The sequence below is a fragment of the Lactuca sativa genome, chromosome 7, assembly GCF_002870075.4.
Source record: "Lactuca sativa cultivar Salinas chromosome 7, Lsat_Salinas_v11, whole genome shotgun sequence".
Classification (NCBI taxonomy): domain Eukaryota; kingdom Viridiplantae; phylum Streptophyta; class Magnoliopsida; order Asterales; family Asteraceae; genus Lactuca; species Lactuca sativa.
In genome coordinates, this window is record NC_056629.2 from 138,453,100 (window position 1) to 138,525,188 (window position 72,089).

General features: G+C 38.8%; 2 protein-coding genes, 2 non-coding genes and 1 pseudogene across 5 annotated transcripts; 3 read left to right on the forward strand and 2 right to left on the reverse strand.

The window, feature by feature from the left end:
* Positions 1-4,859: 4,859 nt before the first annotated feature.
* Positions 4,860-4,966, forward strand: LOC111913663 (small nucleolar RNA R71). The gene has a single exon (XR_002857576.1). It is a non-coding gene; the product is annotated as a small nucleolar RNA R71 (small nucleolar RNA).
* Positions 4,967-26,181: 21,215 nt separating this feature from the next.
* Positions 26,182-29,436, forward strand: LOC111913654 (cleavage and polyadenylation specificity factor subunit 3-I). Of its 2 annotated transcripts, none has more exons than XM_042896685.1 (6): positions 26,182-26,479; positions 26,815-26,988; positions 27,087-27,184; positions 27,260-27,305; positions 27,390-27,539; positions 27,613-29,436. In XM_042896685.1, exons 2-6 carry the CDS (start codon positions 26,830-26,832, stop codon positions 29,284-29,286), a joined length of 2,127 nt encoding a protein of 708 aa, XP_042752619.1. In that variant the 5' UTR covers positions 26,182-26,479; positions 26,815-26,829; the 3' UTR covers positions 29,287-29,436. The 2 variants fall into 2 exon arrangements, with proteins under 2 accessions (XP_042752619.1, XP_023765144.1); XM_023909376.3 differs by having other exon boundaries at positions 26,183-26,479; positions 26,812-26,988.
* Positions 29,437-32,023: 2,587 nt separating this feature from the next.
* Positions 32,024-32,097, reverse strand: TRNAR-UCG (transfer RNA arginine (anticodon UCG)). Its single transcript has one exon. It is a non-coding gene; the product is annotated as a tRNA-Arg (tRNA).
* Positions 32,098-34,044: 1,947 nt separating this feature from the next.
* On the forward strand, positions 34,045-35,663 carry LOC122195210 (xyloglucan endotransglucosylase protein 1-like; annotated as a pseudogene).
* A 2,102-nt stretch (positions 35,664-37,765) lies between these two features.
* Positions 37,766-42,619, reverse strand: LOC111913655 (transmembrane 9 superfamily member 1). Its single transcript, XM_023909377.2, has 12 exons — positions 42,337-42,619; positions 41,357-41,549; positions 41,158-41,262; positions 41,035-41,052; positions 40,858-40,952; positions 40,607-40,759; positions 39,433-39,567; positions 39,185-39,351; positions 39,009-39,103; positions 38,572-38,945; positions 38,225-38,498; positions 37,766-38,127 (listed from the first exon to the last, which is right to left on the reverse strand). The coding sequence occupies exons 1-12, from the start codon at positions 42,442-42,444 to the stop codon at positions 38,060-38,062; spliced, it is 1,785 nt and encodes a 594-aa protein (XP_023765145.1). The 5' UTR covers positions 42,445-42,619; the 3' UTR covers positions 37,766-38,059.
* Positions 42,620-72,089: the final 29,470 nt, after the last annotated feature.

Sequence of the window (72,089 nt, forward strand, 5' to 3'; positions counted from 1 at the left end):
GTAGCTCCGAGAGGGAGTGTAAGTTCACGGAATTGGAAGCAGTAGTGCAGAGTTATGATTGGGGTGTTCCAATCATGGTTGATGAGCAATGTGTCTGCGACGGCGTTATGGAATCGCTCTTGGGTTGGATGTTTGTTGAGGTCACGGAAGAAATTTCCGCGGGTGTAGAGCCAAAAGGCTCGGAAGGAATGTAGGAATGGCATCTTGGATTTCCAGTTTGAATTCGATCAAGGATTTATGTATGTGGTGGAAATTCATCCTAGGGATGTTTGGAGGTGTTGTCAGTGTATCGGGTTTTCCCAACCCAAAGATGTTGGAGCCAGTTCAGCATGAATATGAGATTGCGGTGGAGAAACTCATGGGAGTTGCTTTGAGGCTAAAGGATGTGTCATCCTGTTAACATGGAATGGAGATCGGTATGAGGATTTCTGAATCAAAAAAATAGTGTTATTTCTGTTTTACTTTTTTTCTAAGTTTTCTTTTAGTTTTGTTTTGTTTTGTCTTGAAAAGTGATTTCAGGTGAAGATGAACATCATGGAGTTTGTGTTGAAGATTTTTGAGCCAAAGGCTTCGTCCGTGAGCATCGAAGAATTCTCATTCGAAAGAGCAAGAAATGAAGATCATTCTTTCAACATTCTATCTTTCAACCCCAGAAGCAAGGTGAAGCAGAAATTAAAGATTATGTGACAGATTGCATTGAAGCCTCCTCAATCAGTCTGCTGCTATCTATGAACCTGCTGAAGTGATCCAAAAGATTTGTTCTCTCTGATGTTCTCTCTGAAGATTCTCAATCTGAAAGCGCCATCTTTCAAGAATCAGTACGTCAAGCCTCCTCACCCAATGTGCATTCAATGCCAACTTCTGAAGAAAACCTCAAGTGCTCAAGATGAAGTCATTCATTGAAGATTCATATGTTCATCCTGATGCTGTGAAGAAATCGAAGGTTAAAGCTGAAGCCAAGCTCCCATTGAAGATTGAAAAGAAGAGCTAGCTACTTTTTAGGGGGAGCTTGTTGGGTCATTAAGAAAATAAATCTATAAACCAAGGGGGAGATTGTTGGGTCAAAATATGGTTTATACTTTGCTTTTCTGGGCGAATGTATTTTTCTGTAATATTTTTGGAGTTTACGGTCATGTTTACGGTTAAGTTTACGTCCGTAAACCCATTTACGGCCCATGTCCACCAAGCCCGTGTTCCCCTTGTATAAATATAGGTGTTAGGGTGTGAGGAACTGATTGATGAACCCTAGAGAGTTTACGGCCAGAGAGAAACAGGAGCTTTTATGTGTGTGTGAATCTTTTGTATCCGGATCTTCATTCATACCAATACATATAAAGATTCATATTATTCTTCTTCTCCTTCTCTTCTATTTGATCTGACATCATCCGTTTGATTGGGATTCCGCACCATCAAACGTATCTGATTGATACACAAGCAAATTAGGGACTTACATAAACACTGGTAGCTATGGATTTAGTACCCGATGAATGAACTATAGTAGCTATGGAATTAGTGATTTAAGAACGAGCATTGGCAGCTATAGATTTAGTGCCAGTCCTATAACCCTGGAAGCAAGGGACCTCGGAATAAACTAATGCAGGATAGATGACTCTTAGGATAGATCCTTAAGAGTAAAGAGGATAACGGGGATGGGTAATTGGGTTGATTGCTTGATTGTTTAAACATAATAATTATTTTATTGTGGGTTGAAAACCCTATGTACTCACCAGGTTTCCCAACCTGACCCACTCAGTTTATTTATGTCACAAGTGTTATTATGATGTCACATTACACCGACAGATTAAGGAGATGTAAATCACTAGTGATAATGAACGTAAGTTCTGTTTATGCTTATGTTTCTGTATTGACGATGACATCCCAAATGTTTTAAAATGAATAAAAATACATTTCTTCTGAAATGCTTTGATAACGTATTTATCATGTTTTACTGGGAATAAATTCCGCAACATTTTTATTAAAAGAAGTACTCTGGTTTTTATAAAGCATAAACAAAATCGGTCTTTTCTGGCCGTGAAAATTGGGGATGTCACAGCCTGCAAGTTGAAGGATGGAGAATCTGTCTGCAATCATGTGCAAAGAATGCAGAGATATATGGAGAGTCTTAAAAGGCTAAATGTGAATTTTGACGAGGAGTCACTATTGATATAGTCCTTAACTCTTTGTCATCTTGTTATGATCAGTTCATCTTGACTTATCATTTGAACAACACAGAGACCACATTGGCCAAACTCCACAACTTGTTGCAGATAGATGAACCATGGATGAAAAAGACAGGCTGCGGACTCGTCGAGTCGATGTCACAGTTTGCGATTCTGGACTTGTTTCTTCATCTTCAAGCTCCACTTTTACTTCTATTTCCTAGATTGGCTTCAAAGGAGAAAAATTATTTTCAGAGCTTGTTGTTATCACATTCATATGTGCTATTCTCGGTTTCTTTTCAGTATTACTTGGAAGTTCACGCGTTGCTCTTTGGTTGACTTGTTGTGCGAGTTGGCCTAGTTGTTTCTCAATATTAAGGATGGAGGCTTGCTGGTTTCTCATTAACACTTGTTGCTCTTTCATCATGAGTTGTTGTTCTTGTTAGAATCCTAAGTCGAGTAGGACTTGGAGACCAACCTAGTTTCTAGGAAATCATAAACAAGTCGGTTTCTAGTTTCCTAATTGTAATCTAATTCTACAAGTCGATAGTTTTAGGAGTATATATATATGTATAGATATCGAGGCATGATATTGTGTAGAAAAACATAATTGGTTTTGAATTATTTTTCCAATTAATCAAAGAGGTGTTTGATTAAACTGTTTTTTGCAATTTTGTTTTACAAACTTGAATTGGTATCAGAGCCAAGGAATCGAAGGCTGTGAGATCGTTTTTGTTACCTGTTGACAAGCTAGGTTAACATGTCGGATGGTGAAGATGGTGCAGGGTCCCCTCCGGTGAGAGTGAAGGAAATTGGGTCAACCACTGTAGCGTGTCCTATGCTGAACTAAACGAATTACACGGTATGGTCGATGAGAATGAAAGTGGTAATAAAGATTCACAATGCTTGGACAGTGATCGATCCACGAATAGAGAAAAACGAGGAGAAAGATTACCTTGCTATGGGGTTGCTTTATCAGGAAATTCCAGAAAGCTTGATAATGCAAATTGGCGATGTTGAGTCTTCAAATGCTCTGTGGGAATCGATCAATGCTCGTTATGTAGGGGCTGATAGGGTGAAGGAGGCCCGTCTTCAAACCCTAAGTGTCGAGTTCGATCGGCTCAGGATGAATAATTCAGAAACAATCGATAGTTTCGCCGAAAAACTGTCTGAAATCTCGTCACAATCGGCAACACTAGGTGAAACGATTGAAGAATCAAAGATGGTGAAGAAATTTCTCAAGTCGTTGCCAAGAAAATACATCCACATCGTGGCCTCCCTTGAGCAAGTTCTTGATCTGAAGACGGTGGGTTTCGAGGATGTGGTTGGACGATTGATGGCCTACGAGGAAAGAGTAAGGGAAGAGGATACCGATGGGAGCGATCAATCAAAGGTGCTATTTGTGAAATCGACGTTTGAAGAAGGCTCGTCAGCAGGTGGGGATAACTCATCGGGAACGAAGGGAAAGTGGAAAGGATCGAATGAGTTTAATGGGACTAACGGGTCAAGTGGATCCGGATCTGGAGGGTCATGTGGGTCAGACGGGCCCAAATGAAATAACATTGTTTCTCAAAGTAATTGGCCCATTAAACAGTCCAGTTCTGATTCATCTCAACCCAATTGCAAAAAATGTAATTGTTGTTGCGACAAAAATCAGAAAAATAGGGAAAAGGTCCGATCTAAAGTGATATGTTTTCGGTGTGACAAACCGGGTCACTTTGCGTTTGAATGTCCGGAACGAATCCAAAAATTACGAGAAGGTGATTTTTCAGAATGTGACGACAGCGACAAGTCCGTGTTCTAAAACCGGATCGGGTTGAAGAATTCTCTAGAAGGACTTAGAGATTCGGGGGTGATTGTTGGAATCCTAAGTTGAGTAGGACTTGGAGACCAACCTAGTTTCTAGGAAATCAAAAACAAGTCGGTTTCTAGTTTCCTAATTGTAATCTAATTCTACAAGTCGGTAGTTTTATGAGTATATATATGTATAGATATCGACACATGATAATGTGCAGAAAAACATAATTGGTTTTGATTTATTTTTCCAATTAATCAAAGAGGTGTTTGATTAAACTGTTTTTTGCAATTTTGTTTTACAAACTTGAGCTATCTTATTGCAGCATCGGTTTCGTTGGTCTTTTCTCGGACGCAGCTGCAAGTTTTGTGAGCATATCTTCAAAGTCTAGCTTCTTCTCTTGTACTGGTTCCTCTTTTTGGAAGAAACCTCTTGTCTTCATTTTATATTTCTCATCCTTAGCCTTTTTGTACTCATCATAAGGTAACCATTTTTTCTTTGGTTTTCGCCAATCTTCATCGTATTTATTGCCACTCGAGTAACACACTTGCACTTTCCGGTTCCCATTCTCATCAATATCGCAATCCCTTGTAAGGTGAGGTCCGCTACAATTTTCACACCCCACTCTAATGACATGGATGCATTGGTCCATCTTAGTCATCATTCACTCCATATTCTCCAATTTGGCCATCACAACTGCCATGCTATCATTCACAGAGTTCACCACCCCTCGAGTCGAATCATGATTTGGGTTATGATATTCTCTAGAGTGCTTAGAGAATTCTTCAATGAGTCTTTTAACTTCAGTCGGATTTTTCTTCGTTAAAGGGCCTTGGGAGTTGAGTAGTTGTCTAGTAGTGACATTTACTCCATCATAGAAGGTTGATACTTCTTGTTGCACATTGAGGTCATTTTGTGGGCAATTCCTTAGTAGACCTTTGTAGCGCTCCCATGCTTCGAATAAAAACTCTCCCGCTTGTTGCTCAAAATTGGCAATGGCCTCCTTGAGTTTAGCAATTTTAGACGGTGGACAAAATTGTTCCAGAAAGTCCTCATGCATCTTAGCCCATATAGTAATCTCTCTCGGTGGTAATGTTTTTAACCAATCCTTTGCAGCCCCTTTAAAAGTAACAAAGAGCAACCTCAATAACTGTGACAACCCGAAATTTATTCCGTCATTTTTAACCCCTCTTTCTGTTAATAAGCCTCGCTTTATTAAACTGTCCATAAACCTTTTGGACTGGTTAATTAATTTGGGACTTCTTAAATGACTTAGTAAGGGTTGAAACAAATTAGAAACACCCTCAAAAATCCCTTGAAAAGTTTTAGTTTCAACCAAGTCAAAATACGACCATTTAATCGGGTGCGACCAAAAGTCCCGTTTAACGGCAGTATCGGGTAGATTTCCACTGAGCCCCAAATCAAACCCCTATATAAGGGTGAGTGGAGTCCATTTGAGACTTTTCACTCTCTCTCTACAACTTGTTTTCGAGCCAAAAACGTCCATTTCGAGCCCCACACTAGTAAGTAATCTATCCTAACTTGTTGTATAGCTTAGTTAGCATGCAAATTCGTGTTTAAGACATCAAATAGGGGCAAGATTATGTGTTTATGGCTCAAGAACACTCTTGGACCGTGAACACCCTTAAGTGGGGTTTTTAAGCCCCAAAACCCCTCTAAATTACCCCTAGGGTTTAGATATGACTTGTAGACTTGCATGTACGAGCTTAGAACACCAGGACCTTATGATACGGAGAGTAAACTTGAGTTTACGGCCCAAGAACACTCTTGGACCGTAAACCCCTCTTCATAGGCCGTGAACACCCATTAAGGTGTTAGAATTGCCTTCAAACACTCCCTATGGCCTGGAAAAATGTCTAGAATCAACCACAAGTGAAGTAGGGGCTTTAAACATTAAAGAAACCATGGACTTAGGAGTTTACGGCCGTAAAACCCCTAGGATCGGTCCATGGGCCGTAAACTCCCAAAAAGTGCCCAAATGATGCCCTAACTTCTTCATTTGACTTGGAAAAATGCATAGAACTTTATTTCCTACCATTTAAGACCTAAATACATGAAGGGATTGACCAAGTGAGAGTTTACGGCCATAAACTCCATGTTTACTGCCGTAAACTCCCTAAAATGGTACATTTGAGGCCTTAAACCCTTCATAAGCCCTAGATTGGAGCCTAGCATAATTCCACAAGTGATATAAGACCTTTTAGCATCCAAGAACACACCACCCATGAGTTTACGGCCGTAAACTCATGGGGATATGGTCTTAGGGCCGTAAACTCTATAAAGAGTTTACTCTTGAAGAGTAAACTCCCTATCTAGGCCATACACTCCCTTAGATGTTACCCGGGACACTCCTAGCACTTAACCAAAGTGTTTTCCGCACTTTAGGATGCGTATACGTGTTTAATTAGTATTATATTTACTAATTGTATGTAAACATATGTCATCATATGTTAATAGGTCACTAAGTGTGCTCAAGTCTTTATTTGACACCGAGCACCCAACCGACGCCTTCACCCGATCCACTTACAACAGGTGAGTTCATACCCCTGAATTAATCTTTTAAATGTTTTTACATGCTTTTATGGGAGGAATACAATTTAAAACATGCTAGTTATATATCAATCATATGTAATTAATAACCCGCATGCTCAAGGATTTATCACACTTTCAGCTGTTATACCAAGTAAAATACTATAGATGGTTTTCCAAAACGTCTTTACTTGCTTAAATCTTTTCTCAAATTTTCTCTCGTGCTGTATGTTTTACTTCTAAACTAGTTACAACAATGTTTTTAAACAAAGGTTTTTTCTTTACTTATATTGTATTATCAAATTATATTCAAAAAGTGTTTATGAACTGTTTTCAAAGCTTGTTTTACATAAAGATATCAAGCCGTAAGTTCTTATTCTTAAAGGTTTCCAAAGGTTTTACCAAAGTTTTCTTCTATACTTCTATGCTTCTACTTCGTTAAATGCATGCCTGTACTTGTATAGTTATATAAATAATGTTTAAAAGACTTAGGAAAGCTAGTTCGCCCTATTTCCTATTCCTCGTTTGGATGTGGTCTGGTGGGTATCGGATATCCGTCCGAAGGTCGTTTAAACATTAGTTATGTATCATGTATACACGTATAGACATAAAGGTTTACATCGATCAGTTCATTTCCCTTGGGTAGCAAGGGCATCCGTCCATTCATCACTCATAGATCAGAGACACTAGTAACTATTATAGGAATAGTTAGGAGGTTCTATTCACTCTTTTTAGTACGATAATTCCACAGGAGTCAGTTCATACACGAGTCTATATCATTTCTCCAACGCATCTAATAGAACTCAGAATACGAGATGCATCCTCTGGACACGGATCTCCCCGTCGTCAAGTTGGTAACCAGAGTCTCCTGGAGGGAGAGCAGGCATTATGTGTATAGATCTATACGGGACTGACACTCCCGCACCCTGACTGCTAGCTGCACTCAACGACCTACCAAGACAAGGGGTGACAAATGTCATATTTATTCCGACGCTTGCAGGGCGTCAAGTACTCTAGTGTCAATCAGTATGGTTACGAGTATCTCCATGTTTACCTTATAATTCATGACCTTAAGGTAACGAGAATTTAACACTGTATTCTTAAAACAACACTCTTAGGATTACTCTTTGTTTTAGACCTTGCTGTATCGTTCATTTGATATTGTCTGGGGTCTGTGTTTCTTTGTTTTAGACCTTGCTAGCCGTATCGTACATTTGATACTGTCTGGGGTCTGTGTTTCCTTTTGTTAGACTGAGCCAGGCGTATCATTCATTCGATACTCTCCTGGAGTCTATGATTTCTTTTGCCTTAGTCAGTACTATTTTCTGTTGAGGCATATGTTATTTTCCCTTAGTACTTTTACTAGTGATATTCACCTACTTTCTTTAAAGTCAAATACCGTATTTTGGTAATGATAGCATTTCAGGGAAAATTTCTCTTTAAAACATAACACTGTCGAGTCTTGGTAAAAGACTGCTTTTAATTAGAAAATATAGGATTTTCTGAAAAGGACGCTAATACACCGTAGACTCTAAACTACTACTTTTTATAAAGTTATTTTGAATAAAATGTTACTTACACAAATGACACTAATTACTTATGAACTCACCATCATTTATAAAAATGCTGATACTCATTTTCAAAATAACTTGTATTCTCAGGTCGACAATAGACAGGTACACCCGGGAGCTTTTGTGAAGCGAGCCTAGAACCGAGCTGCAACTATATTATTACTTGTATTACTTTGATGTCTCTATGAAATGTAACTTATGTAAAACTATTAATATTAATGCAATGGTTGTTGTACTTTGATTACTATACTGCATATGTTGTGATACTTGACATGACGTCATCCACCCCAGAACGTTTCCGCCGTTCTGATTTTGGGGTGTGACAGATTGGTATCAGAGCGTAGTTTATAGTGAGCTCAGTATATCAATTCATAAAAGATATACAGCCTATAAATACATAGGGATAAAACACTCTGACCAAGAATTATACTTTAAAATATAACCATATTTAACAAAGTATAAGAACATCCAGAATCTAAACACTCGAACAAAAGTATCACAAGAAGAACAAGAATAAAAGTCTTCGGATGTTGAGCATTACCGTCAAACCTGGGCAGTTATGTAATCGTAAGCTGGAATAAATGTAACCTGGTCAACTACATTTATTCAAGATGCGATGTACGTGTGCTTGGGAGTGATAGTGGTGTTGCAACAGGTCTGAAACTTACCAACTAGGAATGCTAGAGCCAAACATAAAGTTTAAAATTCTATGGGAGTATTTTGGAATACTAAAAGACTCACATTAATCCCATAATCATATACAGAAGATAAGAAACAAACAAGAAATTAAAATACCATAGGGGTATTTTAGGATACATAGATAACCTTGTGTGAAAAACTAAAAAGATCTTTATTGATATACCTATGATTACAGAGGGTATACTCCCAAGGTTATATATAATAAGGATCCCATAGACTAAGAATGTGTGGTTTCGCTCTACTTCCTTTTCCTCGTTGGGATGTGGATATAGAGTAGTATCACATATTCGAAGGCCTATCGGATCTAAGCTATATATGATTTGTGTACCCTATGTAATCGTAGCAGGACTCGATACGGATCACCCAGTGAAGTGTTAATAATCTCTTAGGATTCTTTAGACATTTCCATTCTCGCACGAACCCTGTAGAAAACCTTATCCAATTCAGTATTCGACAGAAGAGTTGGTCCAGACCCAGAAGAGGTTCATTGAGAAGATTTCCAGTTCGGAAATAAATGAACTAGGTCGAGACTATTGAAACCACGAAGTGCCTATTTCTTTTAGGGACATCGGTGAGAAATTCGCCTAAACTTCCGAGATTTCCAGTCATCCATCATGAAGCGATGACACACAGAGTCAGGATCAGAAGTAAGATGGAGTAGAAATTCAGTATGTTTATAGGAGAAGAGAACCCTAGGTAACTACCCGAAGGAAACCAACGCCGGTCCCAGTCAAAGATACGAGGTAGACAGAGGTGGCCAGTACATGGAACCCAAGAAGTGTATTTTCCTCGTGTTTTTCATGCTAACACACCCATAAAATAATACAATTTAGTGAGTTAGTGATTACACTACTCATGCTATGTGTTAGGTAAATCGCCTTTTCCCGTCGCAAGTAATATGATTAAAACGGATCCCAAAACCTTGATTGAAAATGTTTAGCCATAAGTTTTCATGAGCCTTTCTTCTGTGATTTCGTTCCGAACTTCCCTCAAATCTTTCCAAGCCGGAGAGTGAACCTTTCCAACATAAAGATAATTTAGTAGGAACAATTCCCATCTTATGACTTTCCGATATCCTTACCCCTACCTTGAATACCCGGACTACATCATAGGGATGTAGGTCGACACTCAGACAACCAACATCCGAGGCGCGGGAAAAATTTATGCCTAATACAGTAAGGATAGACACGTCTAAGGGTTAACCATCGTCTCTCATCAGCTTGTGTTCCTTTCCGTGTAGGAAAACCATGCCTCCGAAGAAGCATAACCCATCCGCTGGCAAGAAACCGACTCTCCTATTCGATGAAGCTACGTTCCGGGCTACAGTCTTGGCAGCCGTAGCAGCTGTCATGGCTCAACTGAATGCTAACAACGCCAATGTTAGCAAGAGCCCTATCGGAAATTCCGATCCTAGCAATGGACAGCGGCAACCAACACCTACATACCCAGCCACCCAAGAAACTCAACCAAATCTACTGAAGAGAAAAAGTTCAAGAACGAGAAAGGAAGTACCTCGGCTCAAGGACCTTCCGAAGGCCAGCGAGCTGAGACAGTCAATACCCCTACCAACCCTTCCATCCCGACACCTACAAGACCATACCTAGGAAACCTTTCCCACTGTAGCAAGTGTAACTACCATCATCATGGTATATGTCGAGAACTCTGTTGTACTAGGTGCAACATGAAGGGACATACCACCCGAGTCTGCAGAACCCCGATTGAGTTTATTACATCAACCACCAATGTGACAATCAATCCAGTATGCCACCAATGTGGTGAGATTGGGCACCTAAAACGAGATTACCCAACGGAAAGAAAAGACAAGGACACAGGAGGAGTCTAACTCTAATGCTTGGGGAGAAGCATCAAGGAACCCGATAGATTTTTGGTACGTCTCTCAATCTCAGATCACTAACCAAAAACACTAAAAGGCTAATTGTAACAACGTAAAATTCCAATTAAATTTTTAATTTTTAAAACCACCAAATGTATATCATATCATAATTTCAAATCCGAAACAACAGTGTTTTCAAAAAAAATTCCCAAGATCTCTCAAATGTGAACTCCATCGGTGTGAGTGTGTACGGGTCAAGCCGCCGCCTTCCCACGGTCCTCGTTGGTACCTGAGACATCAAACACAACAACTGTAAGCATAATGCTTAGTGAGTTCCCCAAAATACCACATACCACAAATACGCCACTCGAGGCTAAACCCGACCCTCTGGTCAAGATGTCTTAGCGGGACCCTCCAGTCCTGCAGCTCGACGGACCCTCTGGTCCAGTCATAGCTCATTGGGCCCTCTGGCCCGTTCTGAATCGTTGGACCCTCCGGTCCAGTCCATATAGTCATACAGCATAAATAACACATAGCATATAATCTCATAGATAGCACATAAGACCCTCTAGCCAAACCAGAATACCACTCAAGGTAACGTATAGTGAGAAGACTCACCTCGCGTGTCTCGGTAACTCGTAAATCTCTTAACCACTAGTGCTCGATCTCCCGAGCTATCGTCCTCCTACAACACAAGTGTATTTCTACTTAATACTACTTGACTCTGTCTGACTAATACCACGAAGTCAAACCAGTCAACACTGGTCAACGGTCAACCCGACTCGCCGAGTCTGGCGTGGACTCGCCGAGTTCCTACGGGAACCCGATCCCTCTGAATCTCTTCCGACTCACCGAGTCACTCACCCGACTCGGTTACTCAACCCCTGGTTCGTAATCGTTGAACAACCCGCACCAACTCGCCGAGTCTGGGGAATGGACTCGGCGAGTGCATTCCATGCACAACCCCAAACGACCTTCTGAGGTTAGATCCGCTTCACTAACTCATAGATCCAGTCTCCTTAAGCTTATTGACCACGTAAAGTCCAAGTCTTGATGCTCATCAAGCATTGAATAGCTCATGAATGGTGTTTTAGCCTCAAATACATTGATCCCAAGCCAAAACCTCCATGGATGCATATAAAGCTTTGGCAATGAGGTGCTTTGGACCTCTATGGGTCCAGATCCAGGACCTTAACTCGCTAAGGGACCATGAGGACACTAGATCTAGCCACAAATGGGTTCAAAAGCCCTAAATCTACATGAACATCACAATAACAAAGAATGATTCGGGATTGTACCTCAGATGTGATGTTATGGACCTCAAATCTTCAAGAATCCACCCCTCTCTTGCTTCTTCTTGGCTAGATCTCCTATTTCCTTGCTAGACAACAACTCCAATATCAATAATGGCTCCTTCCTTCACTTGAATCACTCAATTGCTCTAGGGTTTCACTCTGGGGACTGATGAGTGCAAATGACGGCCATAAGGCCCTTTAAATATGCCTCAAACATGAGAAATTAGGGTTTCATTAAACAGCGTGGACTCGCTGAGTCCGGACGCGAACCCGCGTCCAAATCCGCGATCATACTCGGCGAGTCTAGGCTCCAACTCGCCGAGTCTCCTCACAAATTACCAAAATAAATAAATAAATAATACCTGGGAATCCGGGCTGTTACACTAATTATAAATGTAATTACTTCCCCGTTAAGGCGAAAGTCGCAGCACTGTTATAAAATTTAAAATTTCGTCAGGTAAAACTATAATGGCTAGATATATACGTTATGACCATGTATAATTGAGATGGATAGACCTAGTGTGAGTGATACCGCCTCATTTCCTGTTCCTTGTTTGGTTGTGGATTTAAGGCGGGGTCGCTCAGTCAACAGTCATTCCCACCTTAATTATACATGACTAGTATATGTTAGGCGATTATAGAAAGGCCTCGTGAGAAATCATGCATGAAAGGTACACTATTCAGAGACACTCAGGACCCTCTACAGTTCCGCGTCGACTCTATCGGTCCAAGTATCCGCGACAGTGATACATGGGATGAAACCCGAGACGCCTAGAACTTGTGTGCGCGTTTAGCACATGACCCTATCGACCCTCATTCTATATCATGTCGAAGTATGCCAACTTCGACGCCTCTATCAATCATGGTTCGACTTCGCGCAACCATGTGTAAATCCTTAGTGTTGTGTAAAAAGAATTTTCACCGTAGCCATTTCGGCAAATAAAGGTTCTTCCGAACCTAAACAAAATAAAAATAATAAAACCTAATGCGATCCGCCAGTCATCCCTCTTATTTCAAACCTTCCGAAGTACCCAGGAGAAGGGTACCGCGTGCTGTTAACCAACCCTTCTTAGACAGATAGAAACCAAAGTGAAAGACACTGCAGGCATTCCAGAAGACGATAACCACCCGAAACCTACTCCGTAGATTCCCCAGAAAGACCCTTCGCACCTTGCAATCAGGTTCGTGAATCAAGAGGATAGAACTCATGGGACTGACCACCATAACTGAGTATATGCATAAGGGTGGTATATAATTGAGATCAAAAAGATTTAAGATGTGTGCTTCCTCCCTACTCCCTGTTCCTCATTGGGTTGTGGGTCTGGGGTGGAGTCGCACAACTGAACATCCTGCCAACCTTAATTATATACGGCTTACATACACCAAGTATTAGTGGTTAAGCCAAGTATGAGCTCTACCACGAACCTCATAGTAAAACCCTTCATCCTATACCATAGAATAGGATCTAGACTCAAGAGAACCATGGCAGGTTGAGCTACTATAATGACCACAAATCCGAAATTTGTTGTCATCCCGGTTAAGCCAACATAGTAGCTAACACCCTCGGTTGGTAAAGAAATCTGAGTCGTAAGAGTCGAGGACATTGACTACGACCATCCATTCACGCTTAATTCCCCGAATTAAGCATCTCAGCGGATATCCCGGAACCCTGGAAGCTTCGATAAGTTAAACTCCGAGAAGAGTGGATGAGGAGATTAAAGTTCCGAGTGATGGAACCCTATACTCACTAGATTTGACCTAGATCGAGAAAAATCAGAACCTTCGGAAGAGTAGTTGCAGAAGATGCTCGCACTACTCAGGCACTTCGTCCACCCCGTTACTGACGAGTAGTGCCTAGGACACTCCACCCCCTTATGTGGAAGAAGTCACTGTCGCCCTGTAGACGATAGACTGCATACTCCGAAGTGAACACTAGAATGCCAAGAACCACAGGATAACCTCCGCAGCCAAGAATACTTGATTTAAGTGCGAAAGTAGGTCGCGTTAAGCCTTATGACCCAGATCCCGAAGAGATTATAGAATTGACACCAGTCTAGGTGTTAGTCGATGGGTTATACAAGAGCACGTGCTTTCTGCAACTGAAATAAACTGACGCCGTAGAGAATAGAGCATATTTTAGAGATTTATTGGACTACCATGTGTTCCATGGATGCTATCTCGCACATAAATAGTAGAACCACCTCCCGAGATAGTCCAACACTTTAGAAAATCTCTAAGGATTGGGTTAGCCCTGAGCAGAGCTTGTTATTCATGAAATAGCAAAGCAAGTAAGAGCACGATCCCTTCCCGTTAGGAGTCATATTGTGAAAGCGTCAACTAGACGATGATGAAAGGTTTCAAAACTTTCTAGACAATCGACTGGTTGAAACCCTATCTCACCAACCCTGAGAGTTTCCGTTAGAAACATCTTAAGGAGCAGAAGTGCAGGTTCATTTTGCATAGGATTGAGATGGTCACCCTGCAGCAGACAGATACCCGTAGACATCCAATTCATCCGATGATCCAGAAAACCTCTGAAAGTCAATCGACAGGGAACACGAATCCAAGGACAACCCGAGCTTTCTAAGAACCAACCTGAAGGACTACACTCCCAGTATGAGAGAACGTTTGAAACTTCAAAATGGCGATCACGCCAGTGATGATCTCGCCATAGAAGTACACTATGTTCTAAGCACTGAAGAGATCTACCCTTCCGAGAGCTTAGGACCATCCGAGATTCTTTACAAAGATTGGTCCAACCCTCGTCATACCACTACTACTTTCGAAAACTCCATACGTTTCACCCTGAATCGATACACTTCTTCGACCTGATAAGTGTTTGCCCGACGTCACTCTTCGTATCCCACTCATCTTGATAGAAACCATTGGGGACCCTAACTTCGTAGACGAACCAGTTGGAATCGTTAACTGCACGAGACGGAATCTGCATCCCGTAAGTGAAGGTTTGTTAGAATGACAAGCAATGGCCAGAGTTCACTTGGGAGTGCGAAGACCAACCGAATAGGAAGTGCCCTCACCTCTACTCGATCATTCATAACTACTTCCTTGCCTAAACTTGAATTTCAGAACGAAATTCCCTCTAACGGGGGGATGATGTGACAACCCGAAATTTATTCCGTCATTTTTAACCCCTCCTTCCGTTAATAAGCCTCGCTTTATTAAACTGTCTGTTAAACTTTTGGACTGGTTAATTAATTTGGGACTTTTTAAATGACTTAGTAATGGTTGAAACAAATTAGTAACACCCTCAAAAATCCCTTGAAAAGTTTTAGTTTCAACCAAGTCAAAATACGACCATTTAATCGGGTGCGACCAAAAGCCCCGTTTAACGGCAGTATCAGGTAGATTTCCACTGAGCCCCAAATCAAACCCCTATATAAGGGTGAGTGGAGTCCATTTGAGACTTTTCACTCTCTCTCTCTACAACTAGTTTTCGAGCCAAAAACGCCCGTTTCGAGCCCCAAACTAGTAAGTAATCTATCCTAACTTGTTGTATAACTTAGTTAACATGAAAATTCATGTTTAAGACATCAAATAGGGGCAAGATTATGTGTTTACAACCCAAGAACACTCTTGGACAGTGAACACCCTTAAGTGGGGTTTTTAAGCCCCCAAACCCCTCTAAATTACCCCTAGGGCTTAGATATGACTTGTAGACTTGCATGTACGAGCTTAGAACACCAAGACCTTATGATACGGAGAGGATACTTGAGTTTACAGCCCAAGAACACTCTTGGACCGTAAACCCCTCTTCATAGGCCGTGAACACCCTTTAAGGTGTTAGAAATGCCTTCAAACACTCCCTATGGCCTGGAAAAATGTCTAGAATCAACCACAAGTGAAGTAGGGGCTTTAAACATTAAAGAAACCATGGACTTAGGAGTTTACGGCCGTAAAACCCCTAGGATCGGTCCATGGGCCGTAAACTCCCAAAAAGTGCCCAAATGATGCCCTAACTTCTTCATTTAACTTGGAAAAATGCATAGAACTTTATTTCCTACCATTTAAGACCTAAATACATGAAGGGATTGACCAAGTGAGAGTTTACGGCCGTAAACTCCATGTTTACTGCTGTAAACTCCCTAAAATGGTACATTTGAGGCCTTAAACCCTTCATAAGCCCTAGATTGGAGCCTAGCATAATTCCACAAGTGATATAAGACCTTTTAGCATCCAAGAACACACCACCCATGAGTTTACGGCCGTAAACTCATGGGGATATGGTCTTAGGGCCGTAAACTCTATAAAGAGTTTACTCTTGAAGAGTAAACTCCCTATCTAGGCCATACACTCCCTTAGATGTTACCCGGGACACTCCTAGCACTTAACCAAAGTGTTTTCCGCACTTTAGGATGCGTATACGTGTTTAATTAGTATTATATTTACTAATTGTATGTAAAAATATGTCATCATATGTTAATAGGTCACTAAGTGTGCTCAAGTCTTTATTTGACACCGAGCACCCAACCGACACCTTCACCTGATCCACTTACAACAGGTGAGTTCATACCCCTGAATTAATCTTTTAAATGTTTTTACATGCTTTTATGGGAGGAATACAAGTTAAAACATGCTAGTTATATATCAATCATATGTGATTAATAACCCGCATGCTCAAGGATTTATCACACTTTCAGTTGTTATACCAAGTAAAATACTATAGATGGTTTTCCAAAACGTCTTTACTTGCTTAAATCTTTTCTCAAACTTTCTCTCGTGCTGTATGTTTTACTTATAAACCAGTTACAGTAGTGTTTTTAAACAAAGGTTTTTTCTTTACTTATATTGTATTATCAAATTATATTCAAAAAGTGTTTATGAACGGTTTTCAAAGCTTGTTTTACATAAAGATATCAAGCCGTAAGTTCTTATTCTTAAAGGTTTCCAAAGGTTTTACCAAAGTTTTCTTCTATACTTCTATGCTTCTACTTCGTTAAATGCATGCCTGTACTTGTATAGTTATATAAATAGTGTTTAAAAGACTTAGGAAAGCTAGTTCGCCCTATTTCCTATTCCTCGTTTGGATGTGGTCTGGTGGGTATCGGATATCCGTCCGAAGGTCATTTAAACATTAGTTATGTATCATGTATACACGTATAGACATAAAGGTTTACATCGATCAGTTCATTTCCCTTGGGTAGCAAGGGCATCCGTCCATTCATCACTCATAGATCAGAGACACTAGTAACTATTATAGGAATAGTTAGGAGGTTCTATTCACTCTTTTTAGTACGAGAATTCCACAGGAGTCAGTTCATACACGAGTCTATATCATTTCTCCAGTGCATCTAATAGAACTCAGAATACAAGATGCATCCTCTGGACACGGATCTCCCCGTCGTCAAGTTGGTAACCAGAGTCTCCTGGAGGGAGAGCGAGCATTGTGTGTATAGATCTATACGAGACTGACACTCCCGCACCCTGACTGCTAGCTGCAGTCCACGACCTACCAAGCCAAGGGGTGACAAATGTCATATTTATTCCGACGCTTGCAGGGCGTCAAGTACTCTAGTGTCAATCAGTATGGTTATGAGTATCTCCATGTTTACCTTATAATTCATGGCCTTAAGGTAACGAGAATTTAACACTGTATTCTTAAAACAACACTCTTATGATTACTCTTTGTTTTATACCTTGCTAGATGTATCGTTCATTTGATACTGTCTGGGATTTGTGTTTCTTTGTTTTAGACCTTGCTAGATGTATCGTTCATTTGATACTGTCTGGGGTCTGTGTTTCTTTGTTTTAGACCTTGCTAGCCGTATCATACATTTGATACCGTCTAGGGTCTGTGTTTCCTTTTGTTAGACTGAGCCAGGCGTATCATTCATTCGATACTCTCCTGGAGTCTATGATTTCTTTTGCCTTAGTCAGCAGTATTTTCTATTGAGGCATATGTTATTTTCCCTTAGTACTTTTACTAGTGATATTCTCCTACTTTCTTTAAAGTCAAATACCATATTTTGGTAATGATAGCATTTCAGGGAAAATTTCTCTTTAAAACATAACACTGTCGAGTCTTGGTAAAAGACTGCTTTTAATTAGAAAATATAGGATTTTCTGAAAAGGACGCTAATACACCGTAGACTCTAAACTACTACTTTTTATAAAGTTATTTTGAATAAAATGCTTACTTACACAAATTACACTAATTACTTATGAACTCACCAGCATTTATAAAAATGTTGATACTCGCTTTCAATATAACTTGTATTCTCAAGTCGGCAATAAACAGGTACACCCGGGAGCTTTTGTGAAGCCAGCCTAGAACCGAGCTGCAAATATATTATTACTTGTATTACTTTGATGTCTCTATGAAATGTAACTTATGTAACACTATTACCATTAATGCAATGGTTGTTGTACTTTGATTACTATACTGCATATGTTGTGATACTTGACATGACGTCATCCACCCCAAAACGTTTCCGCCGTTCCGGTTTTGGGGTGTGACAATAACACCGTCTCTCTAGGTACGTTTGGAATGTTGAAGTAGTCGGCGATGTCATTAACTTCATCAATATGCTTGTATGCATCTTCATAATCCTTTCCGGTGAAAGGAATCTCCTTCAATGCGGTAAGGATGTGCACCTTAAGTTCAAACTTGGTAGTGGCGGGTTGCACAAGTCCCGGACCGGTGTCGTCTCGAATCCTCTTTTTGTATGCCTCCATTGAAAGGTCGACAATGTTGGCCATGGTGTTGCCGGGTTCTTCTTCGTGATCACTCTCTTCAAAATCGATAACGCTTTCCTCCTTCTCGGTCTCGTACTCGGTGTCTTCTTTCGTGTTGCTAGATTCCCTCACTTTCTTTCCCTTCATTCTTCTTGCTAAAAACCGATTTAAGACTCTTGAAAGATGACTTCTTTGGAGTATCTTCTTCGGTCTTGTCCTTGTTCTTGCGAAACGATGATTCCGGGTTTTCAAGTGGTGGAATCAAGGATGGATTTGATCCACGAGTCATAAACAATCTGTAAGAGACAGAAAAAAAAACACATGTAAAAAGAACAAAATAAACTAAAAAGCAAAACTGGAAAATTTCCTTGGACTCGTCGAGTCGGTGCGAATGGACTCGGCGAGTTCAAAGGTAAAACAAAAAAAACCAAAAAAAAAAAAAACGAAATTTTTGAAAGAAAAGAAACTGAAACTTAATTCTAATCAAAAACTTTTCCTAAAGTGGTAACTTTGTGCAAGAAAATATTACACAAATGATCGATAACACTAGCAATTAAAATTAATCTAGAACCGTTCCCCGGCAACGGCGTCAAAAACTTTATGTGTGTTGAATGCACTAGTTTTAATCCTACTTTTTAATATAAATTAGACACATAAAAGGCAGTGAACCTGTCGATTGGTGGTATAGTTTAGCAAGCAAGGTATCGAGCACAGGGAACGACAATTAAGCTAATTACTAATATTATCTAAAAGCTAGCAATAAAAGAAAAGAGTTTTCTCTAGTTTTACAAGACTAGAAACTTAAGTACTTACTTAATACTCAACTAAGAAACTAATAGCTAAGAAAATGAGAATCAACTAAATTCAATAATGGGATAGAATTTTGTTTAGGTTTTGAATCGTTTATTCCTATGGTTGATTTTATGACAAATGCAATGGATTAACTGGCATTGCCTACTGATTAGTATGATTAGGTTCACGTTCACTATTACTAATCCTTAGAAAACAAATCAATCTAAGCAGTGATCAAGTGATTAAATTAATAGATTTTCTAGTTTATTGATTCGGGTTAAGTAAGACTTGTAGTAGCTAATCAAATTACTAATTCAATTAACCTATTGTTGATGGTTCTTCACACAAGGCTTACACATTAATTTTCCTATTTTCTAGTTAACCCTAGTTTCACGTTCACTATTCCTAGGCATATAACAATGTTTTCACATAAATCATATGTGATTAGCAATTAAGAGATGTTCATGCAACTTAATATGCTTGTTAATTAACAGACAATAGTTGTAATTAACACATAACGTTCTTTAACAAGCTTAACAAAACAAAATCACCAAATTAAATTAATCCAATCATAAAATCAAACCATATTCATAAAGTCATCTATCATAAACAGAAGTTATGAGTTTTTATTTCATAATTAAAGCAGAAAACAACTAAAAAACGAAATGAATTGATGCAAACATGTTTTAAATAAAAGATTAAGTAAAGAATACGCTTGAATTGCCTTGATCTCCCCAAAATCGAATGATTAGACTTGATCTTCGAGTTCTAGAGCACCAACAACAGTTTAAATCGTAAATTCTCCTTCAAGGGTTCAAGAGAGAGCTCTTAAATTCGTGAATTAAAGCCCTTTATATAGTTGCTGAAAACAGGGGCTACTCGTTGAGTCCATAGACCGACTCGGCAGGTCCACCACTTAATATATGTATATCATAAGGACTCTTGTTTGTTCGTGAATCTTCAAGCCTACTCGGGAGTAGGCACCCAACTCGCCGAGTTCTTTAGTTTTTTTTTCTTTCTTTCTTCAATTCTTCAATTCTTCAATTCCCGAGCTTCCTATAGCCTTTTTTGCTTCCTTTTGCTTCCGAGCTCATCTTTTAGGCTACAAATACATTTTAAACATATTTAAGTACCTTTTGTTCATAATTTGCAATAAAATAGCCAAAAAGTATTAAGATTTAACACCAAATATATGACTAATTATGCACATATTAGTATGCCTTAGAGATAAATCACCCATATTCTTAATATTGTCCCTACCAAAAAGGTTGCCAGAACACCTCACGAGATGTGGACAAGGAAAGTTCCCTCACCAGGTGTAATGCCCGTGTTTTTGGGCTTGCCATTTTAGCAATGTAATAGTCTAGGCTAATATTTGTAACCCATTTGAAATAATAAGAATGTATTATTTGCGAATTATGTGTTTTATACTTATCTGCTTAATTATGTGATTTGATTTAATCAATAATAAAAATAAACGTAAAAACGAAATGTCATATAAACCCGATATCGATGCACAAAGATGTAGTGGTTGAGACGAGGTTTCCGAAAATATAAAGAATGTTGAAATTCAAGTTATAACGAAGAAGTTATGACCTGTCGAAGTTTCGCGACAAAACCGGTGTGGCACAGCGTGACGTAAATAGTGAATTTACGAAGGAGTGAAATTTAGTCTTAGTGATCAACACGAAAGACGTAGATAATGTTGAACCGAGAGCATGCATAAAAAGAACGCCTAAATCTGACTTCGTATGAGGAAGTTATGATTTTTTTCAAAGTTTCAGCTTAGCAGTAGACAGTCCAGAAGTTCGAATTGTGATCAAGCGAGTTTTAGCCGAAACTTTTTAAACGAGAATCGAAGATCTCGTCGATGGTAGTGCAACGACAGAAAGAGGGACGAAAACGGACGTCAGACGAAGAAGTTATGAAATTATAACAGAGTTTTCCTATCCCAACCTACTAAAAATAAATAATAAAAAATAAAGTCAAAATTAGCCGACAGAGTCTAAACGAAAATTGTAGAGCATAGTCTCACCTACGCGTGGATATAAAGAACGTCGAAAACGAAGCTTGTATGCGAAAGTTACGCAATTTAGAATTTTGACGAGTCAAATTACGCCGAGCGTAATTTGAGTACGCCCAGCGCACTCGGATGAGTGTAAGTTGCCTGATCAATACTTGAGTGCCACTAAGTGACGCATGCAGTGATGTTGAGTACACCCAGCGTACTTGGAGTTACGCGCAACGTAATCCCAGGCCCAGCACCCTATAAATAGAAGCTGATATCAACCATTTTCCTTGCCATCTTTCTTTCTTTCTCTCTAGTTTTCGCCTTGGTTTGCATGCCAATTATATCCCGAAGCCCTAGTATCATTCCCGAGTCCCGAAGCAAGTTACAAAGTCCCGAGAAGTGAGATTCCCAAGCCGAAGCTCTGTCCGCGAGGAGCCCGGTTTTTGTGAAGATCTTTCAGATCTACCGAAGAATACTACTTCTACAAGTCGTAGTGCTATCCGATCATCTTCTGATCAAGTGAGTGTGTAGTTACTTTCTTCTAACGCATAATTCCGAAGTTTTTTATACGAAATACGTGTTATGTGTATATTTTGTTGGCTATATGTGTGAATGTATATTCACTTTCTTCTATCTCATAGATATGATTTATTCTCTATGATATATGTGATATGTGTATGTGTCTCATCTGTTGTTTGGAATATGTATTGAATAAGAATTCTATACAGGTTTTAAACTATGTATAAAAATATATATTTTTATCTACTAATATGTTGGATAGAACATGGGTAGATAGTTGATGTGTGATAAACAAATGAGAGGCCTCGATGTTGTTGTTGCTGATCTAGTTATTCAGCGGAGTATGGATAACGACCACGGACTCTTTCTAGACAGTCCTGTGGAACGCTAGCAGGCTCATAACATGTAGGTGTTGTGAATGATGTGTTCACCGGTGTACTTTATCCCCCTCATGGTTGCCTTTAGGACATCTACTGTTGAGGAAACCCCTTTGCAGTAATGTCCGTCCCGATGAAAATCCTAGATTAGGTCCCTTGAGATAGATTTTGTTTTAGGGACGTAAAGTGAGGAAAACGGGAATGGGTAATCGGGTTATTATTGGTTGGTGAAATTAAATATAATTATTTATTGCGGGTTGAAAACCCTATATGCTCACTAGGCTCCCAAGCCTGACCCACTAAGTTTATTTGTATTACAGGAAGTGGCGTAAGGGCATAAGATGGATGAATCATCAAGTTGTTTTGTTTACAAGTGTTTATATGTATATATTTGTTGAGTGACTTGTAATGTTATCGTTTATGCTTTATGGTCTGTATCAGAACATGACATCCCGATTTTTGATTATGAAATGAAATTATATTTCTTTATGAAATGTTTTGATAAAAATCTAGTTTATCATGTTTTGTTTTTGGGAACAAATTCCGCATCTCTTTTAAAATCAAAAGGATTTACTCTGAAAATGTTTAAAAAGCATAAATGAAACCGGTCTTTTCTGGCCGAGATTTTGGGCATGTCACACAAGGCCACATCAAGGTTTGGGGTTGTGAAGTTTTCGTTAAACGAGATACTCATGACAATCTAGAACCTAGAAGTGAGAAGTGTATTTTCATAGGTTATCCACAAAAGTCTGTTGGATACTTCTTCTATAGTCCTAGTGAGAATGTTGTCTTCATAGCTCGAAGAGGAGTCTTTCACGAGAGAGAGCTCATATTCGAAGAGGGCAGTGGGAGTGCTATTGATCTGGAAGAAGTTCTAAAATCAACTAATGAAGGAACCTTAGAAGACATTAGCTCTTAACCAGAGGATGAGACTTCTGTTGAGCCCATTAACAATTCATTACCTCTTCACTTATCCAACAGAGTTAGCATGCCACCTGAGTTCTATGGTTTCCATATAACATCAGATGATGACACGTATATCAGTGATGGTACACTGGTAAATTTGGATGAGCCATCTAACTACAAGGAAGTGATGGCGAACCCTAAGGCTGCCAAATGGAAAGAGGAAATAGACAACGATATTCAATCCATGTAAGACAACCAAGTTTGGAATTTGGTTGATCACATACCAGGTCAAAAGACAATTGGGTACAAATGGATCTTCAAGAAAAAGACCGACATGGATGGAAAAGTACACAAGTTCAAAGCACGAGTGATTGTAAATGTCTTTACTCCAACCTTCGGGGTTGACTATGATGATATCTTTTCACCAGTGGCTAAGATTAAGTTTATTAGGACAATGCTCGCCATAGCTGCCTTCCATGATTATGAAATCTGGCAGATGGATTTTAAAACTACTTTCCTTAATGGGAAGTTAGATGAGGATGTTTACATGAGTCAACCATGGGGTTTTGTACATGTAAAGTTTCCTAATAAAGTGTGTAAGCTTGAGGAATCCATTTATGGATTGAAACAAGCGTGTCGCAGCTAGAATCTTTGTTTCCATGAGAAAGTTAAAGAGTTTGGTTTCTCCAGGAGCGAGGATGAGTCATGTGTGTATGTCAAAGCTAGTGAGAGTATAGTAATTTTCTTAGTATTATATGTTTGTCACACCCCAAACCAAGGATGATGGAAACGTCCGGGGGTGGAGGACTTCATGTATAGTATCATAATTAACAACGAGTATAATAGTGATCAAAGTAAATACAACCATCATAAATATAATCGAGAAAGTTACATGGTTCCATGAGTTACATGTTTCAAAATCGATTACAATATAATGATAAAATGGTTTGTCTGACGCCGTAGTGTTCCATCCTCAAAAGCTGGTAGTTACTTGTTTTTATTGATTACCTGATAATACAAGTAATTTTGAAAGAGTGTCAACAATTAAGTTGGTGAGTGCATAAGCTTTTGTATGTAGAGTTGAAATCCTTTCTTTGTAAATATAGTGTATATTCAAGAAAAATCTAATATTTTAATTATAAAATGATTTGTAGTCTTAAGACTCAGAGACCAAAATGTACAAGTATTTTCCATACTTATGATAGTAAGTGCAGTTTTAAATAAATAAAATCCTTATGAATGTAAGAATCCTCGTAAACTATATGTGTCGTTGTTTCCCTATGTGAGTTATTATAACCGTGCAATTGACATAGCAAGCCTGTTACGACGTACTTCGGGCGTCAGAATGTTTTGATATTTGTTACCCTAGACATGCCGGTCTAGCTGTTACATGCAACTTAGGTGCGGGATTGCCAGTCCCAATATAGATTTATACACAAGTATCACATTCTCCCTATAATAGACTATGGTTAGAATACAAGACTTTAACAAGTACTTTAAAAAGTACAATGAAGTAATGTCTCACAAATTTGATTCAACGAGTTTACGTGTAGTATGAATGAAAACCCAAACCCGTTTATTTCGTGTCGTGTCGATAATTGTCAGGCCTACAGTTATTGGGCAAAACCTCACCACTAACCGCAAATGCGGTTAATCCATTTTCAAAACCGCTTAGTGCAGTTATTTTTGCGGTGTGGTTAAACGGTTATTTTTGTGGTGCAGTTTTGTTTTGTTTTGTTTTTGTGTTTCGGTTATTAACCGCATGAATTTGGTGTGGTTTTTAACCGTAGTTTAAAGTTTAAACGGTTTAAGAGTTCAAACATATTACTTGTAATAATAATAAAAAAGAATAAAGCATAAGACAATTAACTTAAATCACAAACAACTAATATATTAAAAAGATTAAATCACTAGTAATTAACAATAAATATCTTAAAATTGTTAAATTTCACCATTTTCCAAAGTTAAACATAACAAAAAACCAACATTTTTTCATCTAAAATTTTATCATTCTTTCATCCATGAAACTTGTCTTATTTTTAATATTTAATATATTAATAATTAATAAAAAAAAAGTTGTATATAATATATGCGGTATGATGCAGTTTTTTTTTGCGGTTTTTGAAAACTAATAACTGTACGGCACTGTAAATTTGCGGTTTTTGAAAAACAGAAAACCTCACCATCAGTTTTTATTGCGGTTGCGATTTATCGGTTGCAGTTTTGCGGTTAATTTTAGTTGGGGTGCGGTTTTTGTTCACCCTTAGCTTGTATGGATGCTTAGCCTATAAAGATTTGATGTTACCATTGTCATATGAAACAATATCCGATGAGCATAACACTTTCACTGCTGCTGTAAAATGTCTATCAACAACCTTACGATGACATTGCATGACGTTGGTATGACCCTTTGTTCTGTCCTCCTGAAAGTGATTCGCTCCTTGGCATGGAGACCCAAGACCTACATTGTCGAACATATTTTTAACTAATGTGACAATACCATCATCTTTCCCTAATGTAGCTAAATAGTTCAATATACACCGATTTTGTACGGATTCCTGTTCTCAAACCTACTTTCCTGTCTATTCTTAGACATGAACACCTGCAAAATGCATCGGGGAAGAAACAATAGCTTAACCCACGATTCAACGATTTTGTAAGGATTGTCATTTTTAACTATCTTTTCTTTTCTTTTCAACTCGGGAAACGACTAAAATATATAATTTATTTCCTTTTTTTGAAATTCATGAATAATTTATTTTTTCCATTTACTTTCTTTTATTTTCTATAGTTTTTATTATTATTTATTTTTTTTTAAATGAACTAAAGTGTAAATGGTTATTTTTACCAAAAGTGTTTTTTTAATATTTTTTTATTATTTATTTATTTATTTTTTAATTATCTACTTCAAATATATTTGTAGTTAGATTATTTAATTTCCTATTAATCAATATATGTTAAAAAGAAGAAGCACATACACAGACCCCACACAGGCACACACCCCTTCCCGAATCCCGACCGCGCGCGCAAGTTTCTTCAAATTAGGGTTTCACAAATACCATTGTTGCAAAACCCTTCATCTCTGGTGCATGAAACTGGACCATAGGGTTTTAATCAAGAGAGTGTTTGGGATTGAGTTTTAAAATAGCTTATTGTCACATAGCCTCCTTCACAAACGTTCTGCAGCTTCCCACATCGGCGACTCTTCTCTAATCTCCGCTCCAGACATCCGATTGCCGGCACCGGCGCCGGCCACTTACTTCATCTCTGGTCTCCCGGTAAGTTCCACTTTCCTTATCTGGTTCGTTACACCTCTTGGATGATAAATACATGATTTCTTGTTCGATTTTGAATCTAGAGCTCAATTCCTTTCTGATTTCTGGTTAATCCGATTATTAATTTCTGGTTTGGTGTTAATCTCTTTTTCTTTTTCTGGTTCGGTACTCCCCTGGATCGATAAAGCAGTTATTTTTTTTTAATAGGTGAAGCACATGAATTTATTGTTCCAATTAAGCACATGAATGTTTTTTAGAATTGATGAAGCAGAGATGACTGATGCTTTTTATTATGCACTTGAGATGACTGATGCATATTTCTTTATGAATTGCAGCAGCTTAATTCAATAGAAATGGCTTCAACGGGGCCACAACAATCATCATCTTCACTGAAGAGGCGTGATTCGACTGTGACTAGAGAATCAGATTTACTCACCATAACTCCATTAGGCGCTGGAAGCGAAGTTGGAAGATCATGTGTATTCATGACTTTCAAAGGGAAAACTGTTATGGTACACTACACATTCATTCATTATTCTATCATTACTTTCATTCTTTCTGTAATTCTGTTTTCCTAGTTTTGGAGGATGATTTCTTCTTCTCTTGATAGTTCGATTGTGGAATTCATCCTGCATTTTCGGGCATGGCTGCTTTGCCTTACTTTGACGAAATTGACCCTTCTACCATTGATGTTCTTCTCATTACTCAGTAAGCTCTGCTACTTTCTGCAGCCTTTATAAGTTGTTGATTATCTTTTTAACTATACAATTCAATCATGCACAGTTTTCACTTGGATCATGCTGCATCCCTTCCATATTTTCTGGAAAAGGTTTGTTTATGTTAATATCTTATTTCGCTATTCTTTAATCTTATGTTTTCATATTTACCTAAATACCATCGGTTGTTTTTTCAGACCACATTTAAAGGAAGGGTTTTCATGACTCATGCAACAAAGGCTATTTACAAGTTACTTCTATCCGATTATGTGAAAGTGAGCAAAGTTTCAGTTGAAGACATGTTATTCGATGAACAAGACATCCTTCGTTCCATGGATAAAATTGAGGTGTGTTATAGTTCCATTTTTCATCAAAAGACCAAAATACCCTCATGATTTTTACATTCTCCACCTCATGTAGGTAATCGACTTCCACCAAACCCTAGAAGTGAACGGAATCCGTTTCTGGTGTTACACCGCCGGCCACGTCCTGGGTGCCGCCATGTTCATGGTGGACATCGCCGGAGTCCGCGTCCTCTACACCGGCGACTACTCCCGAGAGGAAGACCGCCACCTCCGCGCAGCCGAACTCCCCCAATTCTCCCCGGACATCTGCATCATCGAATCCACTTACGGTGTCCAACTCCACCAATCCCGCCACATCCGCGAGAAACGCTTCACCGATGTCATCCACACCACAATCTCCCAAGGCGGCCGTGTGTTAATTCCCGCTTTTGCCCTTGGCCGGGCCCAAGAACTCCTCTTAATCCTCGACGAATACTGGTCAAACCACCCGGAATTACACAACGTCCCGATATATTACGCGTCGCCCCTCGCCAAACGTTGCATGGCGGTTTACCAAACTTACATAAACTCGATGAACGAGAGGATCCGGACGCAGTTCGCAAATTCAAACCCTTTTGATTTCAAACATATTTCACCCTTGAAAAGTATCGAGGAATTCAACGATGTGGGCCCGTCTGTGGTGATGGCGAGCCCCGGGAGCTTACAAAGCGGGCTCTCGCGACAGTTGTTTGATAAATGGTGTGCGGAGAAGAAAAACGCGTGTGTGATTCCGGGGTATGTGGTGGAAGGGACATTGGCTAAAATGATTATAAATGAACCGAAAGAGGTGACTTTGATGAACGGGTTGACCGCTCCTTTGAACATGCAAGTTCATTATATTTCGTTTTCGGCTCATGCGGATTGTGCGCAAACGACTACTTTTTTGGAGGAGTTGATGCCTCCGAATATCATTTTGGTTCATGGGGAAGCGAATGAGATGGGGAGGTTGAAGCAAAAGCTTGTGAGTTTTTTTGTGGATCGGAATATTAAGATTTTTACGCCGAAGAATTGTCAGGCGGTTGAAATGCAGTTTAATTCGGAGAAAATGGCGAAAACGATTGGGCGGTTGGGGGAGAGGGAACCGGAATCGGGGGAGAATGTTAGCGGGGTGTTGGTGCGGAAAGGGTTTTCGTATCAGATAATTGCGCCGGATGATTTGCATGTTTTTTCTCAGTTGTCGACCGCGAATATCACGCAACGGATTACGATTCCGTATTCCGGTGCTTTCGGTGTGATTAAGCATCGGTTGAAGCAGATTTACGAGAGTGTGTCGGAATCGGTGATTCCGACGGAATCGGAATCGGTGATTCCGTCGGAATCGGAATTGGGGATTCCGGCGTTGGTGGTTCATGGGAAGGTGACGGTGAGGAGGGAGTCGGAGCGGCATTTGGCGGTGGAGTGGGTGGCGGATCCGATAGGTGATATGGTGTCGGATTCGGTGGTGGCGTTGGTGTTGAATGCGGGGAGGGAGATGGTGAAGGTGGTGGTGGAGGCAGAGGAGGTGGTGGATGAGGTGGAGGAGGGTAGGAAGAGGGAGAAGATTGTGCATGCTTTGTTGTTGTCTTTGTTTGGGAATGTCAAGTATGGGGATGATGGGAGGTTGGTGGTTAGGGTTGATGAGAATGTGGCGTATCTTGATAAGAAGAATGGGGAAGTTGAGAGTGAGAATGAGGGGCTGAAGGAAAGAGTGAAGGTCGCCTTTAGGAGAATTCAGACTGCAGTGAAGCCGATTCCGGTGTCGGAATCGTAGTTGCTGTTTTAGAGGATGGAATGAATTTGTGTAGGAATAGATGTGTTTGTAGAGCCTTGTAAGTGTCAAAACTTTGCCAACTTGAGACTCCTGTTTATTTGACATGTTGATGCTAAATTAAAAAGAATCGTGTTCTTTTAAAGTGCTTAATCATATGTTTTTAATAAGTGTTAATGATTTATAACAACCGACAATACTAGATTTGTTTTTGGACTCTTTATTTTTTTAACTGTTCCTCATTGGAGTCAATTTCAACCATATTGCAATGTGCATGCCAGAATTTGTTTACTTATGTTCATGCGACGCTTATACGGTGTGCAATATAGTTTTTATTTTTTATTTTTAAAATTTTAAAATCATTATAATATTTGTATTTTGTCGTATTTTAATTATAATTTAAATAAAAAATTCCATGAAAATGATAAGCAGACCTAAGTTAACAAATTATGTTATTTTGTATGCCATAGTGATATCAGTTTACCCACTTGAAATTCACCCCAATAGGTTCACCCAAAAAATGTTTGGTTGATACATCGAGTACAATTACAAGACGACCAGTCTAAAGAGCAGGGGCGGAACCAAGGTTCTAAAAAACGCAAGGCGTGACTTGACGGCGAGGTCAAAGTTAAGTTATGCCAAGCCTTGGCGAACCATGACGTTTTTCAAGGCGTGACTATTTTATATACATTAAAAGAGATAAATCATATAATTATTGAATTGTATTAAATATATGAAGTTTTTAGAAGTGTTATATTAATATTTAATATAAAAAAATTAACAAAAACTCAATTATTTTAGGCTCAACAAAAAAAAATCGAAAAAACTCGCGCCTTGAAAAAAAACTCGCGTCATAACGCGATAAGACACGCATTGACACGTTATTTGGACGTCATGCTTAACAAACCCGCCTTGGACGTTTTCGTAACGGCTACATCACGCCTTGCGCCATGGCACGCCTTGAGGCGTGCCATGACGCGCTTTTTAAAACCATGGGCAGAACACAAGCAATAAGAGGGAGGGGCCGAATTCTCTCTTTCTCTCTCTCTCTCTCTCTCTCTCTCTATATATATATATATATATATATATATATATATATATATATATATATATATATTGTTTTCAAATCCTAATCAGGATCAACACACATAACAATTATAGTAATATAAATATAAAAAGCAGACAATTTCATTAAAGTTGAACAGATTATTACACTCATAGCAAAATTTTCTACTAAAAACTAATTAGATGAAACATTTAGGCAAAAGGGGAATGCTAACAAATATAATTAAAGAAAAAAAAAACTATATTGCACACGTGGATCTAAATGAAAGTTTATTAGCTTTTAACCCTATAGATACAATTAAGTTTAGACGATTTAACCAAATATCTCTCTACTTAACAAGATATAACAAGAAACAAAAACAAAGGAAATAAGTTAAGATGAGTTGTACGATGCACTATATAAAAACATAAGAAAGACAAGGTCTGAAAGGTCCTAGAGCCTAAGGTCACACTTAATATGTCAGCAGGTCATAGTAACATTGTTAAATCATCAAAAGCAAAGACATTGATAAAATAAAATAAATGAGTCTAATCCTCAAAAAGCAAAGGAAGATAACCGCAGGAGAGTCTAATCCTCAAAAAGCAAAGGAAGATAACCGCATGAGAGTCTAATCCTCAAAAAGCAATGGAAGATTACCCCATGAGAAGAAGAACGCATACGTCGCGGTGGTGTATGGGTGAGTAAGGCGACCATGAAGGGCGAGATATGGCATGGTAGTTACTCTCCGGTGGAAGGCGATGATCTCTCATTCATTGCATCTCCTGTTTTTTTTTTTTTTTTTTTTTTTTTTTTTTTTTTTTTTTTTTTTTTTTTTGAAGATATTTTAGCTGATCTTTGATCTTTGAATATGTTATCTTTCTTATTTTCTGCAACTTCTCTTTTCCTATTTTATCTCAATAATTGTAAAACTCTTTTGCTGGAAAATATATATTTATTTGTAGATTAATAATTTTAAATTTTATTCTACCGAGCTGTTATAATGGATGCATTATCTTCTCTTGTTAGCGTTTTGAAAATTCTGAGGGGCCATAAATAGTATTCACTATTCACCCTAAACAAATAAGCTGATATATAATATATATGGTATTAGAAGGCAAAAAAACAAGAGGGCCATGGCCCCTCCTAGCCCCTAAAGGGATCCGTCCCTTTAAAAAGCAAATTGAATACTATTGTTTATGACAAACTTTTTTAAATAATGTTTAATTAAAAGTTAATAAAATCTGAATTACTATATTGGGCTTAGTGATTGTTTGGTGTTCGGCGTGGGCGATCCGGACATTAAATAACAAACGACTATTTATTTGATATTTGTTATTAAATATGTAAATAATTGTTTATTTTTCTAATTATTTTATCTACCATATTTGAAAAAAAAAACAAACATACATACGATCGTTATTATATATAAACATGGAAAACGATTAAAAATATTTTACCACTTCAAAAACAGATACTATCTAGGTGTGCAACATAAATCAGTATGGGTAAATGCGAAAAGAAAAATAGGCAAAAGGAGCAGTAGGCTAAAAGGGGGAAAAGTGATATAAAGGTAGGAAAATGGTGAAACGCAAAAGTGGAGTAGCTAAACACAATAGAAAGAAAGTGCAGGGATCATAACTGAATAAAGTAAAATAGAAAGAGTAGAATCAATGGGTACAAAAGTAAAATAAAAAACGACCACAGTGGGAGTCGAACCCACGACCTTCTGATCCGAAGTCAGACGCGCTAATCCACTGCGCTATGCGGTCATCTATGATAACTCCTTTACTTAATAATATATATTTATAATGGCAAGATTCTGAATTCAACAATATTTTGGTTTTTTTTTTTTCGAGTTTTTAATTGAACCTAGAAATAGCAAGGAAACCTACGAAAAATACGAATCTTTGTTGATAATAATTTCGGAATATTATAAACTTAGTTTCATATAATCCATTTTTTTAATTTATCTTCCACTTAAAAAAAATTTGGTTTTCCAATTATATCTTTTTGTTAATTAAAACAAGTTTTCTCCGCCAAAAATAAAAGATGAAATAAAGGGTTTTACATGTTCATGTTGTTTACTTTAAAAATGAAAACGATTGTTGAAGATTGTTTCTTTTGTTTCTTGTAATATTAATGTGGTAATTTAAATTCATGTATATTGAGTAGCATTTAAAATTAAAAACTAATTAAAAATCAGTTAAGAATGTTAAGCTTTTTTCAAAAATAGATAAAAATTTAAAAGAATCCACCAATAACCATAACAAAAAATTATTTAAAATAAAATAAAATAAATTCAACTTAAAACTTTGCTTTAAGAATATAAATGTCTATTTTGAGATAAGAAGCATCTTTGTAAATTACCACTATAAAAAGTGTAAAAAATATTTTCTTGACAATATTTTTCATAGTGAGCAGTAATTTTAGAGATTGAAGCTGCAGTTTTTTATTTTTTCCAAAATCACATTGTTTAGGGCATTTTCACAGGTCAATCTACGAAAATTGTAGTTATTTGTTGAGAAACCGTAACTTTTACTTAATTTTTAGAAAAAGCTTAATTTTTTTTATTAGATTAGTTATTTTCTCTTATTTTTATCAAACTCAAAAGATTTAGTTGAGGCATACTTATCTAATGAGTTAAACGGTTATGCAAGTATGCAATGAAGATGAGGAACACCGCCCATTATGCTCAATTAGACTCCATTGCGGGAGAAATCAATTGTATGGTCAATCCATTTCAACCGAATCCATGGGTTAAATACTTAAATATGAATATGTTTCAATTGGATACATTGGTCAAAGGGTCAAAGTGAATCAATTATATCGTTTTCGAATCCATATGTGCTTCCATTTTAGTTGAATCCGTAGATCAAGATGAATCTAAATGTGAGTTTATGATTCTATGTACATATTGGGTCAAGATGCCGTTAATTAAAACTATGGTCAAGATGAATTCAATGATGTATTGGGTCAATGTTTTATTTTTTGTTGTTTTTGTTATAACGATAACAAAATGTAATGAAATAATGTGACGTTGAAGTGAGTTGAGTGACAAATAAAATTTGTAGGGAGTATGGTATCACATCATCCTATAGCCTTAAAGATCATGTTAATAATTTCTCTAACCCATCCCAAAGTTTTATGTAAAATTTTATATGTTATAATGAGATTATAACTTTTTGAATCTTATTTAGACACTAAATTTTTATTAAAGATTAAAGATTGTCTTTAAGTTAGCTCAATTCGATCTTATTATCTATTTTGACCTATACAAAAACTTACAATGTTTTGGTCAATTTGATTTATGGACTAATTACTTAAAAACAATTATATTTTTGTGTTTTTTTGTTTAACAATTATATTTTATTTTTACCATTAAATCTATATATATATATATATATATATATATATATATATATATATATATATATATATATATATATATATATATATATATATATATATATATATATATATATATATATATATATATATATATATATATATATATATATATATATATATATATATAATTGTTACCCACTTTAGGGGGTTTAATAGTTCGCTATCATAGTGTAACTTTCTTTTGTTCGTTAAAAGTTAAAACCACCCTTTAACAATTTTTTTTTTCTAATTTGGCCATAATAATAAATTTTTTTATATATATTTTTGTCATGTTATCATGGGGTGTTTTTTTTGGTAAAAAGAGTAAGATGATCCATGTGAAACGGAAACTAAACAAACAAGTTGGTGTTAAAGATGCAAAAGACGCGAATAATTGGAATCATTTGAAAGACATGGCATCACAACAAGTAAGTTTAAATTGTACCCTAAAATGTTTGTTTTTTTTCGAAAATGACGAATCATTGTTTAATATTAGGCAAAAAAAACCGATACATAGACTGACTCGTTTCTTATTCGGATTGACTGGTTTCGTTAATTGGGTTCGGGTATGAAAAATTAGGTAATTGTTAATCCGTATATGTGTGTGTGTGTATATATATATATATATATATATATATATATATATATATATATATATATATATATATATATATATATATATATATATATATATATATATCAGTTCAAATATCAGGTATGAAAATTTAAATTATGGTATATGCCTGAATACCTGATTTATCGACAAGCAAACAAATACAATCCTATAAAATATATTGGTATGTTAGTAAATTTCACAAAGATGAACGTGGGAAAAGGAAACAAATAACCACAAAATTCATAGATGAGAATAACAATATGTTGAAATTTTATGGTGGAAATGCACCGAACGCATATTTGTAACAAAAAACAAAAGTTTGGCAAGTTAGCAAGGAAAAATGTAAAACATGCATAATTTATATCATAAAAAATAAAGATATAAGAACTAGTATATGTCTATATCTATGTAGTAATTATGATGGTTATTAACTTATTATCATAAGCGCAAACCAAAACCCCGGCCCATAAGTATCATTTTCTTCAAATATGTTGATAGTGGTTAATAAACCACATATTCTAATTAGTAAAATATTAAGCTCCTTCAACTTATGTGTGGAAATCAACAAAAACAACCACCAAAATCAAGGAGTAACACGATATGTAGACCACCGGTCCAAAAATGACAAATTTTTAAAGAAATAGATCAATTTTTAAATGTGAGTTGGCACACGTATAGAAACAAACACTACCTCTCCTCTCCATTTCCATTTCCAGAAGAATAATGTGAGTTGGCACGCCAATGTGTATTCACAAGGGAAAGGAAACAAAGAACAGCAGTTCCACCTTTGGTTTGACCCAACCGCAGCCTTCCACACCTACACCATCGTATGGAACAGTCGAAGAATTATGTAAGTCACGCATATAAACTAACATTTGGTTCGCATGTTTTTCTTCTACTGTTCCTAATTAAGCTCTTTGTCTTGGGGCAGTTTCTTGATAGATAACATACCAGTAAGGGTGTTCAATAACAATGATGCTGCTGGAGTCCCATTTCCCAAGAGCCAACCCATGAGGGTGTATGCCAGCCTGTGGAACGCCGATGACTGGGCAACCCAAGGTGGGCGTGTGAAGACCGACTGGACTAATTAATGCGCCTTTCACCGCGTTATACAGGAAATTCAATGCCAATGCCAAAAAAATTGGTCCCAATTCAGTATCTACAAGCTCAGAAAAAGATAACCAGTCATGGAGTACCCAAGGACTTGATGCAGCTGGCAGAAACAGGATCCGATGGGTGCAAACAAAACACATGATCTACAACTACTGCAACGACCGCAAACGGTTTCCCAATGGTATTTCAGCGGAATGCAAGACCTCTAGATTCCTCTAAAAGCCTACTTGCGAGCTTCATATCCATATTTAATTTCTTATTTTATTTTTTGATTGATTTCTGATCTTGATGATTCGTTATTCTTTGATTTATTCTAGTCATTCAAATTGAGATTATAAATAAATACACAAGTATAACATGCCATTTGCATTTTAACAACATATATTGACAATACATTTTTCGTTCATTTCTAGTTAGTTCATTGGCTCAAGAAATCTTTATAAATTATAAAACCATTCAGATTTCTAAAGCCCTTTTCCTAGGACACTACACTACTCACAAAAATCATTATATGTGGATGGTCCATATGGTTTATCATTTTTTTTTGGATTGGGTCTAGTTTAAAAATAAATAAAAAGATAATAATAATAAATAAAACAAACCTTACATATATAGAAAGGTATGTTAGTGGTTTTGGTCGCTGTCAAAAGTAACATGACCAATTTGCTCTTCATATATTTCACGTACTATACCTTATTTTTTCAATTCATATAATTTTTTAATATTAAATTATAAAGGCCCTACACCGTCACTTTACCACCATGAAGTTGTATTCAAATTTTAAATGCTCTGTAGACTAGACGAATAAAATCTTGTAAACTCGGAAATTAATCTAATAACTGTATTGAATTGAACTTCATGAAGTTTAATAGATATATAACTCTATTAATTCTTTTTCCAATATAATGTATTGAACTTTACAAAAATTCAATTGAACATCTATTTTAAACTTATAAAAGTTCCATTATATTCATGTAAGAGTTCAATAACCATTGAACTCTATATTCATTCCACGAACTCTTCCATTAATTGTAAACTATGAATTATAAATTATAGAATGTATCTATTGTTATACCCACATCAATGAGAAGCCTTGTCGTTGATAGGAAATGGCCAAAGCCAATCCATTCCCCTAGTAGTTGTGTCAGCAGACGATATACATACATGATATGACGATATACATGATATGATTATCGAATGTGTGTGAAGAAGTGTGTGTGCGCTTAGTTACCAAAAGTAGTGAGGATTGAGAATATTAAGTTTCTATAGCAATATTGCGCTAATAAATAATTAGTTATACGGTTGAAATAGAAGGATAGTGTGGAAAATGACAAACGAAACCGAAATGATTAATAAATGTCATTTTTGGCATACTTTTTTTTTTTTTTTTGTGGTTTTTGTCTATATAAAACTTGAAATGACTATATAAAAGGGCCAACCACCACCCCACCCTATTAGCACCGATATTTCAAGGCTGAAACTATGGAGTTAATTAAATAAAATTAATAATTTCAAAATTAAAATTTAATTAAATACTTTTTATTAGTTGAAAATATTTATTTGAAGTTTTAGAATTGAAGCTTAAGAGTTTATATTTAGGAGTTGACTGTACAAGAAATATTGTTGTGGTTCGCAACTTAGACTTTAACCTTATTAGGTTGTGTTAGACCTTAATCGTAAGAACATGCAAGTATTGGGGTCAAATTAGGAATTATGAAACACAAAAGGTTAAGAAAATCTGAGTATGTGAAAGTCTTAGAAGCTTAAACTATAGGTTTGAGTACTTCTCTTCACCTGGACGAATTTGAGAGGAGAAAGGATAGGAAGCTTCATTTCAAAGTGTATAAATCAATTTTGAAGAACAATTGGTGAGTCGTTCCAATTCTTTCATTTGGTGAAACATCTAGGTAATCTCCTTGTTCATTTGAAGCTTTTGTATCGAGCTTTGAATCTCACCAATGGTAAGATTATCAAACTTGAAATTGTTGGTGTTTTTAGGTATTGAATGTTGATCGAGTATAGTCTAATTCTAGTTCTGCATCTCTATTGAATCAAATCTATACAAATAGTCACTTGGTGAAGCTATGAAACTCCATCAATGGTGGACTACTCTTGTTATCCATTTTAGTTCAAAATTAACGATCAATGATGTTTAGACATGTACATCTAGTGTTTTACATTTAGTTCACTGAAGAAATCCATTTAAGATGATGATTAATGAAATTCATTATAAATAATTAAGTTTAAGATTTAAGATATAAATTTATAATTTTAATTAATTATTAGGCGAAAGTTGAAGTTAAAAGCTTACGAAACGACACTTGACAAAAAACAATCTCTGCAATATTTCTCTAAATTAAGTAAGGTGCGCCTTTCTTCTACATTTTATAAAAAAAAAATAATAAGAAAAAGAAAACTAACAAGGTTTCCCTCATTCTCAATAGTCTCAGTCCTCAAGAGTTTTACATATATATATTAACCTTGTGAATTACCTGTTTTACCCTCTCCTCAATCAACATTCAATACATGATCCAAGCCACGGGTTTTCCACTTGGTATGTCAAATCGGCAACAAACTGCCACCTGTCCTTTTCTTCTTCATACAAAACAAGACTTTTAGTCGCATTTGATGTTTCGGTAGATCCTTCTAACAAACAAGTTAGACCCCAGATGCCCAACAGCTCCTACCAAAAAAAAATTGTACCAAACTTGCAATTTTAAGTAAAGCACAAGGACCAAAATTGTAAATTACTCTTACTAAAACAATGGTAAAAAACTTACCACAGAGAATTCCTAAGCCGAGGCAAAACATGGCTGTATAACCAAAGTAGAAGCTGGTTTGGAAGAAGCCTGACATTTTGGTCTTGACATAATAATAATATATTGAATATAAATACACGTAAATAGCTGTAGAAGCTGCTGAGAAGAAGGAAGTCCATTGCCAGTAGTAATTCTCAGCATTCAGCAAGAAATACGTCCCCACAATTGTAACACAAACCGTAACAATAATAAGAATTATAAAAACCAGCAGCATAAACCCATACACATAGTACACCTGTCCAATTTTCAAATCCAATTAAAAAAAAATCACAATTCATATTGTTATGTTAAAAATTATAATTATATACCTTGTAATTCCAGAAGGATGTGAAGACGAAATACATCTCAATGAAAATAGATCCAAAAGGAAGAAGTCCTCCCATGATTGAGACAACAGAAGGCGTAAGATACCATTTCTTTTCGGGAATCGGGCGAGGGATTGTTTTCACGCGACACGGGTTATTGGGGGCCCCACTCCAGTTCCTTCCCACAACCGTTCCAAGAAGGGCAAGAGGGAAAGAGATAAATGCCCAAATGACGAAAACAACCACCATTGTTCCAAATGGAATTGCAGCTAAGGACCCGTAAAATATTGCAATTGTGTTTAAAACGAAACCGATCCCGAAGCATAGAAATGGAAATAGCGAAGCTGTCAAAATCATTGACTTTATCCAGTTCTTCCCTGTTCAATTAAATCAAACAAATTAGCACGTTATAACAAATAAGGTAAAGGTAAAGTACATACCACCATTGCGGGAATACATGCCGCCACTCACGTAGCCGGAAACAAAAGAGGTGAGAGCGTAACAAACTATAAATGTAGTCACGATTGCTCCTCTCCTAATAAAAATAAACAAAAATGTTACAACTTAACAAATTGATATATGAAAAATGTGATAATAGAATCAACATACAACATACCCGACATACAACATGCCAATAATTGCAAGCAAGATGACAAGAAGGATTAATAGTGCGAATTGGGCACCTGTCCCCACAACAGCTGACAGCAACACCAAACTGCGAGGTGGGCGGAAAACATCACCATGAACAAGTTTCCAACCAGATTCTTCACTTACATCTCTTTCCTGAATTATTATTATTATTATTATTATTATTATGAAAATGTAATTAAATAATTAATTCAATAGAATTTAGTTTACAAATACCAGAGTTTCAAGATCATCGTCTTCACGTGCATATTTGGCATAGTCGTTTCTAAGGGTACGCATCAGTATCATTGAGACCAATCCAGTAAGGAAAATAACCATCATGAATGAATTGAATATGGAGAACCAATGAATCTGTGCATTATAACAAAATTAATAAACAAATACACACCAAAATTCAATATGTTTTGGGATGAGATTAGTTTTTTTTTATTTCTTGATATGTGTTAACTAACCATTGGTTGGTTTATTTGTCCTTTTAATGTCAACTTATCTGGTTATACATTAGATTTTATTTTTATTTAGAAAAAATAAAACAAAATTCCTAACATTTTTCTCTATAAATATTAAATAGAGACCAAGGTTAATTTTAATTTATAATGAATGGTTTAGTTTGTTTTGGGATGAAACTATAACTATATTTCTTAATAATCTTAAATAAAATAAACAAAATATCTTTTTAATATAAAGGTTGGATTAGTTTAGAGTGAAAATAAAGTACATAAGCTGGAGTTATAATATAAGCTATAAGTTTAAAATCAAATAAACTTTAGTATGAATAGAAAATGGGTTAATGTCATAAAAACCATCAAGTTTTCAGGGTTTTGTCAGTTTTGCCCAAAGTTGAAATTTATGTCCGTTTTTACCCAAACATTTTCGAAAAAATGTTCGGTTTTACCCTTTTACCGGTGATAACAGGTTTTCCAGGTTACCATTATATTAAATTCGCAAAAAAAACCCTTAAGTTTATAATTTTTTTTATACTTTTACCCTAAGTATATTTTTTTTCATAATATACATATTATATGATTTTTCTGCTTGAATACGTATAATATGAAAAAAAAAATACATAGGGTAAAAGTGTAAAAAAAAAATTATAAACTTAAGGGTAAAAACGTAAAAAAACTGTAAACTTAAGGGTTTTTTTGCGAAGTTAATATAATGGTAACCTGTTATCACCTGTAAAAGGGTAAAACCGAACATTTTTTGGAAAATGTTAGGGTAAAAACAGACATAAAATTCAACTTTGGGCAAAACCGACAAAACCCTGAAAACTTGAGAGTTTTTATGACATTAGCCCATATATATATATATATATATATATATATATATATATATATATATATATATATATATATATATATATATATATATATATATATATGAAGTTTACCTGATGCTCAAAAAAATGGTAATCTAGGTAAACATCAAAACGGCGACCAAATGTGATGTTAGTTTCACTCCATTTGACTGAATATGTCATGTCTAATTTTCTACCAACTTCTAAGGCTTTTGGATTTTCTTGAGTCAGATTAACATGAATGATCTGCAAAAGGAAGAAATCCAAGTGTAAAAAACAAAATGGTGATAATGAGATCCATGATAGATACCCAACAAAATACAAGATACTATTAAAATACAGACCTGATCTTTGTTGTATCTTATTGTAATGTTTTTATGTGTGAAAAGCATATACTTGTTGTCATTATTCCTATCAGAATGTAGCTCCCCAACAAAACCTATATGATAGTAAAAAATGGCATTATTATAAATATAAAAGATGGGGGAAAAAAAGTTTAAGAGAGTTGGATGAATACATACCCCACAGTGGTAGATCATCTGAGTTTATGTTCAAACAAGAAAAAATGAGGTCAGGTGAGATACATTGAAAAGTAAAAACTTATAACAAAACATATTACATAATACATAATACATAATACATACCCATGAAAAATTCAAACCAATAATTATGCTCAATGGCATGTGTAAACTGCAAGACCTTTGGTTCATCAAGTTCAAGTTCACAAATAGTAGTCTTTTCCACATTCTCTGTCAAAGCATAAAGAATATGTTTGTTATGTAAGCATAAACTCTTGGCTACAAATGCTAATCATACTAGAATTATATAAGGAGACCTGCATACTTTGAAACTTGACATCAATTTGACTATCAATCAGTTCATTTCCACCCAATACTTCACCCAAACCACCCCATTTGTGCCCAGCATGACCAGGTGGACGACAAAAAGGAAGGCTGTAATAATTATAAGTCTCTTGTGGATTATTATAAGGCCCAACTTTATTCACCCAAAGGTCAACAGTGTCATCTGGTTGATACTGCAAAATAAAAGAACACAAATGTTAAAGCTTGTCTCTTTTAACTTAAAATAACACCTCACATGCAAACTGCAAACTGCAAACTGCAAACTGACTTAACATATATCATATATCAATGGAAGAATTGCTTATGTAACTGAGACAGATGTGATCAAATGCATGGATGACATATATTGTGATGTAATCCATGACTCCTCAGATGAAAAATACATTCATTATTTCACAAAATCTCCATTGGGATGACAACTGACATGTACTCTCTTCCTGCATTTCATTTTCCATAATTTCCCAACAAGATAGATTAAAACATTCAGCTGCAAGATTCAAAAAAATCTATCCACCCACAGCTTCCCACTGCATCGCATTTACCCCCTAATTAACTGTCTACATATGAATCATATAGCAAATCTAATGCCAAAATCCTTGGTATTACCATGAACAAAGATCGGATTTCACATTATCACCCAGCTAAGACTTCCCAGCCAACAACATTACTGGATCCAAAATATCGTTAGGTTTGTAGCTAGATAAGCATGTGTATAGTGTATGTGTGTGCACTGTAACGCAATGTCAGATACTTACACAAGAAACACGGATGTTACTAGAGACGTAAACCCTAACACAAATAGAAACCTCAATTCTGGAGCTAGATTTCCTCACAAACTAAACAAATGCCCGTACCTAGATCTAACGAGAATTAGCAAATACTGACATTCGAGACCAAAGATCTAAAGACTAAATGTCCACAGCCGAAATAAACGATAATCAGGTAGAACCGTTACATAACCTTGTGATCATAGTCGGAAGCGAACACCGGCGATGAAATGAGGAAGAACGAAGCGATGAACACTGTGACGAAAGTGAGGCCGGAGAAGGAATGAACGGTGGACCACATCGGGATCGCCGGCGAATGGATTTGGATCTAACGGCAATTGCTCAGAAAGAGGGGAATATTATGGGCAATTGACGTTCTTTCAATGTCCGATCCGTGTAAAGGTTCCACTCTGTTTTGCTTAATATTTTGATCTTTTTGCGACTTTGCGAACAAGATACGTACTGCTCTGTGTATTTTAATCCTCTAAAATCACACATAATCACCAAGATTACAAAAAGTAATATATTATTCTAATTTTGGAGTTTGTAATAGAACCCTCTGCCGAGTGTAACCATTATCTTTTATAAATTGAATTTTAATGATTATTTTTTATAAAAATTATGTATTATAGTATTTGTTGATAAATAAATTTACACGATCAGTATCACCACCGACTAACTCTAATTTATAACGGCGAATGAAAACGGATTATATGTGACCAAACTTATATGCAGAAAAATATACATTAAAATAAGCACAAAACGTATCGAATTTATACCGACATATACATGGAAAAAAACAAGTCAGTTATTTAAAAAAAAAAAATTAACGAAAATTCTATATTTATATCGAAACGTTGATTACCTCGAATTTATATCAACACGTAAATAAAAATAAGCACATGATAAATTAGTTTTTTTAAGTTGACGAACGAAAGTTATTAAGAAAAATCAGATTATATATCGTGGGGGTAAACACGATAGTTTAGAAAGTCGAGGGGGGTGAAAATGACATTTTACAAAGTTCCAAGCTAAGAGGTCAAAGTGACATTTTACAAAGTTGATGGATAGTAATCGTGAATGGATGGGATAAACATTAAAGTTTAAAAAGTCGATAGATGAAAGTGACATTTTACAAAGTTCAAAGTGGATCAAAATACTAACATTTTACAAAGTTGAGGATGTCAACTATAGAAAAATCAGATTATATATACTACAGGGATAAACATGAAAGTTTAGAAAATGAAAGAGGTGAAAATAATATTTTAGAAAGTTCAAAGTTGAGTAATGAAAGTGATATTTTACCAAGTAGATAGGTGGAAAGTTTCGTTTTATAAAGTAGATGTGTGGAAAATATCATTCTACAAAGTAGAGGGATGGAAATGTAACATCATATTTTTGGGGCTAGAAGTTTTGAGTTTTCAAGCAAAATAAAATTTATAATTTAGAAATAAAACAAATAAATAAACAAAGGGAGAAGATTAAGAATAATAATAAATTTTAATATAGTTTTAGTGTTAGGGGAATAATTTCAAAGATAAGGGGTTAAATGTGACAAACTAGTAAGTTTTGTGTTTGGCATAGGAAGTAGACCCATTTAGATGGTTTAGGACATTATAAATCACATTATAGATGGATAGGACTTGTGTGGCAAACTTCCTAAGCTGAGTGCCAACTTTTTAAAGTTATGGGTCATATTTGTCAAAAACATAAAAGTATGGTGGAAAGTGAAAAATCCAAGAAAAAAAGCTTCATCCTTTAGATCCGTTAAGAGAGGGAAGGGTTGTGGAATGACAATTTCTTCTTGAGCAAACCATAGGATCCGATCTAAAGATCGTTTGGTTCATTTAGTGCAAATTATGAAGGAAATCAAGAGTTTTAAGGCATGTATTCTTCCCTTTGTTGTAGAGACTTGAAATCAATAGCTGGTTATGAAGCTAAAAATCCGATTTTAACTCATATGAGGGCTAGGGTTTCATTTTCTAACAAGATTGTGTTGGTTAGTATGATTACTAACTTAAATCCAACATCCATCGGTGGATTTGGGATTCAAATGGGGATTTCTTCATAATCCATAGTTTCCAATGATTGTGATATTGATGTTAATCTACTCCTTATGAGATTCCATGACCACTGAAATTGTTTTGATGCAAACTTTACAATGAAAAACACAACTCAAAGCAATGGTAGAATCAATGTCACACCCCCAAACCAGAACGGCGGAATCGTTCGAGGGCGGATGACTTCATGTAGTATCATAACAGTTGAATAGATAGTAAAGAAAGCAAACACAACCATCATAAATATAATTTAAAACGTTATATTGTTGATTGTATTACATATTTCAAAAGAAATTATATTATGATGATATAATAAGTTTGAAATTGACACCTTAACGTCCCTTCCCAAAAGCAGTGTTACCTGTATTACTGAATCCATGAGAAATACAAGTAGTTTTGAAAAAGTGTCAACAATTAAGTTGGTGAGTTCATAAGCATTTTTGTATAAGAATTGTATGCCTTTTTGTATAAAGCGATCGTGTTTGTATCTAGAAAATCCAATATTTTCCATAAATGAATAGTAGTTTTTAAATGATTCAAAAACGAAATGTATAAGTATTTTCCATACCTAAAATAGTGTAAGTAGATTTATACATGTATATAAAATCACTAAGGCATTTGACAGCCTCGTAAATCAAATGTTTTAATACTTTGTGTGAGTTTTATAACCGTACCATTGACCATACTGTCTGTTACAACGTTCTTCAGGCGTTGGAATAATATGATATTTGTCACCCCAGACCTCCCGGTCCAACTGTAGCTAACAGTTTAGGTGCGGGATTGTCAATCCCGTATAGATCCATACACAACTATCGCGTTCTCCCTACACGATTATGGTATATAATACAGGACTTGAAATGCGTACGTGAAAGTACGTGAAGTAAAATGTCTCACAAAGTCTGTATCAAATAGAGTTACGTATGAGAAGTCCATTGTTCTTGTATAAGTAAGTATTTCCTTACTATAGTTTATAGAGTGTAAAATATCATGAATATCTCATAAACTATACCTATTATAGTTTTCCAAAAATGTATTTCATTTGCATGACAAACCTTAATGTGTGATTAACTTTGTTTGTAAAGTATAACATTTGTAAAAAAAATGTTATTCTATGTATTTAACATTTATACATCAAATGTAGATAGAGTATTTGAAACTATATGTAACGATTTGCATTTTAACATAAGATTTTCTTGCGTTTCACTTGTATTTCTCCCCCCTAAAATATAGTAAAAGTGTGAAACTATGGGGGTATGAACTCACCTGGAAAGATTGATGATTTGAAGAAAACGATACTTTTCGCGGGCAGCACTTCGACCGGAAGGAAGTGAGATTCTCATGTGTTTTGGAGCTTCGGACCTTCGTCGGGACTTGAATACGTAACCGTGGCGTCGGGGTAGTCTCGAGGGGCTCGGAAGTGAAAAAGTGGGAGAGAAAGGAGGTAAATTAGCAGAAAATGGTCGGCACCCTCGCATCCTATTTATAGGGGTGCGAGAGGCTTCGTACGTTGGGCGTACTCCGAAGTTACGCGGGGCGTAACGCCTCCGCAGCCCTTACACTGGGCGTACCCTCGTACGCGAGGCATACGTCATGCATAACGCCTTCCTCTTCTGCTGGACTTTAGATGGGACGGGGATAGAGGGGCGTAGGGGAGACGTGGCTGATCCGAGGCCACGTATGGCTATGTTGGGGGTACTCCGAAGTTACGCTGGGCGTAACCCTCCTTGGTTTGTGTGCCTCAAACTTCTAAAATGCGTAACTTTCAAATACGAGTTCCGTTTTTGACGTTCTTTATATCCACGCGTAGGTGAAAATATACTCTACAACTCTTGTTTAGACTTTGTCGGCTAATTTTGACTTTATTTTTAATTCTATATTTTTAATAGGCCAGGACACGAAAAGTCCGTTAAAAATACACAACTTCTTCATCCGATGTTCGTTTCCGTCTGTCTTTTTACCGTTGTACTGCTATTGTCGAGATGTTCAACTCTCGTTTAGGTTGTGTCGGCTAACTATCGCTCGATCTCTATTTCGAGTTTTTAGTTGTCTACCGTTACTCCGAAACTTAGAAAAATCATAACCTCCTCATACGAAGTCAGATTTGGACGTTCTTTTTATGTATGTTCACGGTTTAATGATGACTACGACATTCGTTTAGGTACTTAAGGCTAAAAAGTATTTTATTGAAATTTCGCGTTTTACACTTAATAGTGTTTTACCGGTTTTGCTGCGGATTTTCGATTGCTCATAACTTCTTCGTTAAAACTCGGATTTTTGTGTTCTTTATATTTCTGAAAACCTAGTTACAATATCTATTACTTTATGTATCCCAGTTGAGACTTTTTAACATTTCATTTCTGATGCTATTTTTGTTATTTATTAATTCAAAATAGATTACAATACTTGACTTATGTTATTACATGGACTTGAAATATCGGATTGTCACATCATCCCCCCCGTTAGGGAGAATTTCGTCCTGAAATTTATTCTAAGACACGTATTTATGGACTAGGGAAAAGATGCGGGTATTTTTGTTTCATCTGATCTTTTCGCTCCCAGGTGTATTCAGGTCCTCGCTTTGCATTCCAACGGACCTTCACAATGGGTATGCGACTTTGTTTTGTTCTTTTAATTTCCCTATCCATGATTTCTACTGGTTCTTATACAAAGTGGAGACTCTCATTGATTTCGATTTCGTCCAGAGGGACAACGAGGGTCTCATCGGACAAGCATTTCTTTAAGTTTCACACATGAAATGTAGAATGTATGTTATAGAGTTCCTGCGGTAATCGAAGCTTGTATGCTACCGGGCCGATCCTAGAAAGGATCTCGAATGGTCTGATATATCTTGGATTTAGTTTCCCACGTTTTCCAAAACATATTAACCCCTTCCAGGGTGATACCTTCAATAGAACCCAGTCTCCAACCTGAAATTCCAAGGACTTCTGTCTTTTGTCCGCATAACTCTTTTGTCTGTCTCTTGAAGCTTTTAGTCGTTCCCAAATTTCGACAATCCTCTCGGTCGTCTCTCTGATGATTTTCGGGCCGGTGAGAGTGCTTTCAGGTACTTTTCCTTTAGCTAGTTGTGTGTCGCCTACTTTGGCCCAGCACAGAGGTGATCTGCACTTGCGACTGTAGAGGGCTTCGAATAGAGCAACCTTAATGCTCGTGTGATAGTTATTATTGTATGAGAACTCGACTAGTGGTAAATGGGTATCCTAGGCCTTACCAAAATCAATCACACAAGCTCTTAGCATATCTTCCAAAGTCTGAATGGTCCTCTCACTCTGATCGTCGGTTTGTAGATGGTAAGCGGTACTCATGTCTATTCTCGTCCCTAGAGATTTTTGTAGTGGCTGCCAGAATTGCGAGGTGAATCTACTATCTTTGTCGGAGATAATGGATATTGGTACACCATGCAGTTGTACAATCTCTCTGATGTATGTTCGAGCTAGTTTCTCTATTTTGTCAGTATCCTTTATTGGTAGGAAGTGCGCGGATTTGGTTAATCTGTCGACGATCACCCAGATGGTGTCAAGTCCACCCGTTGTTTTGGGTAACTTGGTTATGAAATCCATGGTTATCTGCTCCCACATCCACTAAGGTATTTCGGGTTGTTGTAACAATCCCGAGGGCTTTTGGTATTCTACCTTGACTTTGGCGTAAGTCAGACACTTGCCGACATAGGCAGCAATTTCGACTTTCATGTTCGGCCACCAATACAATTTCTTAAGGCTTCGCCAGCCACGTTTTCTGTTTTCAAGGCTTCCTTTTGAGCTTCCTTGATTTGTGTGGATAGGTGTGAATGGATTGTCATGGTTAAGGATTTCACTCGACGACCCGAGTATTCCTTTCGACTGAGGGCATCAGCTACTACATTAGCTTTTCCCGGATGATAACGAATCTCGCATTAGTAATCTCTTAGTAGTTCAACCCATCGTCTCTGTCTCATGCTAAATTCTTTTGGTTGAGAATGTGTTGAAGGCTCTTATGATCGGTAAAGATTGTGCATTTTGTGTCGTAGAGATAATGTCTCCAGATCTTTAGGGCGAAAACGACTGCCCCTAGTTCTAGGTCGTGGGTAGTGTAGTTGACTTCGTGCGTCTTGACTTGCCTCGAGGCGTGCGATGACATTTCCTCGTTGCAGGACAACACATCCCAAACCTTGGTTTGATGCGTCGCAGTAGACCACGAAATCTTCTGTTCCTTCTGGCAGGGATAATATAGGTGCGCTGCATAGGGTTCGTTTCAGTGTTTGGAACGCAACGTCTTCCTTTTCTCCCCAATTGTAGGTTACACCCTTCTGAGTCAGGGTGGTAAGTGGTTTGGCAATCTTTAAGAAGTTTTGTATGAATCTTCGGTAATAGCCGGCAAGGACCAATAATTGTCGGATTTCCGTTAGAGTTCTTGATGCTGAACAGTTCTCGGTTGCCTTGATTTTGGAAATGGTCCACATGTATCCCTTCCTTGTTGACCACGTAACCCAGGAAATCTACCTTCCGAATCCAAAATTCACACTTTGAGAATTTTGCGTATTGTTTCTCTTTCCTTAGTGTTTCCAAGATCTGTCGGAGGTGTTGACTATGCTCTTCTTTGCTCTTTGAATAAATGAGTATATCATCTATGAAAGCAATCACAAATTTGTCTAGGAAAGAACGACATACTCTATTCATTAAATTCATGAACACCGCCGGTGCATTTGTCAATCCAAAGGGCATCACTACAAACTCGTAGTGACCATAACGAGTTCGGAAGGCCGTCTTGGGGACATCTCCTTCTAGGACTCGTAGCTGATGGTATCCGGATCTTAAATCGACCTTTGAGAAGTAGTTTGCTCCTTGGAGTTGGTCGAACATATCGCCTATGCTCGGTAGAGGATACCGGTTCTTGATTGTGAGTTTGTTCAGTTCTCGGTAGTCGATGCACATGCGAAAGGATCCATCCTTCTTCTTCACGAATAGGGTTGGTGCTCCCCAAGGTGAGAAGCTCAGCCTGATAAATCCTTTATTGAGTGGTTCGTTTAATTGGCTGGATAATTCCTGCATCTCTGTCGGGGCTAGACGGTACGGCGATTTTGCTATTGGGGTAGCTCTAGGAATCAAGTCGATTCTGAACTCGACTTGACGTTCTGGTGGAACTCCTGGAAGATCTTCAAGGAAGACGTCGGGGAAATCGCAGACTTCTGGAATGTCTTTGATGTCTTTCATTTCTTTTTCCTTATCTATCACATGGGCTAGGAAAGCATGGTATTCCTTGTGCATGTATTTTTGGGCTTTGATGCAAGAGATGATTTGTAAATTTGTACTGGGTTTATCACCATAAATGATAAGAGTTTCGCCATTTGGCAGATTAAGGCGAACCGCCCTTTCGTGATGAAGTATATCAACACGGTGAAGGCTTAACCAATCCATACCGATGATGGCATCAAAGCTTCTTATAGTGATCGACATTAGATCGATTTGGAACGAGTGTTCATTTAAATCTAACTTGCAGCCTATGTACATATCGTTTGTGCTTTCTGTTTTACCGTTTTCCATTTCTACTGTAAATATCTTATTAAGTGATTGGGGGTTTTGCTTAAGTAAGTGTTTGAATTCATGGCTCACGAAACTCCTCTCCACACCACAATCAAAAAGTATGCATGCATAAGCGCTATTGAGGAGAAACGTACCCGTAACCACCGTAGGATCAGCTATTGCTTCGTTCTGCCCTATTGCCAACACCCTTCCTACACTGCCAGCATTCCTTGACTTAGGGCAGTCTCTCTTGTAGTGCCCAGCTTCGCCACACCCATAACATGTTTGGCCAACCCCGACTCCAGGAACTTGGGTGGTTGGTTGTGTTGGTGCCTTACAGAAACGGGCAATATGCCCTTTCCTGTTGTAGTTATTACAGTGCATTACCCTATAATTTCCGTTATGATGGTAATTGCATTTGCTGCACTTTGGTAGGTTTCCAACATATTGCTTTGTTGGTGCAAGAATGACAGGAACAACGGTGGGAGTAGTAGCGGCATGAACTGTCACTAGTTGTTGTTTCTTGGAAGGTTCTTGCGAAGGTTGACCCATCCTCTTGTTCCAAAACTTCTTCTTGTTGTTGTTGGTATTGTTGTTGTTGTTGTTGCTCTCTATGGTTTGCTTCGGGATTGCAGTCATGAATCCTTGACTGACACCATGGTCAACGAGGGACTGTGCCAGCTGTTTGGCACTGTCGAAAGTAACCGGCTTGGAAGCTAGTACACTTCCTTGAATTTGAGGCGACCGTCCCCAGATATATCTCTTGATCTTCTTGCTCTCTAGAGCAAGCATTCCCGAGAAAAGTATTGCCAAGTCACTAAACCTATTGGTATAGGTTGTGATATATGAGCCTACCATTGTGAGGCCCCAAAGCTCTTGTTCGAGCTTCTGCACTTCGCCTCTCGGGAACTACTCTTGCATGAGTATTTGTTTCAGGTTTTCCCATCCCATGGAGTTAGCCACTACCAGAGTTAGTGACTTGACGCGGCCATTCCACCACGCCAGGGCTCGTTCGGAGAAGGTACATGAAATTTTTTTTACCTTGCTCCCCTCTTGGCATGAGCAGATCTCGAATACTGCTTCCATTTTATCTATCCATTGGGATACAGCCATAACTCCTCCAGTCTCATTAAAGGGTATGAGTTTGCTGTTGGTGAAGTCCTTATATGTGCATTCTCCGGAACGACCTTGGTCTTGACCATTAGTGGAGTTATTGATTCCTCCTCCTGACCCATTGTTACTCATCTGTGCCATTGTTGCTGTGACAACAGCTGTTACAGCTGCCTGGAAAACAGCATTGTCCATTGATGGGGGTGGTGGTGGAGGTGGTGTTGGTGTTCCTTTGGTGTTGAAGCGATGTGGATTCCTTCTTGGTGGCATGATTATGCCATAAGTTAAAAGTCGAATTCTTGATAAGTCTTCAAAAATGATTATGGAAAAATTTTAGTATTATATGTTTTACATTTCGAACATTACCGAATTTGTAAGTTAACTGCGAAATGGAAACTTTCAAAAATGAGTGTATGATTTTTCCTTAGTATTTTAAGAACTTAATGAAATACTCAACGAAATATTAAATGCATGTCAATCTCATTGATTTTAATATTCGATACATCAATTAGAAAAAATTGACCTTAATAAAGGTCTAGAGTACATCAATGAAAATGGGAAAATTGACTGCATTCAGGCCCTCGAATTGTGTACTCACAATCTGCCGGGCGTACATACAGAAAGGAAAGTGTAGCACCAACGCTCACTCGATAAGTATATATACATAACACAAGAAGCACGCACTCTACTCCGAGCGGGTGGTACGCTGCAGACCACTGTATGTTGTTGTGGAAGTCTGAGCTCGAGCTACTTGACGTTCAGCCTCGATGACGCGCCTCTCCATTGCGGCTTGGTTCTTCTAAAATCCCTTACTTCGACTCTATCAGTGGTAATGTCTTTATGGAGGGAAAAGGTGTGCTCTATAGTGCGATCATGTTCTTCGTCCAGGCGACGAAGACGTACCGCAGTGATCTGGGTAGTGGCACCAACGTCCAGGATTTGGCTGGCGTTTATCCTTGTTTGCTTACCTTGATTGGTGATGCGACGAACCATGACAGAGAGTGCCCTGTCCGCTGAACCCCCGTTACGGAGGTCATAAAATCCTTGTGCCATGTCGTAGGGTGGACGTTGTCCTTGTTCCCTGCTCCATTGTTTCAGATCTATAGCTAGAGGGGCGTCGGGCCCTGAAAGTCTCGCTGGAGGTCTGGTACTACCTGGGGAGGATTATAGACCTCAGGTTCAAAGGCAGTGCCCTCATCATCGGCATCCTCTTCCTCTTCTTCGGGATCCTTGTCTATCTCCTCCTCGAAAATCTTTTCTGGATCCTCCTCAATCCAACCCCCATTGCCTTGGTTTGGGTAGTAGGGATCCCCGGGGATATGAAATCCTGCCATTTTACCTGATCGAGAATAGAGACTAAAGAAATATATAGAATTTGAGTGTAAGGAGAAAATTTTATGATAAGACCTACACCGAGTCTTCTATAGTTACCTAGTGTATAAGAATTACATACAATTGAGATTGAATGAATCGTTGGATAAGTAGTTTCACTCCAAGCCCACATCCAAACAAGGAAAAGAGCTTAAAGTGAAAACATAAGTACTAAGCCTATGCAACCTCACTCATGTGTAACCTTGAAGTATGCACTTTGCAATTATATCCTTGCCAGTGAAGTTATTTATTTATTTATTTATTTATTTGACGATCCTAGTCCTAACGAAACGTCGGGGTTTACTCACTTGTTATACTTTTTACTGTGTCACAAATACTCCTCTAGCATTTAAATTTGAAATTTTAATTCTAGTGTTACTTTGGTAAGATTTTGACTTGTTGCTCACTATGACTATTCCCGACATACGTTCGTCATATATCGGATAAATATAGTTGATCAAGTATTCATCCTAGATCTGATTACATATTCCGAGGGTTAGCCATAGTGTCCAACTTGTCTTAATGCTTTTGTATTGTTCTATCTATGACATTAAACTGTTGCATGCATGTATTTTTACGTTTATGAAAACTAGCATTTTAATTAAATGAAGTATGGTAGGAGTGAAAGTGTTTTGTCATAGAGTTTTAGTTCCTTTTCATTTATAGTTTGTATATCTTATGTGGTTCGATATACTTAGTTCACTATAAACAATGCTCTGATACCAATCTGTCACACCCACAAACCAGAACGACATAATCGTTCGAGGGCGGATGAATTCATGTAGTATCATAACAGTTGAATAGATAGTAAAGAAAACAAACACAACCATCATAAATATAATTTAAAATGTTACATTATTGATTGTATTACATATTTCAAAAGAAATTACATTATGATGATATAATAAGTTTGAAATTGACGCCTTAACGTCCCTTCCCAAAAGCAGTGTTACCTGTATTGCTGAATCCCTGAGAAATACAAGTAGTTTTGAAAAAGTGTCAACAATTACGTTGGTGAGTTCATAAGCATTTTTGTATAAGAATTGTATGCCTTTTTGTATAAAGCGACTGTGTTTTCATCTAGAAAATCCAATATTTTCCATAAAAGAATAGTAGTTTTTAAATGATTCAAAAACGAAATGTATAAGTATTTTCCATACCTAAAATAATGTAAGTAGATTTATACATGTATATAAAATCACTAAGGCATTTGATAGCCTCGTAAATCAAATGTTTTAATACTTCATGTGAGTTTTATAACCGTACTATTGACCAGACTGCCTGTTACAACGTTCTTCAGGCGTAAGAATGATATGATAGTTGTCACCCCAGACCTGTCGGTCCAACTGTAGCTAACAGTTTAGGTGCGGGATTGTCAATCCCGTATAGATCTATACACAACTATCACGTTCTCCCTACAAGAGATTATGGTATATAATACAGGACTTGAAATGCATACATGAAAGTACGTGAAGTAAAATGTCTCACAAAGTTTGTATCAAATAGAGTTACGTATGAGAATTCCACGAAAAATCGGACAAGAGATGGCAGGTTTTTCGGGTAGGGTAGCGATAAGGGAATTCTTGTATGGAGCGGATAGTTGACCGAGTGGTGCGACGCCTATCACAATAGGGTTAAATAATCTCAGAGGGAAGGATTTGATTCTGTTGTGCAGCTCTCGTAGGAGTCTAACTATTGCAGGAGCAAATCTTTTACTCGAAGGATTATCTGATCCATCTACTGGGTTGGGCGTTCAACACTGAAGTGTTATAAGAAGAAGCATTTGGTAGTTGATAGCAAAGGAACCAGCATTGGGAGTGACTGTAGAATAGGTATAGCAAAGGGTTGTTCTAATCAGGGATCGAGAAGGTTGATGTGCTTGGAAATTTGCTTTGGGAAAGCCGTGTATCGCACAGGAAAAAGGGGTGAATCCCTAGGATGTCCAGCATGAGTGCTCGAGGAGTACCAGAAGGATTGTCGGTTGGATAAGAAGCATGTTCTCAGGATTGTTGGTGATTGGAGTGATTTCGAGGTTGTTATCCCCAGGGATTTTTTTTTGCGGAATGACTAAGCGGTTCTTTGAAGGGTGGATCGTCGAGGATTGAGCGGGAAGTTATATGCGGATTGTAAGGAAGTTGGCCATTACGGACTTTGAGGACGAAGTCCAGTTTAAGTGGGGGAGAGTTGTAACACCCAGAATCCAGGAGGCCAAGTTGGGGAAGGAAAAGCCCTAAGTCAATGAGTCAACTCGTCGAGTCCAAGGAAGAACTCGACGAGTCGGAGCAAGTTCCGTGTCGCGGATTAAGTTGCCGACTCGGTGAGTCTGGTCTCGGTTGGGAAACCCTGATTTTGGGACTTGGTGCCCTATTTAAGCATCATATTCTCATTCCCTCAGCCTCATCTTCAGCCCCAAGACCCCAAACCCTCACCCACAAAACCCTAGTGCATCTTGTGAGTGTTTAAGCCTGCTTGGTGTGTTTTGTGTGCTCTTGAAGTGGAAGAAGAAGAAGAAGGAAGTTGGAGGTTCAAGAAGGAGGAAGTAGATCCATAAAAATACACTCTATTTGTTGTATTTCTTGGTAATCAAGTCTTCACCTTGGCTTTTGATTTATTAGATCTCCTTTTAGTCCCTTTTGGAAGGTTATTGGTCCAAGAATGGTTATCTTTGGGTTTTGGACGTCCCCCAAGCATGATTCTTTCTGATCTGGAAGTACTTGGGGTGGTTAAGGCATAAAGGTGCAAGCTTTATGCCATTAGGAAGTCACATGCAACATATAAACCCCCTTTATATGGCTTTTGGGCCAAAGGCCCCATGCATTTACATCAAGTTTGTAGCTTTACATATGAAATGGACCCTAGAAGGCCAGATCTTTGGTTTTGATGCTTTAAGACCCATTATAATCGACTGTATAGTTTTGGAAAAAGAGGGACTCGGCGAGTCGGGTCGCATTTTCCCCAAAAACGTCTTCTGGAAATGGTTTTGTTTGAGTGGTAGGAACACTCAGCCTGCTAGGGGTTTGTTTTGGACCTGAAAATCATAGGACTCGGCGAGTCCAAGGCAATGTACTAACCTCATGAAGACGGACTTGACGAGTTCATGGAGAACTCGGTGAGTTAGAGGCTAGAGTCATTCATTCGGACGAAGATGAACTCGGCAAGTCGGTTGAAGATAGTCAAAGGTTTTGTTGAAGATGAACTCGTCGAGCTCTTGCTAGACTCGACAAGTAAGGATGGGATTATGGCAATAATTGGACAAGGGAACACGACGAGTCTGGGGCTGACTCGACGAGTTGATTCGTGATTGTAGGATTCTGAGCTTTTGAACTCGGCGAGTTGATGGAGCAACTCAACGAGTCAAGTCAACCTGAAAGTATAGACTTTGACCATGGACCGTTGACTTTGACTTTGACAAGAGTTAACTTAGTTTGAATTATGGAGGACTTTTGGGACTAAGTGTTATGTTGGTATTGGTAGCTCGGGGAGCAATAGTTCGGGGGATTGTTGGATAGCAGCCACAGGTTTCAGCTAATCTTCAGTAGTGCAAGGTGAGTTTTCTCCAGTAGGAACGGGTCTAAGGCACCAATGTCGGCCCATATATGTATGTTAGTGTATACCCGATTTAAATCCGATGTCGGGTTTATCCCGATGCAGTTTATATGTTATGGATTTCAGTCAGATAGCGGGTGAGGCCCAAGGGAGGATCAAATGTATATTTTTCCGAGCTACGGTTCGATTTCGGGTGGTAACCGAGGCAGTAGTGTATGTTAGTTATACTTGTTGTGTAACACCGTAAATTTCAAAAACAATTTTTTGCATTTAAAAAAAAATATAATTCATTTATTACTCATAAAAACATCATTGTTTAAAACTCAATTCATAGCATATAACAATCCCAAGATCTCATAGCATAAAAATCTCGTGTGTGTACTGATCAAGCCGGCGCCTTCCCACGATCCTCACTAGTACCTGAAACAAATAACACAAAACACTGTAAGCACGAAGATTAGTGAGTTCCCCAAAATACCATATATAACACATAATAGTCACTCGAGGCTATAACTCTATGGGTCCGTGCACCCAACTCTGTGAACCCTCAGGCTCTATCTCTGTGAACCTTCCGGTTCTAACTTTGTAGCATGCACAACATAAATCACATAGAATAATGCAGTGCAACACATAACACATATATAGCATACAACACTGTATCACATAACTCCAATTACCTACTCAAGGTAAAGTATAGTGAGAAGACTCACCTCGCGTATCTCGGTAACTCGTAAATCCCGGAAATCACTAGTGCTCGATCTCCCGAGCTATCGTCCTCCTATAACACAAGTATATCTCTAATTAACACTATCCCAACTATGGTTAACTAATTCTACCAAGTCAACACCGGTCAGCTCTGGTCAACGGTCAACGGTCAACCCAACTCGCCGAGTCTGGCGTGGACTCGCCGAGTCCCTACGGGGACCCAGTTCCTCTGAATCCCTTCTGACTCACCGAGTCACTCACCCAACTCGGTTACTAAACCCCTGGTTCGAAAACACAGAACAACCCGCTCCAACTCGTCGAGTCTGCCCATGGACTCGACGAGTGCATTCCATGCACAACCCCAAACGACCTCCTGAGGTCAGATCTGTTCCTCTAGCTCATAGATCCAGTCTTTCCAAGCTTATTTATCACGTAAAGTTTATGTCTTGGCACTCATATCACACCTATCGACTCTTAAATGGTGTTTTAACCTCAAATACAGTGATCCCAAACCAAAACCTCCATAGACTCATATAAAGCTTGGACAGAGAGGCACTCTGGACCTCCATGGGTCCAGATCCATAACCTTAACTTGCTAAGGGACCATGGGAGCACTAGATCTAGTCACAAAAAAGGCTCAATAATCCCTAAATCAACATGAACATCACCACAATAGAAAATGGTTTGAAAATGGTACCTCAAATGTGATGTTCTGGACCTCAGATCTTCAGGAAATCAACTCCTTTGCTTCCTCTTGGCTAGAGCTTCCTTCTTCTTGCTAGACAACACCTCCAATGTCAATAATGGCTCCTTTTCTCACTCAAATCGCTCAAGCTCACTAGGGTTTCGCTCTGGGAACTGATGAGCACATATGACGGCCATAAGGCCCTATAAATAGGTCTCAAACCCGAGAAATTAGGGTTTCATTAAACAGCGCGGACTCGACGAGTCCACCAATGCGACTCGTCGAGTCCGCTCATTAACACGGGTGAGAAATCGCGTCTCTACTCGGCGAGTCTACGCACCAACTCGCCGAGTTCTTCCACAAAACTTGAAATACAATGAATAAATATAATACCTGAAATTCCGGATGTTACAATTCTCCCCCACTTTAATCAAACTTCACCCTCGAAGTCTCATCCCTGAAATAGCTCCGGATGCTGCTCACGCATCTCCCGCTCTGGCTCCCAAGTCAACTCGGATCCTTTCCGATGTTGCCACTGAACCTGAACCAAAGGCACCTCCTTGTTTCTCAGAACCTTGATCTTCCGATCCACAATCGCAATTGGTCTCTCCGCGTAGTTCAGGATCGCATCCACCTGAATGTCCTCTAACGGCACTACCACCGACTCGTCGGCTATACACTTCCTCAACTAAGACACGTGGAAGGTATTATGAATCCGCTCCAACTCCGCAGGTAGCTCCAGGCGATATGCTACCCTGCCCACCCTTGCGATTACTCTGAACGACTCAATATACCGGGGCCCTAGCTTGCCCCTCTTCCTGAATCGAATCACTCCTTTCCAAGGAGATACCTTCAGGAGAACATAATCACCGACCTGGAACTCAAGCTCGGATCGTCGCCTATCCGTATAACTCTTCTGGCAGCTCTGAGCGGTCAACAATCTCTACCTGACCTGCTGTATCTGCTCTGTCGTCTGGAGCACAATCTCCGTGCTACCCATCACTCGTTGCCCTACCTCTCCCCAAAAAATGGGAGTCCGACACCTCCTCCCATACAACAGCTCAAAGGGCGGCATACCACTGCTCGAATGATGGCTGTTGTTGTAGGAGAACTCCGCTAAGGGCAAATACGTGCCCCAACTTCCGCCAAAATCCAACACGCATGCTCGGAGCATGTCCTCGAGCGTCTGAATCGTCCGCTCGCTCTGACCGTCAGTTTGTGGGTAGTATGCGGTACTAAAATGCAGCCTCGTACCCAACTCTTCATGGAATTTCTTCCAAAATCTGGAAGTGAAACGCACATCTCGATCTGACACAATCGAGATAGGCACCCCATGTCGTGATACCACCCCTCTCACATATACCTCTGCTAACTTCTCTGCAGTAGAGCTCTCACTAATGGCGAGAAAGTGAGCGCTCTTTGTCAAACGGTCTACTATCACCCAAATCGCATCGACACCCCTCGTCGTTTTCAGCAATTTGGTGATAAAATCCATGGATATCTGCTCCCATTTCCACCCTGGGACTTCCAGTGGTTGCAACTTACCATGCGCTCTCTGATGTTCGACCTTAACCCTACGACAGGTTAGGCACCTCTCAACAAACCACGCCACATCTCTCTTCATACAGGGCCACCAATACTCTCTTTTAAGATCCAGAAACATCTTAGTGGCTCCGGGATGGATCGAGAATCTCGATCTATGCGCCTCCTCCATCAAGATGGTATGCGTTCCTCCAACAAACGGTACCCAAATCCGACCCTGGAAGGTCATAAGCCCTCTGCTATCGGTTATGAACTCTGATACCTGACCGATAACTCGCTCTCTCTTACGGTTCTCCGGTCTTACTACCTTAGCCTGAGCCCCTCTGATGGTGTCCAACACCGGAGTCATCACCGTCAATCTCATACAAATATCTCGAACCGGGGCGCTCTCTGCCTTACGACTCAGGGCGTCGGCTACCACATTAGCCTTGCCCGGGTGGTACATGATCTCACAATCATAATCCTTTACTAAATCCAACCATCTTCTCTGACGCATGTTCAGGTTTGGCTGATCCATCAAATACTTCAAACTTTTGTGGTCCGTGTATATCGTACACCGAACCCCATACAGGTAATGGTGCCAAATCTTGAGGGCGAACACCACAACCCCCAATTCTAGATCGTGGGTGGGATACCTTGCCTCGTAGGGGCTTCAGCTGCCTTGATGCGTACGCGATCACATGCCCTCTCTGCATCAACACCGCGCCCAACCTAGATATCGATGCGTCACAATACACCACGAAGTCCTCCATTCCCTCTGGAAGAGCCAACACCGGGGCTTCACACAATCTCTGGCGAAGAGTCTCAAATGAGGCCTACTGCTCTGGGGCCCAGCTGAACACCACACCCTTCCGGGTCAACCTGGTGAGAGGAGCAGCAATCTTGGAGAAATCCCTGATGAACCTCTGATAATAGCCGGCCAACCCTAGAAAACTCTTGATCTCAGAAGGAGATTTCGGCACCTCCCAGCTCAACACCGCCTCGATCTTGGCCGGATCGACCAAGATCCCCTTTTGGTTAACGAGGTGACCAAGGAATTGCGCCTCTCGCAACCAAAATCGCACTTGGAGAATTTGGCATAAAGCCTCTCCGATCTCAGCACACTGAGGATTTCTCGCAAATGCTCCTCATGCTGCTCCCTGGATCTCAAATACACCAAAATGTCGTCAATGAACACAATCACTGATCGATACAGCATCGGTCTGCATACCCTGTTCATGAGATCCATGAACGCTGCAGGCGCATTGTTAAGCCCGAATGGCATCACCACGAACTCATAAGGCCCATAACGAGTCTTGAACGCGATCTTCTGGATATCCTCCTCGCGCACCCTCATCTGATGATATCCAGATCTCAAATCAATCTTGGAAAACCAAGATGCTCCTTGCAGCTAATCGAACAAATCATCGATCCTCGGCAAAGGATAACGGTTGTTGACCGTTAGCTTGTTCAGCTCTCGATAATCTATGCACATTCGATGCGAACCATCCTTTTTCTTCACAAAAAGGATCGGTGCTCCCCACGGCGAGCTGCTCGGCCGAATAAACCCCTTCCCCAGCAGCTCCTGAAGCTGCGAGGATAACTCCTGCATCTCTGGAGGTGCAAGGCGATAGGGCGCCTTGGCAATAGGTGCTGCCCCTGGAATTAAATCAATGCGGAACTCAACCTGCCTCTCGGGAGGCACACCCGGTAATTCCTCGGGAAAGACATTCGGGAATTCCCACACTATCGGAACCTCCTCAACCGCACTTGGTCTCTCTGCACTAACTCGCATATCCATCACATAGGCTACAAAACCACTACAGCCCTGCTGTAGACTCTATCTCGCTCTAGCAGCCGAACAAAACGCTGAATCGGGACGGGTAACCTCCCCGTACACCGTAAGAACTCCCCCACTTGGGTCTCGTATAGTCACCAGCTTCCGCTCACAATCGATAACGGCTCCAAATCTGCTCAACCAATCCATGCCTATGATGACACAGACGTCCCCCATCACAATCGGAACCAAATCAATAGGAAACTCTACACCGAAGATCTCGAGTACACACCCTCGAATCACCTCTGTGGCATACACTGCTCTCTCGTCGACGATGGAGAGTCTCAGAGGTCGACTCAACGCCTCCCGACTAATACTGATGTGCTGACTAAAAGCCAACGATATAAAAGATCGACTCGCACCCGAGTCAAATAACACCAAAGCAGGTACATAATTCACAAGAAAAGTACATACGCATATCATAATATAAGCAGAAAATCTCAAACATTAAAATAAATACAGGAAATAATACATACCAGCCACGACATCGGGCGCTACGCGGACCTCTTCCGCAGTCAACTGGAAGGCTCTCCCCCGAGCCTTCGGCGTCTCGGTCTTCACCGACCGACTATCCGAAGCTCTAATCGCAGCAAGGGCAGACCCCTAAGAAGCTCCCTGTGCTGACCCTCGCAGCAGCGGACACACGGCCTTCCGGTGTCCGGTCTGGTTGCAGTGGAAAGACACTGCGAACCCCTTGGGGCAGTCCTTGGCCATATGCCCCTCATTGCCACACTTGTAGCAAGATCTAGCTCTACAAACTCCATCATGACCCTTGCCGCACTTTCCACAAGTACGGCCCTTCTGGCTCCCTGTTCTGGGATCAGCGGGCTTGGCCCGCTTGGCTGCCGGCTGGGACTGTGTCGGTCGCCGATCCCTCCCCTGAGACTCCGCCTCCTCCCTAGCCTGAGTCTCTAGCTCGATCTCCCTCTTCCGGGCATTTTCCTGAAGCTCGGAAAATGTTCGGTATGAGGAGTTTGCCACCCGAATATCTCTCCTCAAAATATTCAAATAATGGCTCATACGTGCCTGCTCAGAAGACACGTGCTCAGGGCAGAACATCGCCCTCTCATGAAACATCCTGGTAATAACCGTAACAGACTCTGTACCCTGCTTGAGGGTCTAAAACTCCTGTGCCAACCGGTCCCGTTCCACCGGGGGAACGTACTCATCACGAAACATGGCGGTGAACCTCTCCCAGGTCACCACAGCAAGCTCTGCTGGAGAATAGTGTGCTGTCGTGAACTTCCACCAATCCTTCGCCCCCCCAGGCGAAGCTGGTTCAGCGCAAACTGAACCCTCAAGTGCTCCGGGCAAGAGCATGTATAGAAACACCCCTCAATGCCAGATACCCATCTCATCGCTGCAATCGGATCCTGCGTCCCATCAAACTCTGGTGGCTTCGTGTTGCTGAACTCCCTGAACAACAACGAGTCACCCCCTTGCGGCCTAGTAGCAGCGATGGCTGCGGTGGCCGCTACAACAACAGCCTCAGAAAGAGCAGCATAACGCTTGTCAAAAGTCTCAATCAGTGTGGTCTTGATAGACCCGAACATCTCTGGTATCTACGCCCTGATGGCCGCAGCCACCTCCTCATGGATGATCCGGCGGATCTCCTCATCACTGGTCTCGCTGCTCTTTGGCGCATGACGTGTCCTCACCATGATCTACCTCTGAAATACAACATACGATATATTAGAAACTCACTTGAGCATACTCGCACTCGATAACTCATCCCTCCTTGATCCCTGGCATCCCGAAGATTCTTACTTGAACTGTACACCGTCCCGGTGTTTTCACTAGTACGGGCCCAATACTACCGTCCACACCGCGTCAGTGTACACCCCAAGTCCTCCCTCCTAGGATCCCAAGTCCCAAGTACTCTATTATGCAAAATCCTTTCTCTAACAGATCTCTCATAAGCTCCTCACTGCTACCTACTCACTCTCAAGCATCTCATAGCAGATCACCTCCCCCTAGGCTAAGGCATCACAAATCAGGCCACTCTAGTCCTAATAGGAGTACCTAGCCCACTCTAGCACGAGAATACATCATATCATAAAGGTATCTTGGGAAATCACCGTTCGGGCGCTGACTGATCGTACACACGACTCTGCTCTGCATTTTCCAAAAATCTTTTACTCTCTTTCAAAAACTTGGTTCTCTTTTGAAAATATTTCTCAAATCCTCAGTTTGAGTTCAAATACGCCCGAAGGTGTACTCGAATCCCTCAAACCAAGGCTCTGATACCAACTTGTAACACCGTAAAATTCAAAAACAATTTTTCGCGTTTTAAAAAAAAACATAATTCATTTATTACTCATAAAAACATCATTGTTTAAAACTCAATTCATAGCATATAACAATCCCAAGATCTCATAGCATAAAAATCCCGTGTGTGTACTGATCAAGTCGGCGCCTTCCCGCGATCCTCACTAGTACCTGAAGCAAATAACACAAAACACTGTAAGCACGAAGCTTAGTGAGTTCCCCAAAATACCATATATAACACATAATAGCCACTCGAGGCTATAACTCTATGGGTCCGTGCACCCAACTTTGTGAACCCTCAGGCTCTATCTCTGTGAACCTTCCGGTTCTAACTCTGTAGCATACATAGCATAAATCACATAGAATAATGCAGTGCAACACATAACACATATATAGCATACAACATTGTATCACATAACTCCAATTACCTAATCAAGGTAAAGTATAGTGAGAAGACTCACCTCACGTATCTCGGTAACTCGTAAATCCCAGAAATCACTAGTGCTCGATCTCCCGAGCTATCGTCCTCCTATAACACAAGTATATCTCTAATTAACACTATCCCAACTATGGTTGACTAATTCTACCAAGTCAACACCGGTCAGCTCTGGTCAACGGTAAACGGTCAACCCAACTCGCCGAGTCCGTACGGGGACCCAATTCATCTTAATCCCTTCCGACTCACCGTGTCACTCACCCAACTCGGTTACTCAACCCCTGGTTCGAAAACACGGAACAACCCGCTCCAACTCGTCGAGTCTGCTCATGGACTCGACGAGTGCATTCCATGCACAACCCCAAACGACCTCCTAAGGTCAGATTTGTTCCTCTAACTCATAGATCCAGTCTTTCCAAGCTTATTTATCACGTAAAGTTTATGTCTTGGCACTCATATCACACCTATCGACTCTTAAATGGTGTTTTAACCTCAAATACAATGATCCCAAACCAAAACCTCCATAGACTCATATAAAACTTGGACAGAGAGGCACTCTGGACCTCCATGGGTCCAGATCCAGAACCTTAACTCGCTAAGGGACCATGGGAGCACTAGATCTAGTCACAAAAAGGGCTCAATAAGCCCTAAATCAACATGAACATCACCACAACAGAAAATGGTTCGAAAATGGTACCTCAAATGTGATGTTCTGGACCTCAGATCTTTAGGAAATCAACTCCCTTGCTTCCTCTTGGCTAGAGCTTCCTTCTTCTTGCTAGAGAACACCTCCAAGGTCAATAATGGCTCCTTTTCTCACTCAAATCGCTCAAGCTCACTAGGGTTTCGCTCTGGGGACTGATGAGCACATATGACGGCCATAAGGCCCTATAAATAGGTCCCAAACCCGAGAAATTAGGGTTTCATTAAACAGCGCAGACTCGTCGATTCCACCAATGCAACTCGTCGAGTCCGGTCATTAACCCGGGTGAGAAATCGCGTCTCTACTCGGCGAGTCTACGCACCAACTTGCCGAGTTCTTCTACAAAACTTGAAATACAATGAATAAATATAATACCAGAAATTCCGGATGTTACATGTTGTATTTGTGATACTTGTAAGTGCTTGGTAGGAAGATGAGTGTGGGCAGGGGCCCGTATCTTATCACAAGCTGAGTATAGACGGGGTTCTATATCTCTTTAGTAGTAGAACAAGGGCAGGGCCCAAGATAGGCGGGGCCTCGAGAACAACAGTTATAGTTTAATGATTGTTTTTTTACGTATTGGCATGCCTATATGTTATTGTTATATGTGTATAGCGGGCGGGGCTCGGAGATAGGCGGGGTCTAGTAGAAATAGATCTGTATACCAAGCAGGGCTCGATGCCAGGCAGGGCCTAATGCTGGAATCGTCTGATGTCGGGCAGGGCCCGACGTAACGGGCTAGGCCCAGTGGTTACAGTATGTGATTATGTATGGTATGTGGTAGATTGGGGAAACTCACTAAGCTTCGTGCTTACAGTCTTCAGTTTTGGTTTCAGGTACATCCGATAATGGAGGGAAGAGCTCTGGGTGACTGCATAACACACACCTAGAAGTTTTTAGCCTGGTATGTTTACTCTGATAAAAGTAATATGTTTTGAGATTATACTCGGATTAGTATATCAATCCTTGTTTATGAATGAAATGGTTGATAATTATGGCTTTTACTAATGATTAAAAATAAAATTTTCAGACCGTATTTTGGGATGTTACAAAAAGGTTGCCAAAACACCTCACGAGATGTGGACTGGGAAATTTCCTATTTTGGACCACATCAAGATTTGGGGTTGCGAGGCTTTCGTGAGGCGCGAGACTCACGATAAGCTTGAATCTTGAAGTGAGAAGTGTATTTTCATCGGCTACCCACATAAATCCTTTAGTTACCTCTTCTATTGACCAAGTGATAATGTGGTCTTTGTAGCAAGGATAGGAGTCTTTCGTGAGAGAGAGTTCATAAGCCAAGGAAACAGTAGGAGGCAAATTGACCTTGAAGAAATTCAAGAGTCAAGTGTTGAAGGAACCTCAAACCTTAGCAATCAACCTGAGGAGGAAACTCTTGTTGATCCAACTGACGAGTTTGTACCTCTGAGGCGTTCCACGAGAGTTAGGAATGCCCTTGAGCATTACTATGGTTTCCATATTACTATGGAAGGTGATACACTTATCAGTTATAGTACACTGGTAAGTCTGGATGAACCTAACAGCTACACGGAAGCCATGGCAGGCCCTGAGTCTGCTAAATGGAAGGAGGCTATGGACAGCGAGATACAGTCCATGTATGACAATCAAGTTTGGAACTTGGTTGACAATGTACCAGATCGTAAGACAGTCGGGTGCAAATGGATCTTCAAGAAGAAGACCGACATGGATGTTAATGTACACACTTATAAGGCGCGACCGGTTGCAAAGGATTTTTCTCAAACTCCGGGAGTTGATTATGATGAGACTTTTTCACCAGTAGCAAAGATTAAGTCTATTAGGTTTATGCTAGCCATTGCTGCATTTCATGACTATGAAATATGGCAAATGGATGTCAAAATCGCTTTCCTTAGTGGAAAGTTGGCTGAGGATGTTTACATGAGTTAGCCAGAGGGTTTTGTCAGTACAGAGTACCCTAATAGAGTGTGTAAGCTTGAGAAATCCATCTATGGATTGAAACAAGCACCTCGCAGATGGAATCTTTGTTTCGATGAGAAAGTCAAAGAGTTTGGCTTTTCGAGGAGCGAAGATGAGTCCTGTGTATATGTCAAGGCTAGTGGGAGTATAGTTAGCTTTTTGGTACTGTATGTAGATGACATACTACTCATAGGAAATGACATCCCAACTCTGTAGGAAGTGAAGTCTTGGCTTGGGAAATATTTCACTATGAAGGACCTTAGAGAAGCTGCTTATATCCTAGGGATAAGGATTTTGAGAGACAGGAGTAAGAGACTAATTGGACTTAGTCAGAATACCTACTTGGATAAGGTGCTGAATAGGTTCAGAATGCAGGATTTCAAGAAAGGAGAGTTACTGATCCAAAGTAACGCCAGATTGAGTAAGACTAAGAGCCCGAGTACAAAGGTTGAGATAGTTGAGATGAGTCGAGTATCGTATGCTTCCGCTGTAAGCTCGATCATGTATGCTATGACTTGTACTCATCCTGATGTGGCCTTTGCTTTGAGCATGGTCAACAGATATTAGGGGAACCTTGGCAAGGCTCATTGGACTGCGGTAAAGAACATTTTCAAGTACCTGCGGAGGACTAAGGACTGGGTCCTTACCCTCGGTGGGAGTGATGACTTGAGAGTAGTAGGGTATAGTGATGCTAGCTTCCAGACTGATATGGATAATTTTCGCTCTCAGTCACGCTGGGTCTTTATCTTAAATGGAGGAGCAATTCCTTAGAAAAGTTCCAAGCAGGAGACAGTGGCTGATTCAACTTACGAATCAGAGTACATAGCAGCAAGCGAGGCAGCAAAGGAGGTGATATGGTTGAAGAACTTCATTGGAGACCTTGGAGTAGTACCAACTATTAAGGAGCCTATGGAGATTTTCTGTGATAGTGAAAGTGCAGTTGCCTTAGCCAAGGAACCAAGGGATCACGGGAGATCCGGACACATCGACAAAAAATACCATTTCGTTAGACATCGAATAGAAGAAGACCTCATCGTGGCAAAGATGGTATCATCGGATGAGAACCCAACAGATCCCTCCACGAAGGGACTGGGTAGGGTTAAGCATCTTCAGCATGCGAGGCGCATTGGGCTAAAGGATGATATTAGTTTTAGAAATTAGATAGCTTTTGAAATTTGTAAAGTGTAATTGAACTTTGATGATAAATAAAAGTTGTTGTTTATTTATAAGTAAAGTGTTACTATCTTCTATCAATCGTTTACTATCATTTAATTTTTGCATGTTTTGACTTACAGAATAATTATATCATATTATTCAAACCATCCACAATCAATCATACTTTGGAAGTAGGTAATGTGGCAAGACTGTCATGAAGGGTCTGCAGTTTGTCTGGGACAAAGGGGCTGCAATGTTCATGAGTACTCCTGGAATAGTGATTCGAGTATTGGATTCAACCCACGCTCACTTGTATCACTTCATGGAATTTATCTTGAGTGATCGTGAGACGATAATATCATATAAGTCTTCAAACCTAGAGATATGAGTTGTTGAATATGATTTTGTTATACAATGATTGTACGAAAATGCATTGGTAACTCGATGTTATAAAACGTACCTTTGTGTATGATTCAACAAGTAGTAGAACAAGCATATGAGTCGAAGTGTATCTGTTCCTTTTAGTCCCTGGAGGATTAAAAACGATATCTGGGGCCCTCGATGATTTTGTTTTTACCTATGTATCGGGCCCGGTCAGAACTAAATTGATGTGTTCGATTAAGTTCTACTTCAAACAAATCAGAAATCGGGAAACAAACTATTGGACAATAAATTACGACTTTGTTCCATGTATTTGTTCAGCTGATATCTTGAGAGCATAAGATTATATGATCACTTATCTTAAATGGCATGTCATCTTAGCTCCGCGAGACTTTGAAAGAGCTACGATTGTTGATCGGTTCCTGAAGTCATACTTGCAGTTATAGTTATTAGACTTATCCAGGTGGGAGACTGTTGGATAAGATGTCTAAGTCCATAACTATTTCTGGTATGTACTTGACCCGGTTGGCATGGTCTATTTGGTTTGCATGACATCATGACACTTGGATAGACAAAATGAGAAAAGGACACTTATGGTTTATTAATATATTATAAGTTCTAATATATAAATAATATTATTTAATTAGTATTGATCAAGAATTAATTTGGAATTAATTTTGTGATAAAAAAGAGACTAATTAAATATATGAGGTTGATTGTGTAAATCATCCATTCTTATATAGTGGGCTAATGATCCATGGTTTATTGAATTGGGCTAAAACCCATAGGGTGCTCCTGTTGGATTAGTGTCTAAGCCCATAACCATAATTGGTATGTACTTGACCCGATTTGGCATGGTCCATTTGGGTTGCACTTCACAAGAACAATTTATATGGATAGTCTTTTGAGAATAGTATGTTTATGATTTATATTAATATATTATAAGTTCTAATATATTAATATGGAATCATATTATTTAATTAGTATTGATCAATAATTAATTTAGTGATCAAAAGGAACTAATTAAATATGGACTCTTATATATATATATATATATATATATATATATATATATATATATATATATATATATAGTATGGGCCAAGTTAATTTAGGTTGGGCTAAGTTTGCATGAATATATATATATATATATATATATATATATATATATATATATATATATATAGTATGGGCCAAGTTCATATAGGTTGGGCTAAGTTTGCATGGATAGTCCATGGAGTTTTTAACCCATGGATCCTATGGAAATGAAAGGTCATGGGTATTAGGGTTTACATGGATGAAACCCTAATCCTCCACACTATATAAAGAGGTCTTTAGCACAAGAAATGACACTAGTGTGTGGATACAACAGTGGGCCGATTTCTAGTGTGGATTTTATTCTCTCAAGTTTTCCAAGGTGTTTTTGGTGATTTGTGATTCCACTTGAGGCTTCCACACTATTGGGGCTAAGCTATTAAAGTTCAAGACTTCAAGCTACATCAAAAGGTATGTCATCTAACTAAGCTTTTGTAGTATAGTTGCTCCATATTATGCTAGTTAGGATGAAACCTTGGAATATTAAATATTTGCATGTATAATAGAGAAAACATAGATCCAAGGTTTATAGGGTTGCATGTACACCATAGGAGTGTTAGAATGCTCAAAACTCTTATGTGGTATCAGAGACTATGCTTGTTTTCTTTTATACTTGATGCAAATTGTTGAAAAATGCTGAAAATTTTGATTTTCTGCTGTTCTGGACAGTGGACTCGTCGAGTCAATTAATGGACTCGCCGAGTCCATGCATAAAATCATCCAACTCATCGAGTTGGTTCATGCACTCGACGAGTTGGACCCCAGACAACATATTTTCGAGGTTTTTGGCTGGAATTGGTCTATGAACATTACCCTAAGCTGTTTTTGAACTTGTAAACCTATTTTTGATGTGGTAATGTTTATGCTAATCCAATTTCATAGATAATTGTCAATAGATTCATGTTTAGTATTAGTTTAATGGTTAGGCTAATTACATGAAAAGTGTTTTGTATGAATTATCTTGTTCTTATGAGTTGATGTAGATTAATAGAAAAGTTATGTGATAATATGTTTTCAATCCAAATTAATCTAGAAGTTGTTCATAATATGTGTTTTTGTAACTTGTCCTCGTGTTATATGAAAAGTCACATTTATGATTATTAAAAGTCATAAGATTTCCATAAGTTATGAAAAATGGAGAGTCTCATTTTTAAATGTTTTAAAGTGTTCCATAACTTGTCCTCAAGTTATGGAACTTGAAGAGTTTTTTCATTAAAACTACTTTAAACATATAAGTTATGGAATTGAAAAGTTTTTGAATAGTTCAAAACTTGCCCTCAAGTTTTGGAATTTGTAAAGTTTCACACACACTTTAATTCCAAACCCTAGAGTTTTAAAAGTTAAAATTCAACCTTTATACTTTATAGTATTATAAGTTAATATATATATATATATATATATATATATATATATATATATATATATGTAACATCCCGGAATAGCAAGAGTAGAGTTGAAGGGCTAAAAGTGTTATTTGGGAAAGAGCGACTCGGCGAGTCCATGGATGGACTCGGCGAGTAGAGTCGCGGCTTGGTCGCGTGTTAAGTAGCCGACTCGGCGAGTCGATGAGATGGACTCGGCGAGTAGGTGCTGAGTGGAGAAATCCCTAATTCTCGGGGTTGAGCCCTATTTAAAGAACATTATATCCTTCCCCCAGCCTCTTTATTCCCTCTTGAAGTCCAGAAACCCTAGAAAGTGTGATTGAAGAAGATTGGAGTGTATTTGGAGCATTGGAGGAGTTTGTTGAAGGAATCTTGTGAGATTGAAGGCTTGGGGCAAGGGGCTTTGCTTGGATTCGAATTTCATTGCAGTTGGGGCGTCCATTGGAGGTAACATCTCGTTCTTGGACTGATTGTATGTTGTTTCTTCATTTTGGGGTTTGTGGGATCTTGTCTATGGGTGAAATTGGAAGTCTAGAGGTTAGATCTGAGGTTGCTACCTCAGATCTGGAATGGAGAAGAATCAGAGAGCATGAAAGTCCCTGTGTTGGACTGTTTAGTGAAGCTTGCATGTCCCAAACCCTAGTTATAAGTGAATAAGGCCTAGATCTCTTTGGATTCACGTAAAGTTTGCCACTTTACGTGATGGATGAGTTGTATGAGACTAGACCTATGTTTTGGATCATTTGCATGGCCTGGAATGCTTCTGAGTGGATTCAGACCGGTGGTACTCGGCGAGTCACATGAGTGGACTCGACGAGTTGCTTGAAGATGAGCTGGAACTCGGCGAGTTGGAAGAACAACTCGGCGAGTTGGATGAAGATGGCCTGGAACTCGGCGAGTTGTATGAACAACTCGGCGAGTAGGTTGATGATAGTCTTAGACTCGGCGACTCTGTTCTTGGACTCGGCGAGTCTTGTCGAAGAGTCCCGATATTCCCTGGTTGAGTCGAGAATCGGTGAGTTAAGGGATGACTCGGTGAGTTGTGTGCGAGTGGACTCAGAGTTGTTGGACTCGGCGAGTCGCGGAGTGACTCGGCGAGTTAGGTCGCGGATTGAGTGAAGTTCTGATTATAGGAACTCGGCGAGTCATAGGGTTGACTCGGCGAGTAGGGTCAGTCAGGGGCTGACTTTGACTGAGGACTTTGATTTTGACCAAGGGTTGACCGTTGACTTTTAAGGTTTGGTCAGCGATGTGGCCTTTGGGCCAAGAGAGGGGTAAAATATTCTTTTACCCTTAAGAGGGTGCATTGAGAGGATTGATTCTAGTCTCGAGAGTTATAGTCATGAGAGTTTTGCCTTACGTGTTAGGCGGTGGCGAGTTCGAGATTCAAGTATGGAGATATCTGCTTTCTGCTTGCCAGGTGAGTTTTCTCACTATACTTTACCTTGAGTAGGTAACCAGAGTTATGTGACAGAGTATTTGTATGTTATGCATGTTATGTGTTGTACTGCATTATTTCTATGTGATTTATGCTGTGCATGTTTGTAGAGTTGGAACCGAAGGGTTCCTAGAGTTAGAACCGGAAGGTTCATAGAGTTAGAACCTGAGGGTTCACAGAGTTTGGGTGCACGGACCCATAGAGTTATAGCCTCGAGTGGCTTATATGTGTTTTGTGTGTGGTATTTTGGGGAACTCACTAAGCTTCGTGCTTACAGTGTTTTGTGTTATGTTTTTTTCAGGTTTCTTTCAGTATCACGGGACGGCACCAGCTTGATTGTACACATCAGAGAAAGAGTCATATTCTGGAGGATCCTGGTTTTCTATGCAAGTGAAAATGAAGCTATGTTTTGTAATTCAATTATGAATGAGATTTTAAACAAGTGTTCTAAGATTAAAATGATTATTTTAAATGAAAATTTTATCATGAAATTTACGGTGTTACAATATATATATATATATATATATATATATATATATATATATATATATATATATATATATATAAGAACAAAGTCAGTCTTACCGTTAGTAGGCCTCATTCACGAAGTTTGACTCTGCTTCAGGTAAGTCCACTATCTAACTCAATTAAGTTCCTATTTGGAGATTCTTAATACATTTTGATGTATGGCAGGATCAAGCAAAGGGAAGGAAACTTACAGAAGAGTATGCTTAATCTGATCGCGAAGATGGATTTCAACCGCATGGTTCGAAGATCGGATTCT

What these genes read in the sequence shown, in the direction of transcription:
- LOC111913654 (XM_042896685.1), top strand. Translation starts at nt 26,830, where the DNA reads ATGGCTTCAACGGGGCCACAACAATCATCATCTTCACTGAAGAGGCGT. An exon ending in GATGTTCTTCTCATTACTCA is followed by an intron (nt 27,185 to 27,259) that starts GTAAGCTCTGCT and finishes AATCATGCACAG; the next exon opens with TTTTCACTTGGATCATGCTG. An exon ending in GTTCCATGGATAAAATTGAG is followed by an intron (nt 27,540 to 27,612) that starts GTGTGTTATAGT and finishes CACCTCATGTAG; the next exon opens with GTAATCGACTTCCACCAAAC.
- LOC111913655 (XM_023909377.2), bottom strand. Translation starts at nt 42,444, where the DNA reads ATGTGGTCCACCGTTCATTCCTTCTCCGGCCTCACTTTCGTCACAGTG. An exon ending in TAAGATACAACAAAGATCAG is followed by an intron (nt 40,760 to 40,857) that starts GTCTGTATTTTA and finishes TTCCTTTTGCAG; the next exon opens with ATCATTCATGTTAATCTGAC. An exon ending in CATCCTTCTGGAATTACAAG is followed by an intron (nt 38,499 to 38,571) that starts GTATATAATTAT and finishes AAAATTGGACAG; the next exon opens with GTGTACTATGTGTATGGGTT.